Genomic DNA, 71,779 nt, shown 5'->3' with positions numbered 1-71,779 from the left:
GGCCTCCTTGCTCGCACATGCTTCTTCAGTTCTGCCCACACATTTTTGATAGGATTGAGGTCAGTTCTTTGTGATGGCCTCTCCAATACCTTGACTTTGTTGTCCTTAAGCCATTTTGCCACAACTTTGGAAGTATGCTTGGGGTCATTGTCCATTTGAAAGACCCATTTGTGACCAAGCTTTAACTTTCTGACTTGATGTCTTGAGATGTTGCATCAATATTTCCACATATTTTTCCTGCCTCATGGTGCCATCTATTTTGTGAAGTGCACCAGCCCCTCCTGCAGCAAAGCCCCCCCACAACATGATACTGCCACCCCCGTACTTCACGGTTAGGATGGTGTTCTTCGGCTTGCAAGCCTCCCCCTTTTCCTCCAAACATAACGATGGTCATTATGGCCAAACAGTTCTATTTTTTTTTCATCAGACCAGAGGACATTTCTCCGAAAGTGCAGTTACAAACCGTAGTCTGGCTTTTTTATGGCGGTTTTGGAGCAGTGGCTTCTTCCTTGCTGAGCAACCTTTCAGGTTATGTTGATATAGGACTCGTTTTACTGTGGATATAGATACTTTGTACTTATTTCCTCCAGCAGGGTCGTTTGCTGGGTCCTTTGCAAGGTCCTTTGCTGTTGTTCTGGGATTGATTTGCACTTTTCGCACCAAAGTATATTCATCTCTAGGAGACAGAACGCGTCTCCTTCCTGAGCGGTATGACGGCTGTATTATTGTTTATACAGATGAACGTGATACATTCAGGTGTTGGGAAATTACTCCCAAGGATGAACCAGACTTGTGGAGGTCTATATTTTTTTTGAGGTCTTGGCTGATTTCTTTTGATTTCCCCATGATGTCAAGCAAAGAGGCACTGAGTTTGAAGGTAGGCCTTGAAATACATCCACAGGTACACCTCCAATTGACTCAAATTATGTCAATTAGCCTATCAGAATCTTCTAAAGCCATGACATAATTTTCTGGATTTTTTTTCAAGCTCATTAAAGGCACAATCAATTTGGTGTATGTAAACTTCTGACCCACTGGAATTGTGATACAGTGAATTATAAGTGAAATAATCTGTCTGTAAACAATTTTTGGAAAAATGACTTGTGTCATGCACAAAGTAGATGTCCTAACCGACTTGTCAAAACTATAGTTTGTTAACAAGACATTTGTGGAGTGGTTGAAAAACGAGTTTCAATGAATCAAACCTTAGTGTATGAGAACTTCCATCTTCAACTGTTGATATCTGGGCATATGGATTGACGAAAAGCTATCTTTCAAAAAACATTTTGATGAGTTTGTTAACAAATTAAGAATTAAAATATGCTTCTTCTATAGGAACAGGTCCGGTCTTTCGTTAAATAGCAAATCATTGTCAACATTCAGTTATTGACTATGGCGATATCCTCTATGCAGTTGCCACTCTATTGAAGCCATTGTAAGCAGGTTCTCATCACAGCACATTGCACTTTATTACGGCGATAGGTTCAGTACACATCTTTGCATTTTGTATCAGAAAGTAGGTTAGCCTTTCTTGAAGTCTCGTAGTTTGATGCATTTCAATGTTTCTGTCTATAAAGCCCTCTTGCATAAACTACTGCCATACTTTACCTCATTGTTAACCTTCAGACGTGTGAATTACCATACCCGGACTCAGGGATGACTAACCCTGGGAGTCTCTTCAAGCGCCACCGTGTTATGTAAATCTGTTTTTAGGTTTTTTTTGCGCCTCTCATGTGGAATGATCTCCAAAATTCTTTAAAGTTTGTGATGTTGGTGACTCTAAGGCATTCAAGAGGGCCTTTTGACGGAAAAATGTGTTTTCTTCATATAATTGTGTTTTGCTTTTCATGTATTGTGTATTTGATGTATATATAGATGTGTATTGTGTATTTGATGTATATATAGATATGTATTGTGCATTTGATGTATATATAGATATGTATGGTGTATTTGATGTATATATAGATATGTATGGTGTATTTGATGTATATATAGATGTGTATAGTGTATTTGATGTATATATAGATATGTATTGTGTATTTAATGTATACATAGATATGTATAGTGTATTTCATGTATATATAGATATATATAGTGTATTTCATGTATATATAGATATATATTGTATAATTGTTGTTTATTGATGTGTTCATGCAAGGCTCATTTGCAGAAGAGACCGTGATCTCAGTATGACTCCCTGCCTTCAATAAAGGTAAAACAAATATATATAACTATAAATTATATTTCTCAAATTCTTTTTCAACTAAAGAGTCTCCGGTTAAGTTTTAAGTTAAACCTAATAAAGTACCCCTAAAGCCAGGAATAAGCATGACACAAACACATTTCCAATGATGATGCGGATCAAAACAAATAAGGAAAACACTGATGCACAAAATTAGTTAGAGGGTGTTAATACTGAACTCATGATGCACAACCCCTCAGATCTATTGTGTGTGTGATGTGATTGGTGTGGTGTTGCGTATGAAGGGGTTGTGTGTAGGGAGGTGGAGGAATAGGAGGAGGAAGGAGAGGAGGAGGAGGAGGAGGAGGGAACAGAGGAGGAGGAGGAGGAGGAGGAGGAGGAAACAGAGGAGGAGGAAACAGAGGAAGAGGAGGAGGAGGGAGGCGAGGAGGAGGAAGGGGAGGAGGAGGAGGAGGAGGAGGGAACAGAGGAGGAGGAGGAGGAGGAGGCTGGAGGGGAGGGGGAGGAGGAGGAGGAAACAGAGGAGGAGGAAACAGAGGAAGAGGAGGAGGAGGGAGGCGAGGAGGAGGAAGGGGAGGAGGAGGAGGAGTAGGAAGGGGAGGAGGAGGAAACAGAGAAAGAGGAGGAGGAAGGGGAGGAGGATGAAACAGAGGAGGAGGAGGAGGAGGAGGAAACAGAGGAGGAGGAGGAGGAGGAGGAGGAGGAAACAGAGGAGGAGGAAACAGAGGAAGAGGAGGAGGAAGGGGAGGAGGAGGAATAGGAGGAGGAGGAGGAATAGGAGGAGGAGGAGGAGGAAGGGGAGGAGGAGGAATAGGAGGAGGAGGAAACAGAGGAAGAGGAGGAGGAAGGGGAGGAGGAGGAGGAGGAGGAGGAGGAGGAGGAGGAAGGGGAGGAGGAGGAATAGGAGGAGGAGGAGGAGGAGGAAACAGAGGAAGAGGAGGAGGAAGGGGAGGAGGAGGAAACGGAGGAGGAGGAGGAGGAGGAAACAGAGGAAGAGGAGGAGGAGGGAGGCGAGGAGGAGGAAGGGGAGGAGGAGGAATAGGAGGAGGAGGAGGAGGAGGAGGAGGAGGATGGAGGGGAGGGGGAGGAGGATGAGGAAACAGAGGAGGAGGAAACAGAGGAAGAGGAGGAGGAGGGAGGCGAGGAGAAGGAAGGGGAGGAGGAGGAATAGGAGGAGGAGGAGGAGGAGGAGGATGGAGGGGAGGGGGAGGAGGAGGAGGAAACAGAGGAGGATGAAACAGAGGAAGAGGAGGAGGAGGGAGGTCGAGGAGGAGGAAGGGGAGGAGGAGGAATAGGAGGAGGAGGAGGAGGATGGAGAGGAGGAGGAAACAGAAGAGGAGGAAACAGAGGAAGAGGAGGAAGAGGGAGGCGAGGAGGAGGAAGGGGAGGAAGAGGAGGAGGAAACCGAGGAGGAGGAGGAGGAGGAGGAAGGGGAGGAGGAGGAAACAGAGGAGGAGGAGAAGGAAACAGAGGAGGAGGAGGAGGAAGGGGAGGAGGAGGAGGAAACAGAGGAGGAGGAGGAAACAGAGGAGGAGGAAACAGAGGAAGGGGAGGAGGAGGGAGGCGAGGAGGAGGAGGAGGAGGAGGAGGAGGAGGAATAGGAGGAGGAGGAGGATGGAGGGGAGGTGAGGGGGAGGAGGAGGAATAGGAGGAGGAGGATGGAGGGGAGGGGGAGGAGGAGGAGGAAACAGAGGAGGAGGAAACAGAGGAAGAGGAGGAGGAGGGAGGCGAGGAGGAGGAAGGGGAGGAGGTGGAATAGGAGGAGGAGGAGGAGGATGGAGGGGAGGGGGAGGAGGAGGAATAGGAGGAGGAGGGAATAGAGGAGGAGGAGGAGGAGGAGGATGGAGGGGAGGGGGAGGAGGAGGAGGAATCAGAGGAGGAGGAAACAGAGGAGGAGGAATAGGAGGAGGAGGGAGGCGAGGAGGAGGAAGGGGAGGAGGAGGGAACAGAGGAGGAGGAAACAGAGGAAGAGGAGGAGGAGGAAGGGGAGGAGGAGGAATAGGAGGAGGAGGAGGAGGAGGAAACAGAAGAGGAGGAAACAGAGGAAGAGGGGGAGGAGGGAGGTGAGGGGGAGGAAGGGGGGGAGGAGGAGGAGGAAACAGAGGAGGAGGAGGAGGAGGAGGAGGAAACAGAGGAAGAGGAGGAGGAGGGAGGCGAGGGGGAAGAGGAGGAGGAGGAGGAGGAGGAATAGGAGGAGGAGGAGGATGGAGGGGAGGGGAGGGGGAGGAGGAGGAATAGGAGGAGGAGGAGGAGGCTGGAGGGGAGGGGGAGGAGGAGGAGGAAACAGAGGAGGAGGAAACAGAGGAAGAGGAGGAGGAGGGAGGCGAGGAGGAGGAAGGGGAGGAGGAGGAATAGGAGGAGGAGGAGGAGGATGTAGGAAAGGGGGAGGAGGAGGAAACAGAGGAGGAAGAAACAGAGGAAGAGGAGGAGGAAGGGGAGGAGGAGGAATAGGAGGAGGAGGAGGAGGATGGAGGGTTGGGGGAGGAGGAGGAATAGGAGGAGGAGGGAACAGAGGAGGAGGAGGAGGATGGAGGGGAGGGGGAGGAGGAGGAGGAAACAGAGGAGGAGGAAGAGGAGGAGGGAGGCGAGGAGGAGGAAGGGGAGGAGGAGGGAATAGAGGAGGAGGAGGAGGAGGGGTGGGTTAGGGTCTTGGGGGCACCAGGGTGGAGCAGATCCAATTACTGAGGAACACACAGGCCTTTGTGTCTGTACCTCCTGATAACCAGAGCCCCAAGCCTCCTATCTGCTCTGGCTTCTTAAGACTAGACACATAACTCACTAGATGCACAGCTCAACTCCACTAGACTCACAGCTCAACTCCACTAGACACAGCTCAACTCCACTAGACTCACAGCTCAACTCCACTAGACTCACAGCTCAACTCCACTAGACACACAGCTCAACTCCAATAGGCGCACAACTCAACTCCACTAGACACACAGCTCAGCGCCACTAGACACACAGGTCAACTCCACTAGACACACAGCTATATCAAATCAAATTGTATTGGTCACATACACATATTAAGCAGATGTTATTGCGAGTGTAGCGAAATGCTTGTGTTTCTAGCTCCAACAGTGCAGTAATATCTAACTAGGAATATCTAACAATTTCACAATTAGACACACAGTACACATACATCTACACGACGTCATCTACAAAATAGCTTCCAACACTCTACTCAGCAAACTGGATGCAGTTTATCACAGTGCCATCCGTTTTGTCACTAAAGCACCTTATACCACCCACCACTGCGACCTGTATGCTCTAGTCGGCTGGCCCTCGCTATATATTCGTCGCCAGACCCACTGGTTCCAGGTCATCTACAAGTCCATGCTAGGTAAAGCTCCTCCTTATCTCAGTTCACTGGTCACGATGGCAACACCCACCCGTAGCACGCGCTCCAGCAGGTGTATCTCACTGATCATCCCTAAAGCCAACACCTCATTTGGCCGCCTTTCGTTCCAGTTCTCTGCTGCCTGTGACTGGAACGAATTGCAAAAATCGCTGAAGTTGGAGACTTTTATCTCCCTCACCAACTTCAAACATCTGCTATCTGAGCAGCTAACCGATTGCTGCAGCTGTACATAGTCTTATCGGTAAATAGCCCACCCAATTTTACCTACCTCATCCCCATACTGTTTTTATTTATTTACTTTTCTGCTCTTTTGCACACCAATATCTCTACCTGTACATGACCATCTGATCATTTATCACTCCAGTGTTAATCTGCAAAATTGTAATTATTCGCCTACCTCCTCATGCCTTTTGCACACAATGTATATAGACTCTTTTTTTCTACTGTGTTATTGACTTGTTTATTGTTTACTCCATGAGTAACTCTGTGTTGTCTGTTCACACTGCTATGCTTTATCTTGGCCAGGTCGCAGTTGCAAATGAGAACTTGTTCTCTACTAGCCTACCTGGTTAAATAAAGGTGAAATAAAAAATAAAATAAAAAATAAAAAAAGGAATGGAATTAAGAATATATAAATATTTGGACAAGCAATGTCGGAGTGGCATAAACTAAAATACAGTAGAATAGAATACAATCTATACATATGAGATGAGTAATGCAAAATATGTAAACATTATTAAAGTGACCAGTGTTCCATTAGTGCCCAGTGATTTCAAGTCTACGTACAGTATGTAGGACAGCAGCCTCTAAGATGCTAAACACTATAGCAGACGCACAGCTCAACTCCACTAGACACACAACAACACGACCACACCCCATCAACACCAAGTAGATACCCCAACCCCAACATGTACCACAATGAGTGGAGGCTCCTCGGAGGAGGAAGCGGATGACCATCCTCCTCAATGAATTTCATACAAATAAAAATAGTGAAACATTAAAAAAGTTTTACGTTTTTGTCACATTCTGACCTTAGTTCCTTTGTTTTGCCTTTGTTTTAGTATGGTCAGGGCGTGAGATGGGGTGGGTGATTGTCTATGTATTAGTTCCCTGTGTCTGCACTTATTCTATATAGCTTCACGTTCGTTTTGTTGTTTTGTAAGTTTGTTGAAGTGTTCTTCGTTTCTTTAAAACAGAAGATCAAATCAAATCAAATTTATTTATATAGCCCTTCGTACATCAGCTGATATCTCAAAGTGCTGTACAGAAACCCAGCCTAAAACCCGAAACAGCAAGCAATGCAGGTGTAGAAGCACGGTGGCTAGGAAAAACTCCCTAGAAAGGCCAAAACCTAGGAAGAAACCTGGAGAGGAACCAGGCTATGTGGGGTGCCCAGTCCTCTTCTGGCTGTGCCGGGTGGAGATTATAACAGAACATGGCCAAGATGTTCAAATGTTCCTAAATGACCAGCATGGTCCAATAATAATAAGGCAGAACAGTTGAAACTGGAGCAGCAGCACAGCCAGGTGGACTGGGGAGAGCAAGGAGTCATCATGTCAGGTAGTCCTGAGGCGTGGTCCTAGGGGTCAGGTCCTCCGAGAGAGAAAAAGAAAGAGAGAAAGAGAGAATTAGAGAGAGCACACTTAAATTCACACAGGACACCGAATAGAACAGGAGAAGTACTCCAGATATAACAAACTGACCCTAGACCCCCGACACATAAACTACTGCTGCATAAATACTGGAGGCTGAGACAGGAGGGGTCAGGAGACACTGTGGCCCAATCCGAGGACACCCCCGGACAGGGCCAAACAGGAAGGATATAACCCCACCCACTTTGCCAAATCAAAGTTTCGCAATGTTTAGGCTGTTACAAATGTACTGATATAAGTGGATGCACGTGGCATTCCGGCAACTTTGAGAAGAAATACTTAGTTGTGCCTGTTGTTCACAAGTTTATCTGCCCTCTCATTGTCTAGAATGGTCCCACCTGATCTCGCATGCCTTCAATCATTGAGGACATGTATGTCCATTGTTAGAGCGGTCACTCGGCTATCTTGTCAAAATAATGGATCATCTTTGGTCAAACTAAGGAATCTGTCATTATTACAACATTCCGATTTTAAACTGGTTTACTGTAATTTGCATACAAGTTTGATATTAATAAGGCACATGACAGTTCATATGTTCTTGAAGGCATTTCTGCCAAAATACACCTTTTTATATCAAAAATATAAACATAGGCCTAGTTTCCTGAATCGGGTCACATTTGAAAATGACTTCATTATCGTATGTCTAAACTGAAAGACACATCTTGGAGAATCTGTGTGTGTGTGTGTGTGTGTATTGTGCATGCGTGTTTGTACAGTATGTATCATTGTGTGCTCAGTGTCGTCTGAATGGCTAATGGACTCTGTGTGTAGGCGTGTGTGTCAGAAGAGGAAGGTGGGAGGAGCATGTACAGCTCTAGAGGAGATCTGCATGGAGGAATGGGCCAAAATACCAGCAACGGTGTGTGAAAACCTTGTGAAGACTTACAGAAAACGTTTGACCTCTGTCATTGCCAACAAAGGGTATATAACAAAGTATTGAGAGAAACTTTTGTTATTAACCAAATACCTATTTTCCACCACAATTTGCAAATAAATTCATAAAAAATCCTACAATGTGATTTTCTGGATTTTTTTTCTCATTTTGTCTGTCATAGTTGTAGTGTACCTATGATGAAAATTACAGGCCTCTCTCATATTTTTAAGTGGGAGAACTTGCACAATTGGTGGCTGACTAAATACTTTTTTGCCTCACTGTATGTGTACATGTGTGTGTATATGTGTGTGTACTGTACATGTGTGTACATGTGTGATCTGGTTGTGTGTGGTTTTTGTTCCCAGGATACAGATACATGTCTTCCTGCTGTGTCCTCTTCCATAAAGAGGATAGAATGGCCTGCACTGGCGCTCCGGGCTCTCTCTCTGTTGCCTGGGGATGGGCCACAGTTACACAAACCCTCTGAGGTCCTCACATATTTCACTGTTCCCTGTCAGTCAATCTCACAGTAACCTGAGCCAGCGTTGGTGAGGACTGAAATCAGCACAACCCTGACCTGAGCGCCATGCTCTGGACTGACGTGCCTAATGAACTTGATTGGCAATCTACACTCGCTCTCACTCACTCTAACAACCTAACACGCAGCCATCACTGGCAGAGCTCATCTCCTAGCAACATGGACACTCTCTTTACTCCACCTCTCCCCCCTCCCCCCCTGTAACTGTGACCACCCCAAGCCATACCGACCACCCCACAGGCAATAACAGCCATCATGTGCTTGCAACATCTATGGTATCCTGGCAACCACAATGATTGGAGTGGTCACAGCTCACAGAGGCCATGTTGGCTGAGCCAGCCAATTGACGCAGCCGCAGGTGTTGCTGGTGCTGATGGTGCCCCCTAGAGACACTACACCCTCCAACACTGTCTGGGAAACCACCCATATATCTTGAGCTGCTTGTTTTCCTGTCACATGGGCTCCTAGACAGTGTGTAGTAGAGTCCCATCCCTGTTCCACATTAGACCCTCAGCATGGCAACACTAGCCCCAATGCCTGTCTCCTAGCAACGATGATCGCGTCCCCTGGCTGCGTCCCCTGCCCCAGGAGGAATCTGGTGGTCTGTACACTACTGCTCACATGGTGCAGTTCTTGGAGGGCAAGTCAAACCCTCACCCCCTGTCACCCACATCCCCCCTCCCCTTCTCTCACCCCCCTCTCTCTCCGTGACTTTTTCTCTCTGCTACTCTCTCTCCCCCTCTCCCTCACGCTGGTCTACTCCAACTGGCTCCCACGCCAGGATTTGGAAGGACTCTCTCACACAGTCCTCTGCATGAAAATAACAAGGCCAAAACAATGTCCCTCCCTGCCTCACAGAACCTCACAGAGCCTCAGAGGGCCTCACAGAGCCTCACAGAGCCTTCTTCTGGTTGGACATGCAGTAACGATGATGCACCGTCTCTCCAACACAGTTGGTCTCTCAGGATCACTGGATAATGACCCTCCCATATGACTCTGCTGAGAATCACAATATCAGTTTAGTCTTCCAATGTTCAATCCTATATTAGATCACAATGAGGAAGAATATTATTTCACCACGATTCAGGACTGTTTTGTCTTCCTTTTCATTTCTGCTGTGTTTTGTACCCATGATTTGTAAAGAGTGCCAGGATTGGTATCCTTCCAGGGGTACATTAAGGTCTGTGTTCATTATTTATAAGGTGATTTTAAGGGTTTGATAATGTAAAAAGAGAAAATGTGTTCCCTGACCCTGCCTGACCCTTTGTAGTTCTTATATTTGGGTGAAAAGGAAAGTGAAAAACAAAGCCAAACAGATAAACTCCAGCGAGCCCCCCTTCTAACAGGGGCTAGCTCATTAAAGCCGTCTCCACACCTCTCTCCATGCATGTGAGTCTACCCCCCCCACCACCAAATCGCTATTCCCAGAGAATTCCCTGGACTCTTGGCTGCTCCCCCCCTCTTCCCTCGGAGGGCCCAGCTTTCCCACTAGGCAGAAGGGCTGCCTGCGTTGGCGAGCCGCTCAAGCCCACCTTCCGCACATCTGAGAACCTCTGTGAAATCCTAATCCCCAGAGCGGGGTGAAGCGCAGGCCCAGCTTGCCTGACCTCTCCGGTTGCCATGGATACAGCGCACTATAAATAAAACCTTTTTTTTTCCTCTAGCAGTTTGGCAGGGCTGTACGGCCTGCTCGCTGGTGGGGCTTATTTTCTCTCTCCCTCCCTCTGTCTACTCTCTCCCCCTTCTCTCCTCTTGATCATGAGGTGTCCATCAGTTTCCCTTATTCTCCCTTTTACACTTGACTCTCCTCTTACACTTTTTAGACTGAGACACTAACCGTGACACGACCAACTTTTTGACACAACATTCTAAAAATCATGGTAACCTAAAACACGGTGTGAGAGAGTGAGAGAAAAAGTGAGGGGGGAGAGAGAGTATGGACCTTGTGAGAGGGGAGTTGTTTTGTGTGGAGGCCCTTTATAAAAAATATGTAAAAAAGGACACCTATTTTCTTCAACGTGGCGGCAGAGAGGCGTTGTCAGAAGAGGGAGGCTGCGTCCTTGTGCACTGAATCAGGACTGTGCTGAAGATTTTTGTCTGGCGAGGCGAATCTCGGGAGGCTAGAAAATAATTTGGTCACGGCTGTGGGAGGTTGCTGGGGGCAGGCGGGCAGGGTGGGGGGGTGAGGTTGGTGGGGGGACGGCTGGGAGGAGGCGGGGTTTAGACCGTCTCACTGCGGTGAGAACACGCTTGACACTTCATTCCTTTCCAGTTAATGCGGAGCGGACTGCAGGATGTTAACCCTATCCCTGCCTGCCTCCCTGCCTGCCTGCCTGCCTGGCTGGCTGGCTGGCTGCCTCCCTGCCTGGCTGGCTGGCTGGCTGCCTCCCTGCCTGGCTGGCTGGCTGGCTGGCTGCCTCCCTGCCTGGCCTCCCTGCCTGGCTGGCTGGCTGCCTCCCTGCCTGCCTCCCTGCCTGGCTGGCTGGCTGGCTGGCTGCCTGGTCACTGGCCTCGTGCTGTGCTAAGCACCTCAACCAACCTGAAGACACCTTAACACCAGGGCTGGACATCACCATAATGAACCAGTGGCCAAATATAAGACACTGTATGTAAGAATGTGATTATTTGTATTGTGTGTATGTGTGTATGTGTCATGTCAAGTTGGTGAATATCTGAGTCACTTTTTAAGACAACATTATGTTGCCTCGGTGCTGGGTTTCTGTCATTGGGATTTGACCATGACATAACTGGAGCCCCCTGTCTGAGAAACAAGGAGCAGTATGACACATCTCTCTGTCTGCCTCAGGTGAGTTAGACAGAAAAACACCCTCACGAGGAGATGATGGTCACAGAGCTGGAGGCCAATCACATGGTCCCTCTGAGGTTCCTATCCACGTCATAGTATCAGTATATAGTCCTATCCAGCCCATAGATAGACTTTCATTAGCTTCTTTATTCTATTCTTAATTCTATTCTTTATTCTCCCAGGCATGTGTAAGGCCATGCATGGGAGCCTATTCTGTAGGTAGAAACAACAGTATCAGTGTCATTGGATATACTGTATGTTGCGCCGTGAATGACTTTGGAGGACTTGTGCCTTTAGGCTGGCTTAAGAAAAGCTACAGTACAGTAGGACATCAGAGTTGCTGAATGTGAGACTCTATACAGGTGAATCCACCTACAGTAGTCTCCAACTATACTTTGAGGTGTGAGATTCTGTGATTGTTTAGGTGTTCATCTCCGCGTCTGTGCCAGTGTGTGCTGTGTGCTAGTGTGAGTGAGTGTGAAGACATGGTTAGCAGGGAGTTAACCAGTCAGGCAGGGCTGTGGCAGTCCTCCTGCCCCTCAGACAGATTAATCATGCAAGAGAGACATAGCAGGCCCCTGCTCGCTCTGCCTGGGGGTGAAGCCGTATCACATGGCCCCGGACCCCCACTCTTTCCTTGCTATGCTCCACTCCTCAGGGCTGGGGTGCTGGGAATGGAACTGGTGGGGGAAGAGAGGGTGGTTGGGGGGGGGGTGGTGTGTGTGGGGGGTGATGGTGGGGGAGACGGGCTGGTAGAGGAAGAGGGGGGTGGTGGATGGGCTGGTAGGGGAAGAGGGGGGTGGTGCGTGGGCTGGTAGAGGAACAGAGGTGGTGGTGGATGGGCTGGTAGGGGAAGAGGGGGCTGGTGGATGGGCTGGTAGGGGAAGAGGAGGGTGGTGGAGGGGCTGGTAAGGGAAGATGGGGGTGGTGGAGGGGCTGGTAGGGGAAGATGGGGGTGGTGGAGGGGCTGGTAGGGGAAGAGGGGGTGGTGGATGGGCTGGTAGGGGAAGAGGGGGTGGTGGAGGGGCTGGTAGGGGAAGAGGGGGTTGTGGATGGGCTGGTAGGGGAAGAGGGGGTGGTGGATGGGCTGGTAAGGGAAGATGGGGGTGGTGGAGGGGCTGGTAGGGGAAGATGGGGGTGGTGGAGGGGCTGGTAGGGAAGATGGGGGTGGTGGAGGGGCTGGTAGGGGAAGATGGGGGTGGTGGAGGGGCTGGTAGGGGAAGATGGGGGTGGTGGAGGGGCTGGTAGGGGAAGAGGGGGGTGGTGGAGGGGCTGGTAGGGGAAGAGGGGGGGTGGATGGGCTGGTAGGGGAAGAGGGGGGTGGTGGGGGGCTGGTAGGGGAAGAGGGGGTGGTAGAGGGGCTGGTAGGGGAAGAGGGGGTGGTGGAGGGGCTGGTAGGGGAAGAGGGGGGGTGGAGGAGGGGCTGGTAGGGGAAGAGGGGGGTGGTGGAGGGGCTGGTAGGGGAAGAGGGGGTGGTGGAGGGGCTGGTAGGGGAAGAGGGGGGTGGTGGAGGGGCTGGTAGGGGAAGAGGGGGGTGGTGGAGGGGCTGGTAGGGGAAGAGGGGGGTGGTGGAGGGGCTGGTAGGGGAAGAGGGGGGTGGTGGAGGGGCTGGTAAGGGAAGATGGGGGTGGTGGAGGGGCTGGTAGGGGAAGAGGGGGGTGGTGGAGGGGCTGGTAGGGGAAGAGGGGGGTGGTGGAGGGGCTGGTAGGGGAAGAGGGGGGTGGTGGATGGGCTGGTAGGGGAAGATGGGGGTGGTGGATGGAGGGGCTGGTAGGGGAAGATGGGGGTGGTGGATGGGCTGGTAGGGGAAGAGGGGGGTGGTAGAGGGGCTGGTAGGGGAAGAAGGGGGTGGTGGAGGGGCTGGTAGGGGAAGAGGGGGGTGGTGGAGGGGCTGGTAGGGGAAGAGGGGGTGGTGGATGGGCTGGTAGGGGAAGAGGGGGTGGTGGAGGGGCTGGTGGATGGGCTGGTATGGGAAGATGGGGGGGTTGTGGATGGGCTGGTAGGGGAAGAGGGGGGTGGTAGAGGGGCTGGTAGGGGAAGATGGGGGTTGTGGATGGGCTGGTAGGGGAAGAGGGGGTGGTAGAGGGGCTGGTAGTGGAAGAGGGGGGTGGTAGAGGGGCTGGTAGGGGAAGAAGGGGGTGGTGGAGGGGCTGGTAGGGGAAGAGGGGGTGGTGGAGGGGCTGGTAGGGGGAAGAGGGGGGGGGTGGTGGAGGGGCTGGTGGATGGGCTGGTATGGGTAGGAAGGGGAAGAGGGGGGGGGTGGTGGATGGGCTGGTATGGGAAGAGGGGGTGGTGGATGGGCTGGTAGGGGAAGAGGGGGTGGTGGACGGGGCTGGTAGGGGAAGAGGGGGTGGTGGAGGGGCTGGTAGGGGAAGAGGGGGTGGTAGATGGGCTGGTAGGGGAAGAGGGGGGTGGTGGAGGGGTGGTGGATGGGCTGGTATGGGAAGAGGGGGGTGGTGGATGGGCTGGTAGGGGAAGATGGGGGTGGTGGCGGGGCTGGTAGGGGAAGAGGGGGGTGGTGGAGGGGCTGGTAGGGGAAGAGGGGGTGGTGGAGGGGCTGGTAGGGGAAGATGGGGGAGTGGTGGATGGGCTGGTAGGGGAAGAGGGGGTGGTGGAGGGGCTGGTAGGGGAAGAGGGGGGGTGGTAGAGGGGCTGGTAGGGGAAGACGGGCTGGTAGGGGGGGGTGGTGGAGGGGCTGGTAGGGGCTGGAGGGGAGTGGTGGATGGGCTGGTAGGGGAAGATGGGGGTGGTGGCTGGAGGGGGCTGGTAGGGGGGAAGGGGAAGGGGGGGTGGTAGAGGGGCTGGTAGGGGAAGGGGGGGTGGATGGGCTGGTAGGGGGAGGGGCTGGTAGGGGAAGGGGGAGGTGGTGGATGGGCTGGTAGGGGAAGGGGGAGGTGGTGGATGGGCTGGTAGGGGAAGAGGGGGGTGGTAGAGGGGCTGGTAGGGAAGATGGGGGTGGTAGGGGGTGGTAGAGGGGCTGGTAGGGGAAGGGGGAGGTGGTGGATGGGCTGGTAGGGGAAGAGGGAGGTGGTGGATGGGCTGGTAGGGGAAGAGGGGGGTGGTGGATGGGCTGGTAGGGGAAGAGGGGGGTGGTAGAGGGGCTGGTAGGGGAAGAGGGGGGTGGTAGAGGGGCTGGTAGGGGAAGGGGGAGGTGGTGGATGGGCTGGTAGGGGAAGAGGGGGTATGGAGGGGCTGGTAGGGGAAGAGGGGGTATGGAGGGGCTGGTAGGGGAAGGGGAGTGGTGGATGGGCTGGTAGGGGAAGAGGGAGGTAGAGGTCAGTGAAACGCCTCATAACGCAGTGCTTTTCTTCCTCGCCTTTTAATCTTTAACTTCTCATTCTGTAGGCATCAGGAGATAAAGGCAGAGGAGGAGGAAAACAGAGGCGTCCATCTCTCCTGTCAACAACAACAGTCCCTTTTTTTTATCTCTCATCGAGGGCCCTGATGGTGGGGCTGGGATGAGAATTGTGTGTGTGGGGGGCTCCTGCACTCGCCTGGAAATTGCTCAGCGACGTCTCTGTGCGTCAGAGAACAGCCATTGTTGCGCTCACAGGGAGAGAGATCAAGTTAGGCGCCGTCTCATAGTTGTGTGTCTCTCTGTATGTGAGTGTCTGCATGCATGGCTGTGTCAGTATGTGTGTGTGTGTGTGTTTCAGTGTGAGTGTCCGTGTGTGCACAAGCGTGTTTTGCTATGTGAATGTGTGTGCGTGGGATGTGTGAACATTCTCCACAAGGCTGATGTGTGGACTTCCAAAGAGTCTCATCCCCCTGACTGTGTCGAGATAAAACCTTGCATGACATCACAAGGCCGTGCTGCCTCCTCGTAAAAATTGACATCACTCCTCCTCATCCTCCCTAACAATAGAACTACCTCCACTCTGTCTGGATGAGTAATCAAACACGTGGGTCTGAAGAAGAAGGACCACACTGAGGTTACAGGCTCATTTACCACACTGAGGTTACAGGCTCATTGACCACACTGAGATTACAGGCTCATTTACCACACTGAGTTTACAGGCTCATTTACCACACTGAGGTTACAGGCTCATTTACCACACTGAGGTTACAGCCTCATTTACCACACTGAGGTTACAGGCTCATTTACCACACTGAGGTTACAGGCTCATTTACCACACTGAGGTTACAGGCTCATTGACCACACTGAGGTTACAGGCTCTGTGGTTACAGGACCACACTGAGGTTACAGGCTCATTGACCACACTGAGGTTACAGGCTCATTTACCACACTGAGGTTACAGGCTCATTGACCACACTGAGGTTACAGGCTCAGGTTCAGGACCACACTGAGGTTACACTGTGAGGTTACAGGCTCATTTACCACACTGAGGTTACAGGCTCATTGACCACACTGAGGTTACAGGCTCATTTACCACACTGAGGTTACAGGCTCATTTACCACACTGAGGTTACAGGCTCATTTACCACACTGAGGTTACAGGCTCATTGACCACACTGAGGTTACAGGCTCATTTACCACACTGAGGTTACAGGCTCATTGACCACACTGAGGTTACAGGCTCATCGACCACACTGAGGTTACAGGCTCATTTACCACACTGAGGTTACAGGCTCATTGACCACACTGAGGTTACAGGCTCATTTACCACACTGAGGTTACAGGCTCATTTACCACACTGAGGTTACAGGCTCATTTACCACACTGAGGTTACAGGCTCATCGACCACACTGAGGTTACAGGCTCATTGACCACACTGAGGTTACAGGCTCATTTACTCTCCTCCTCTCTCTCCGTGTCCCTCTCAGTTCGTGTCCCTCTCCTCTTCTCGGTCCGTGTCCCTCTCCTCCACTCTGTCCGTGTCCCTCTCCTCCTCTATGTCCTAAAGCTGCTCTCCTTCGCTCTGTCCTAAAGCTACTCTCCTCCTCTCTGTCCTAAAGCTACTCTCCTCCTCTCTGTCCTAAAGCTGCTCTCCTTCGCTCTGTCCTAAAGCTACTCCTCCTCTCTGTCCGTGTCCCTCTCCTCCTCTCTGTCCGTGTTCCTCTTCTCCTCTCTGTCCGTGTCCCTCTCTATGTCCATGTCCATATTCTCCTCTCTGCCCGTGTCCCTCTCCTCCTCTCTGTCCTAAAGCTACTCTCCTCCTCTCTGTCCTAAAGCTACTATCCTACTCTCTGTCCTAAAGCTACTATCCTCCTCTCTGTCCTAAAGCTACTCTTTTCCTCTCTGGCGGGCACTGTGTCTCCTCAGAGGTATAATGCTTTGCTTTGACTGGCAAGCAGGGGGCAGCCAAGAGAGGTTAAATGAGGCAAGTGATGTTTTATATTAACTACCAAAATAGGGAGCTGTGAGAGAAAGCCTATCGGGAGTTTCTCCTCTACTCTGGCTCTGAATTTCACTTTTGGAATCTAAAAGGAACAAAAGTTTACTGGGTGGATATTTCCTATATATTTCTGTGCCACAAAAAATGGTGGTTATAAAGTGGATGAAGAGAGAGAATTCTGTACTACACACACACACACACACACACACACACACACACGCACACACACACACACACACACACACACACTTCCTGAGAAAACATACATCACCAGCGCCTGGATGAGTCAAATTATTTTTATTGTTCCACTGTGATTGTGCCACACAGGCCTGAGATCACACACAAAGTGCAGCACACACCTTGTAAGACAACACTCATCACACAAGACAACATAGATCATCCCCATAAACACAGTAAAAAACAACAAAGAGTGCAAGGGAGAGAATAATAACAAAGATCTGAGGATTATTATTTGGCATGGACCGTGTGGCTTGCCAGAGCTGAGTATTATTTGGCATGGACCGTGTGGCTTGCCAGAGCTGAGTATTATTTGGCATGGACCGTGTGGCTTGCCAGAGCTGAGTATTATTTGGCATGGACCGTGTGGCTTGCCAGAGCTGAGTATTATTTGGCATGGCCCGTGTGGCTTGCCAGTGTTTGGTCCACTGGGACACAGAGAGGAGGCATTTGACACAGTCATTGTTCCATCTCAGGTAGGTAAGTCGCGCACCATGCTGCGTTGGCCAGGTTAAAGTCATGGGAGAAGTGGCAGGAAAGAGTGCTGTTCCCAGGGATCAAGGAGGAACCACCTCACTGATCCTGTTCTACTGGTCTGTCCATACTGTAATCCACCCATCTCCTTGGTCATGACAGCTATGTATGAACTATTTGGCCCTGTCAACATTAGCACAGTGTCTCTCTATATAGTAGCCAACACCTCAAAATGACAAAACAAATATTACTGCATGTACTATGTCATTCAAGTTTACATTTGTCATACCTTTTGGGGATCACAAGTACAGGTTATGACCTTGATAGCATTGTACAGGCTTCGTGAATGTATTGTATGATAAGTGTATCAATGAAGTAGGATTTGTACATGATAATATTTCAGAAACAACATCAACAGGTGAATACATGGTATGATATGGTCAATGATAGGGTTGTTCCATGAAATAAGGGATATTTTAAGGAATTGTGCACAAATAATTAACTTTAATAGCCGGTTATATTAAATGAAGTGCCTTTTAATATAGACCACATGGAAAATTCAATAAATCCAATGCATTCTGCATTTTGACATGTCTCTCTGTGCACCCTCTAGCCACTGTGCTTCTACGCCTGCATTGCTTGCTTTGATTGATTGTCACTTCTAGACTTTAACCCACGTCACCAAGACGTATCCACATTTTCACCTTCATTGTAAAGCCCTAGTTATTTTGTTGCTTTGATAAAGTCATTTCTAAAGATTATTATTTATTTCATGTGATTAGTTATTCATTTTAAAAGGTAAAGAAAACCTGTCCATTTTAAGGTCAAGTCTGTTACATGAACAGAAATCTCATTTTAATATGCTAAAACTATTCATTAAAAAAAAAAAAAAAAATTTAAGAAACATTGAACATCTAATAGTCTTTGGCCATTTGTCTGGTGTTTTGTGGTGGAGAACCGAGCAGGTCGAGCATCAACCCTGTTGCCTATAGACAGACAGGCTATACATATTTTAGAGGCCTGGTGCAGTCCAAAACGTGATGTTATTTATATTTCCACACTTTGAGGTTGGAATAATACTGTGAAACTGTGAAATAATGATAATGCCATTTTAGTGTAAGAAATGTTTGAAGAAAAAAAACCCACCTGAAATGTCTGCCTGTTTTGGTGGAATGGCGTTCTGGCCTGCCTGGTGACATCACCGGTACATTTGTTAATAGACCAATAAGAAAGAGAGTTCCAAACCTCTCTGCAGCTAGGTTTACATTCTGCCCAGCCTAGTCAGACCACTCCCAGACAGTCCTAGCAAAATTCTTGCTTGAGAAATTGTTCTTTGCTAAGAAGCTATTTTTGTTTTCTTGTTGACCATTTCAATTGAAAACTATCACATTAAGGTACTTCACTGTTACCCAGAAATGATTTGATATTGAGATTAAAAACAGCTGCATTGGACGGTAACAAAAATATAAAATTGTGAGCACTTAATCGGCCTTACTATAGTCGTTTTCTTTTACCTCTTGAGATGGGAAAACATGTTTTTTATTAAGTTGAACATTGACCGAATGTTAAAATGAGGTGAAATAAAATTCTAAAATGTAGTTCCACTACTCAAGAGTCATCTAATTCGTGGAACCACCCAATACCTTTGTGAATATAAAAAGGCAAAAGCAGGATACAAAGGAAGATGCTGTTTACGATCAACGCTATTGGTTCGCCTTTCCCACAGAGAGAATTTACAGTACTGTACAATTTCAAATAAAACATGGTAAACATTTTTAAAAAGTAAACAAAAGTAAACATTTTAAAATCTCTATACCATTGCATTGCTTTTGGAGTAATAGCAATCGAGTCAAACGTTTGGTTGTGTTCCTGAGAGACTCATGTGGCCTGCATGCCTGTCCCCAGTGGCTGAGGCCCCAGGCTGGATGTCCAGCAATGTCCAGTGGGGCCTGGGTGGGGATGGAATGGGGGACAGGGGGTGGGCCTGGTTGTCTGGTCCTGTCCTGTGGATTACCTGAGTGAGGGGCTGGCAACGAGACGCAGGTGGCTGGGTTTGGTGGGGATGGAGGGCTTGTTGCCGTGGGGGAGAGGGGTCTGTGTGGAGGGGGTGGGGCATGTCACACTGAAGGTCTTCATAAGCTGAGCCACCCGGCCACGCCCTGTACAGGTGTCCCCGCCCCCATCAGACACCACATCCTCAGACATGGTCCTGCGAGAGGCTGCCATCACACGGATATCTGGGAAGGTAGACAGAGACAGAAAGAGAGAGGAATAAAAAAATGTAATTAAAGAAAGAGATTGGCAGAAAGAGAGAAAGAGACACAGACAGACAGACAGACAGACAGACAGACAGACAGACAGACAGACAGACATACAGAGACAGACAGACAGACATACAGAGACACAGACAGACATACAGAGACACAGACAGACAGACATACAGAGACAGACAGACAGGGGGGAGACAGACAGGGGGGAGACAGACAGACAGACAGACAGGAGACAGACAGACAGACAGACAGGGGGAGACAGACAGACAGACAGACAGACAGACAGACAGACAGGGGGAAACAGACAGACAGACAGACAGACAGACAGACAGACAGACAGACAGACAGACAGGCGGGGAGACAGGGGGGAAACAGACAGACAGACAGACAGACAGACAGGGGGGAAACAGACAGACAGACAGACAGGGGTGGCGGAAAGACAGACAGACAGGCGGGGAGACAGGGGGGGACAGAGAGGGAAAGAGAAAAACAGAAAAAGAGAGAGAAACAGATGAACGTTAGAGGTGTCTTGCATCAACTAATAGAGGTGAAGCGGACTATGGTTACTACGTCTTGGTGTGTTGGTTACTACGTCTTGGTGTGCTGGTTACTACGTCTTGGTGTGTTGTTACTACGTCTTGGTGTGCTGGTTACTACGTCTTGGTGTGTTGGTTACTACGTCTTGGTGTGTTGGTTACTACGTCTTGGTGTGTTGGTTACTACGTCTTGGTGTGCTGGTTACTACGTCTTGGTGTGCTGGTTACTACGTCTTGGTGTGTTGGTTACTACGTCTTGGTGTGTTGGTTACTACGTCTTGGTGTGTTGGTTACTACGTCTTGGTGTGTTGGTTACTACGTCTTGGTGTGCTGGTTACTACGTCTTGGTGTGTTGGTTACTATGTCTTTGGTTGGTTACGTCTTGGTGTGTTGGTTACTACGTCTTGGTGTGCTGGTTACTACGTCTTGGTGTGTTGGTTACTACGTCTTGGTGTGTTGGTTACTATGTCTTGTTTTACTACGTCTTGGTGTGTTGGTTACTACGTCTTTGTACTGGTTACTACGTCTTGGTGTGTTGGTTACTATGTATTGGTGTGTTGGTTACTATGTCTTGTTTACTACGTCTTGGTGTGTTGGTTACTATGTCTTGGTGTGTTGTTACTACGTCTTGGTGTGTTGTTACTACGTCTTGGTGTGTTGTTACTACGTCTTGGTGTGCTGGTTACTATGTCTTGGTTACTACGTCTTGGTGTGTTGGTTACTACGTCTTGGTGTGTTGGTTACTACGTCTTGGTGTGTTGGTTACTATGTATTGGTGTGTTGGTTACTATGTCTTATTTACTACGTCTTGGTGTGTTGGTTACTACGTCTTGGTGTGTTGGTTACTACGTCTTGGTGTGTTGTTACTACGTCTTGGTGTGTTGGTTACTACGTCTTGGTGTGTTGGTTACTACGTCTTGGTGTGCTGGTTACTATGTCTTGGTTACTACGTCTTGGTGTGTTGGTTACTACGTCTTGGTGTGTTGGTTACTATGTATTGGTGTGTTGGTTACTATGTATTGGTGTGTTGGTTACTATGTCTTGTTTACTACGTCTTGGTGTGTTGGTTACTATGTCTTGTTTACTACGTCTTGGTGTGTTGGTTACTACGTTTTGGTGTGTTGTTACTACGTCTTGGTGTGTTGGTTACTACGTCTTGGTGTGTTGTTACTACGTCTTGGTGTGTTTGTTACTGCGTCTTGGTGTGTTTGTTACTATGTCTTGGTTACTACGTCTTGGTGTGCTGGTTACTATGTCTTGGTTACTACGTCTTGGTGTGTTGGTTAATACGTCTTGGTGTGTTGGTTATTACGTCTTGGTGTGTTGGTTACTATGTATTGGTGTGTTGGTTACTATGTCTTGTTTACTACGTCTTGGTGTGTTGGTTACTACGTCTTGGTGTGTTGGTTACTACGTCTTGTGTGTTGGTTACTACGTCTTGGTGTGTTGGTTACTACGTCTTGGTGTGTTGGTTACTACGTCTTGGTGTGTTGGTTACTACGTCTTGTGTGTTGGTTACTACGTCTTGGTGTGTTGGTTACTACGTCTTGGTGTGCTGGTTACTACGTCTTGGTGTGTTGGTTACTATGTCTTGGTGTGCTGGTTATACGTCTTGGTGTGTTGGTTACTACGTCTTGGTGTGTTGGTTACTACGTCTTGGTGTGTTGGTTACTACGTCTTGTGTGCTGGTTACTACGCCCCACGTCTTGGTGTGTTGGTTACTTGGTGTGTTGGTTACTACGTCTTGGTGTGTTGGTTACTACGTCTTGGTGTGTTGGTTACTACGTCTTGGTGTGTTGGTTACTACGTCTTGGTGTGCTGGTTACTACGTCTTGGTGTGCTGGTTACTACGTCTTGGTGTGTTGGTTACTACGTCTTGGTGTGTTGGTTACTACGTCTTGGTGTGTTGGTTACTATATCTTGGTGTGTTGGTTACTACGTCTTGGTGTGTTGGTTACTACGTCTTGGTGTGTTGGTTACTACGTCTTGGTGTGTTGGTTACTACGTCTTGGTGTGTTGGTTACTACGTCTTGGTGTGTTGGTTACTACGTCTTGGTGGGCTGGTTACTATGTATTGGTGTGTTGGTTACTATGTCTTGTTTACTACGTCTTGGTGTGTTGGTTACTATGTCTTGGTGTGTTGTTACTACGTCTTGGTGTGTTGGTTACTACGTCTTGGTGTGTTGGTTACTACGTCTTGGTGTGCTGGTTACTATGTCTTGGTTACTACGTCTTGGTGTGTTGGTTAATACGTCTTGGTGTGTTGGTTACTACGTCTTGGTGTGTTGGTTACTATGTATTGGTGTGTTGGTTACTATGTCTTATTTACTACGTCTTGGTGTGTTGGTTACTACGTCTTGGTGTGTTGGTTACTACGTCTTGTGTGTTGGTTACTACGTCTTGGTGTGTTGGTTACTACGTCTTGGTGTGTTGGTTACTACGTCTTGGTGTGCTGGTTACTATGTCTTGGTTACTACGTCTTGGTGTGTTGGTTACTACGTCTTGGTGTGTTGGTTACTATGTATTGGTGTGTTGGTTACTATGTATTGGTGTGTTGGTTAATATGTCTTGTTTACTACCCTTGGTGTGTTGGTTACTATGTCTTGTTTACTACGTCTTGGTGTGTTGGTTAACATTTTGGTGTGTTGTTACTCACCTTGGTGTGTTGGTTACTATCCCTTGTGTGTTGTTACTACGTCTTGGTGTGTTTGTTACAGAATCTTGGTGTGTTTGTTACTATGTCTTGGTTACACCTCTTGGTGTGCTGGTTACTTGTCTTGATTACATCTCTTGGTGTGTTGGTTACAGAATCTTGGTGTGTTGGTTATTCCATCTTGGTGTGTTGGTTACTATGTATTGGTGTGTTGGTTACTATCTTGTTTACTACGTCTTGGTGTGTTGGTTACTACGAATCTTGGTGTGTTGGTTACTCTCCTTGTGTGTTGGTTCACTTGGTGTGTTGGTTACCCTTGGTGTGTTTGTTACTACCTCTTGGTGTGCTGGTTACTATGTCTTGATTCCATCTCTTGGTGTGTTATTACACGAATCTTGTGTGTTGGTTACTATGTATTGGTGTGTTGGTTACTATGTATTGGTGTGTTGGTTACTATGTCTTGTTTCACGTCTTGGTGTGTTGGTTACTACGTTTTGGTGTGTTGTTACTACGTCTTGGTGTGTTGGTTACTCACCTTGGTGTGTTGTTACTACGTCTTGGTGTGTTTGTTACTGCGTCTTGGTGTGTTTGTTACTATGTCTTGGTTACTCCCTTGGTGTGTTGGTTACTCACCTTGGTGTGTTGGTTACTATGTCTTGTTTACTACTCCTTGGTGTGTTGTTACACGTCTTGGTGTGTTTGTTCCATCGTCTTGGTGTGTTGGTTACTATGTCTTGGTTACTACCCTTGGTGTGTTGGTTACTACGTCTTGGTGTGTTGGTTACTATGTCTTGGATACTACGTCTTGGTGTGTTGGTTACTACGTCTTGGTGTGTTGGTTACTATGTCTTGGTGTGTTGGTTACTATGTCTTGGTGTGTTGGTTACTATGTCTTGGTGTGTTGGTTACTATGTCTTGGTTACTACGACTTGGTGTGTTGGTTACTACGTCTTGGTTGCTATGTCTTGGTCACTACGTCTTGGTGTGTTGGTTACTATGTCCCGGTTGCTATGTCTTGGTGTGTTGGTTACTATGTCTTGGTTGCTATGTCTCGGTGTGGTAGTTACTACGTCTTGGTGTGTTGGTTACTATGTCTTGGTTGCTATGTCTTGGTGTGTTGGTTACTATGTCTTGGTTGCTATGTCTCGGTGTGGTGGTTACTACGTCTTGGTGTGTTGGTTACTACGTCTTGGTGTGTTGGTTACTACTTCTTGGTGTGTTGGTTACTACATTTTGGGGTGTTGGTTACTACATCTTGGTGTGTTGGTTACTACGTCTTGGTGTGTTGGTTACTACGTCTTGGTGTGTTGGTTACTATGTCTTGGTTGCTATGTCTTGGTGTGTTGGTTACTTAGTCTTGGTTACTACGTCTTGGTGCGTTGGTTACTACGTCTTGGTGCGTTGGTTACTACATCCTGGTGTGTTGGTTACTACGTCTTGGTGTGTAGGTTACTACGTCTTGGTGTGTAGGTTACTACGTCTTGGTGTGTTGGTTACTATGCCTTGGTTTATATGTATTGGTGTGTTGGTTACTATATCTATTCTCCCTGATTCCATCTCCTCACCAATTTTTCATGGGATATTCTCCCTGATTCCATCTCCTCACCTATTAATCATGGGATATTCTCCCTGATTCCATCTCCTCACCTATTATTCACAGAATATTCTCCCTGATTCCATCTCCTCACCTATTATTCACAGAATAATGTCCCTGATTCCATCTCCTCACCTATTATTCACAGAATATTCTCCCTGATTCCATCTCCTCACCTATTATTCACAGAATAATGTCCCTGATTCCATCTCCTCACCTATTATTCACAGAATAATGTCCCTGATTCCATCTCCTCGCCTATTATTCACAGAATATTGTCCCTGATTCCATCTCCTCACCTATTATTCACAGAATATTGTCCCTGATTCCATCTCCTCACCTATTATTCATGGGATATTGTCCCTGATTCCATCTCCTCACCTATTATTCACAGAATATTGTCCCTGATTCCATCTCCTCACCTATTATTCACAGAATATTGTCCCTGATTCCATCTCCTCACCTATTCACACGCATAACCACACACACACACATCATCACAGAATATTGTCCATGATTCCATCTCCTCGCCTATTATTCACAGAATATTGTCCCTGATTCCATCTCCTCACCTATTATTCACAGAATATTGTCCCTGATTCCATCTCCTCACCTATTATTCATGGGATATTGTCCCTGATTCCATCTCCTCACCTATTATTCATGGGATATTGTCCCTGATTCCATCTCCTCACCTATTATTCACAGAATATTGTCCCTGATTCCATCTCCTCACCTATTATTCATGGGATATTGTCCCTGATTCCATCTCCTCACCTATTATTCACAGAATATTGTCCCTGATTCCATCTCCTCGCCTATTATTCACAGAATATTGTCCCTGATTCCATCTCCTCACCTATTATTCACAGAATATTGTCCCTGATTCCATCTCCTCACCTATTATTCATGGGATATTGTCCCTGATTCCATCTCCTCACCTATTATTCACAGAATATTGTCCCTGATTCCATCTCCTCACCTATTATTCACAGAATATTGTCCCTAATTCCATCTCCTCACCTATTATTCATGGGATATTCTCCCTGATTCCATCTCCACCTATTTCTGTGATTTCCCTTTCTCCCGTTCTCTCTACCCTTCTTCCTCCCTCTTTTCCTGGTCTCCCTTTCTCTCCAACTCGTTCTTTCTGGGCTGTGGTCTGCCAGACTGGAGGCCATCCTCAGAGGAAGTGGAGCAGGGACGCAGCTGGGTGTAGTGTGTGCGTTTGTGAGAGAGAGGCCACAGTGTTTGTGAGGGGGTGTAATTGAGGGATGGCGGGATGGGAGCTGAGGAGCAGAGGAGAGGAGGAGGGCTGCAGGGACAACGATGGAGAGCAGACAGACACCACAAGGCTTGAGGAGCAGAGGAGAGGAGGAGGGCTGCAGGGACAACGATGGAGAGCAGACAGACACCACAAGGCTTGAGGAGCAGAGGAGAGGAGGAGAGCTGCAGGGACAACGATGGAGAGCAGACAGACACCACAAGGCTTGAGGAGCAGAGGAGAGGAGGAGGGCTGCAGGGACAACGATGGAGAGCAGACAGACACCACAAGGCTTGAGGAGCAGAGGAGAGGAGGAGGGCTGCAGGGACAACGATGGAGAGCAGACAGACACCACAAGGCTTGAGGAGCAGAGTATTTTTAGAGCCGTCCCCGGGGAACACAGATGTGTGCACACATACACACTCACACATATACACACACACACACACACACACATATACACACACACATACACACCTACACACATGCACACTCACACACACACACACACACACACACACTCACACATATACACTCACGCATACACACATACACACTCACACATACACACATACACACTCACACATACACGTTCATTTTACAACACATATAGATTGGTCAGACACATGGTCGCTCACACCACATTCTCTCCAACACACGCATAACCACACACACACACACAGACTCAGTCACGCATGCGCCCATCTCTGACTAACCCCACCTCATAAAAGTCAGACACACGTGTAGAAGTTCTGTATGCAGCCCAGGACAGCCAGTCAGTTCTATGGCCAAAGAAGATTTGAAGTGAACACTTGATAGCGGTGTGGCATGAAAGAGAGAGGCCTAAACTAGCTTTAAAGGTTTTCCTTTTCGTTTGTTGTTTTTTCTACTTTCCTTCGCTTGCCCTCTCGCCCCCCCCTCAGCCTTCCTCTGCCGCCCTCCCTTCCTCTCCGTCGCTCCCCCCCTCCCTCAGCCTTCCTCTGCCACCCTCCCTTCCTCTCCGTCTCTCCCCCTCCCTCAGCCTTCCTCTGCCGCCCTCCCTTCCTCTCCGTCGCTCCCCCTCCCTCAGCCTTCCTCTGCCACCCTCCCTTCCTCTCCGTCTCTCCCCCTCCCTCAGCCTTCCTCTGCCGCCCTCCCTTCCTCTCCGTCGCCTCCTCCCCCCCTCCCTCAGCCTTCCTCTGCCGCCCTCCCTTCCTCTCCGTCGCTCCCCCTCCCTCAGCCTTCCTCTGCCACCCTCCCTTCCTCTCCGTCTCTCCCCCCCTCCCTCAGCCTTCCTCTGCCGCCCTCCCTTCCTCTCCGTCGCTCCCCCCCTCCCTCAGCCTTCCTCTGCCGCCCTCCCTTCCTCTCCGTCGCTCCCCCCCTCCCTCAGCCTTCCTCTGCCACCCTCCCTTCCTCTCCGTCTCTCCCCCCCTCCCTCAGCCTTCCTCTGCCGCCCTCCCTTCCTCTCCGTCGCTCCCCCTCCCTCAGCCCCCTGACCCGCGGTTCCTGTGTTAATGTCCTCTCGCCGCGCTGCGTGGGCCTGCTTCTGATTGTCTCGCTGTGTTGTGTGGTCGCCACGGAAACCCTGGATAGGCTCCAGCAATTGAGGCGGACACACATACACGCACGCACACACAAACACGCTCGCATACACACAGGCACAGGGTAACACACACATTCATGGTCAGAGGCTTTTTTGCACTTGGGGTTTTGGTACTGGTTCTGAGTGGAAAGCTTAATACATGCACTGCATATGCGTGTGTGTGTGTGTGTGTGTGTGTGTGTGTGTGTGTGTGTGTGTGTGTGTACGCGCTTGCACGTGTTTGAGAGTGCCAGTGTTCAATGTGTTGAAATGTTTTATTTTTTCATTTATATTTTCATCCCTTTGTGTTTATATCCATGTGAGGAAGGTCAACCTGATACCTCTCTGGAGGTAGAAATTAGACACCAGACTAACCTGTCTTAACAAACCAAAAACTGCACCAACACAGGCTGAATATTCTGCCTGAAACCCAAAGCCAAACATCAAGCCGATGAACTCTCAGCTCTGTCAATGCAAACGGAGTGGAAGAAAGCAGTCCGCTCCGTGGGTTAACTAACTGTGCAGCCATTTGTAGAAAACCTTGGCAACACCTGATCACAGTTGCATGACTTTTCTTCTGCTCTCAAGCCACTGGTCAATGCAACAGTGACTGTGTCTGTCTCACTGTGACCACTGAGACAGGTCGCTGCCACTCTTCACACCCCAGCCCACCCCAACCAATACAAAGAGTAGGAGGAGAAGGGGGGCTGCGTTGTCACCCATCAGCACCAAAATATAAGCAGGCCTTTCTCTTTAAATACCTCCTCCTTTCTGGCAGGGAGGGACGGGGCAGAAGTGGGGTAAAGGGTAGAATTCCGGAGTGGCTCGTCTGTGCAATGAGCCAGGCCGCGACAGGGGGGGGGGAGGGCAGGGTCAGGAGGAGGAGGGGGGAAGGAGGGGGGTGTACGGCATGGCGCTGTGTGGAGGCTGGGGGCCCCATAACTTATCAGCTCCGGCCGAACGTCACCCAGGCCCAGTCGCCCAGGGCCAGAATCGGGAAGTAGCAATGGAATGTGTGTCCTTCCCTCTGAAGGTGAAGAGAGGAGAGGAAAGCCGAGGGAGAAGAGCACAAAAAGCCACACTCCACGAGCCAGCAGCTGCAGGAGACTGATACACTAGCATGCACGCGTATAAACAATACTCACTACCCCAACCCCCCACCATTGACGGGCATGACTCTAGGTCAATATACTCATTAACACACTCATATCTTATACATCAACACATATTAAACCCACAAATAAAACCTGTGGAAACACATATAGCTTCACAGAGTTCAAGTAACAGACACATCTCAACATCAACTGTTCAGAAGAGACTACGTGAATCAGGCCTTCATGATCGAATTGCTGCAAAGAAACCACTACTAAAGGACACCAATAATAAGAAGAGACTTGCTTGGGCCAAAAAACACGAGAAATTGACATTAGACCAGTGGAAATCTGTCCTTTGGTCTGATGAGTCCAAATTTGAGATTTTTGGTTCCAACTGCCGTGTCTTTGTGAATTGCAGAGTAGGTGAACGGATGATCTCTGCATGTGTTGTTCCCACCGTGAAGCATGGAGGAGGAGGTGTGATGGTGCTTTGCTGGTGACACAGTCAGTGATTTATTTAGAATTCAAGGCACACTTAACCAGCACGTCTACCACAGCATTCTGCAGCGATACGCCATTACATCTGATCTGCTCTTAGTGGGACTATCATTTGTTTTTCAACGGGACAATGACCCAACACACCTCCAGGCTGTGTAAGGACAATTTTACCAAGACGGAGAGTGATGGATTGCTGCATCAGATGACCTGGCCTCCACAATCACTTGACTTCAAGCCAATTGAGATGGTTTGGGATGAGTTGGACCACAGAGTGAAGGAAAAGCAGCCAACAAGTGCTCAGCATATGTGGGAACTCTGTGGAAGACTGTTACTACCTCATGAAGCTGGTTTGAGAGAATGTGCAAAGTTGTCATCAAGGCAAAGGGTGGCTACTTTGAAGAATCTCAAATATAAAATATATTTTTATTTGTTTAACACTTTTGTGGTTACTATTTGATTCCATATGTGTTATTTCATAGGTTATGTCTTCACTATTAATCTACAATATAGAACATAGTAAAAATTAAGAAAAGTGAAAACAGGATTAGACATTTTTGCAAATATATTGAAAATAATTAACAAGTATTTAAAAGTGTTCATAAGTATTTAAAAGTAATAACTACTTAAAAGTATTCAGACCCTTTGCTATGAGACTTGAAATTGAGCTCAGGTGCATCTAGTTTCCATTGATCATTGAGTTGTTTCTACAACTTGATTGGAGTCCACCTGTAGTAAATTCAAATGATTGGACATGACTTGGTAAGGCACACCTGTCCATATAAGGTCCCACAGTTGACAGTAAATGTCAGAGCAAAAACCAAGCCCTGAGGTCGAAGGAATTGTCCGTAGCGCTCCGAAGACATGATTGTGTCGAGTCACAGATATGGGGAAGGGTACACTGAAGGGAAGCATTGAAGGTCCCCAAGAACAGTGGCCTCCATCATTCTTAAATGTAACAAGTGTAGAACCACCAAGACTCTTCCTAGAGCTGGCCACCTGAACAAACTGAGCATTCAAGGGAGAAGGGCCTTGGTCAGGGAGGTGACAAAGAACCCAATGATTACTCTGATAGAGCTCTAGACTTCCTCTGTGGTGATGGGAGAACCTTCTAGAAGGACAACCATGTCTGCAGCACTCCACCAATGGCCAGACGAAAGCCACTCCTCAGTAAAGGCACATGACAGCCCGCTTGGAGTTTGCCGAAAGGCACCTAAAGGACTCTCAGACCTTGAGAAACAAGATTCTCTGGTCTGATGAAACCAAGATTGAACTCTTTGGCCTGAATGCCAAGCGTCATGTCTGGAGGAATCCTGGCACCATCACTACGGTGAAGCATGGTGGTGGCAGCATCATGGTGTGGGGATGATTCTCAGGGGCAGGGACTGTGAGACTAGTCAGAATTGATAGAAAGATGATTGGAGCAAAGTACAGAGAGATTCTTGATGAAAACCTGCTGCAGAGCGCTCAGGACCTCAGACTGGGGCGAAGGTTCACCTTCCAACAGGACAATGAACCTAAGCACACAGCCAACACAATGTAGGAGTGGCATCTGGACAAGTCTCTGAATTTCCTTGAGTGGCCCAGCCAGAGAATGCCCCTTTTTTTCAATTTTCGTCTAAAATGACATGCAAGGAATGAAGCAAGGATATGCATATTCTTTTACATATTCATACCATTTGAAAGGAAACACTTTGACGTTTGTGGAAATGTGAAAGGAATGTAGGAGAATATAACACAATAGATCTGGTAAAAGATAATACAAAAGAAGAAAAAACAACAACGTTCTTTTGTTTATTTTTTATACCATCATCTTTGAAATGCAAGAGAAATGCCACATTGTATTATTCCAGCCTAGGTGCAATTTAGATGTACAAAGTAGTGTATGTGCAAAGTTTTAGAATGTTCCAATTAACCATTGCATTTCTGTTCAAAATGTTGTATCAAGACTGCCCAAATGTGCCTATTTTGTTTATTAATAACTCTTCATGTTTAAAATTGTGCACTCTCCTCAAACAATAGCATGGTATTATTTCACAAAAATAGCTACTGTAAATTGGACAGTGCAGGGAGATTAAAAATAATTTAAGCTTTCTGCCCATATCAGATATGTCTATGTCCTGGGAAATGTTCTTGTTACTTACAACCGCATGCTAATCGTATTGGTCTTCGTTAGCTCAACAGTCCCGTGGAAGGGATAACAATCCCGAAGATGTTTTAACCAGATCCAACATCTCTGGAGGGACCTGAAAATAGCTGTGCAGCGACGCTCCCCATCCAACCTGACAGAGCTTGAGAGGATCTGCACAGAAGAATGTGAGAAACTCCCTGAATATTGCTGTGCCAAGCTTGTAGCGTCATACCCAAGAAGGCTCGAAGCTGTAACTGCTTCCAAAGATGCCCAAAGTACTGAGTAAAGGGTCTGAATACTTATGTAAATGTGGTTTTAAAGTTAAGAAAAACCTGTTTTTACTTCATCATTATGGGGTATTGTGTGTAGATATTTGATGAGGGAAAAAAATATTTTGTCCATTTTAGAATAAGGCTGTAACGTAACAAAATGGAGAAAGTCAAGGGGTCTTTCTAAATGCATTGTAGATGTACTGTACTTAGCGCAGGCAAAAAAAATGTTTCAGCATCTCTGCTTCGGCAGGAAAGTAGTTGTATAATGAATTCGATTGTTTTTTCAATTCATTACTAAAAATAACAGCACTGAAGACATCACTGTGAAAGAGGATTTATCTATGTTGGTTGGTGATACGGATTCACACACAAGTGAAATAAGTAAACAACAGATATATGTTTGTTGTTGTCAATGTTTGATGCTATAACACTTGGGGAATAGCTCACAGATTAGCAAATCCTGTCATGATTATTTGCTTGGTACAGGCAAGCACATCAGCAGTGGAATTAGAATGATTTTTCGCTGTCTCAGGGAAATAGTTGTAGTATTTAGCTGTATGTATGCAGCTAACTGGTTGGTTGTTTAGTCTTGTTTATGCTGATGTCATTCCTATGGAAATGGCCCAGGCTGCTTGCTATTGCTAGTTAGTTAACTAGTCAGTATGTTAGGCATATGATGAGTTGGATATTTGTTTACATAGCCAGCTAACAAGTTACTTGTTTTGTCCTGTTTCTAGCGATGCAATTAATCTGTCCCAGATTCGTAACTAATCAGCTTACATTGGCAAACTCTTTAGTTAGTCTGTCAGGCAAGAAAGCAAGAGTTTGTTGGAGGAGAGAGAGAGAGAGAGAGAGTGAGTGTGTGCGTGCGTGTAATTGGGAGGCGTGTAACTATCACACAATTTATTATGGAAACCACTCATTAGGAAGAGAGTATGTGTATGGTTGAGAAAAAGAAAGAGAGGAAGGAAGAGAGACAGTGGGAGAGAGACAGTGAGAGATGGTGAGAGAGACAGTGAGAGAGAGAATGTTCCTGACTACAATTGTATCCTATGTGTTTTTCCTCTCCTCTCCCTCTGTTACTCTTGGTCAGTGAAAGAAAAGGAAGTGATGTGGAGAATCAGGGCTCAGCAGCAAAAGGCAGAGAGGAAAAGGAGTTAGAGATGATTGGAGGGAAAGAGATGTGGAGTGGAGAGAGGAGACAGGAGGGAGAGAGAAAGAGGAGGGAGAATAGAGAGAGAGAGGAGAAAGCAGAGGGAGAGGAGGAAGAAGGAGGGAAGAGGGAGAGCCCACCCGACAAGGGAGCCTATGTTTCCATGGCTTGTGTCTGCCCTAAGTCCCATCATTCACCATTGTACCACACAACCTGGTCCTAAAGTGACAATGGCAGGGGTTTGGGGTTGTTTTTAAAAGTGGTAGGAACTTATACCCTTTCCAGAACTTGTAAATGGATTACACCAAGTAAAGGGGCGGGTTTGACCATCTTGACCAACTGAGGAGCAATTACAATGTTGGACGCACAGGCAGAAAATGGTGGAAGTGTATGTTTTGGGGGATGCTCAACATTGTCATCATAAATGTGTACATTGTGTGGGGGACCCTGCAGATGCCCCTTCCCAAGAGTGTGGCACCAGGGCATGTGGACCAAGTTTGAACTCATTTGAAAGCAGGTGAAGTTTGAAGGGCACAAGAGAGGGTATGTGGTGTGCATCTGGAGTGGACGCGGGGAATGGGTGGGAGATGTGTAGAAACCTCCTTTGGGTGCTCAGACATGTTCTGTGCCACTTTTCAAGATGGGGCCGTGCTTCTAGAAGTTCCATGACATGTTGTAGGCTAAATGCAAACACTAAAGTGACAGTGTGAAATAGGAATTTGTCTTACAATTTATTTTTTTAATTTTTTAAATAGTCTCTGAATATTTGTTTGCATTTTTACAGAAGTAAGAACCGTTGTTTGTCAAATAGCTTACCTTGTGTGGGACTTGAAATACTTTCTGAATATTGTCTTCTGGTCACATTTTGGATAATTGTATTTATATGTAAATAATAATATGTTATACTTCATACATTTTAAGTGGGTAATTTAGTGAAATTTACTACAATTTAAATACTTTTAGTTGAGTTTTAATAGTTTTTCTCAGTGTCTTCACACAACAGTAGACACAATGAGGGTTATTCCTGTTGACATGGATGTGGTGTCATATTAAAGAAGAGATTGTGCTCTTTAAAACTAAGTTAGCTCAAGAACAAATGACTATTGCAAGTTATTTGGGAGCATTCTACAATTCTATTGGGTTCTAAAGGGTTAAGAACAGTATCTGGCAGGAATTGTAGCTGGAATTGTTAGAGTTACGCTGTTCCTTTTCTCTGTGATTGTCATTCTAATGGATTCCAGAAAGAACAAAACCCTGTCATCAAACATTTACATCAAAAGATGCAAAGTTATGGGCAAAGACAAGCCAACATCAAATTCAATATTTTTCTTGAACAAATAACATGGAAAACAACCACTTTATGTGCAGTATTAATTTACCATCCTTACAAACCACTTAGTGCCTTGCAAAAGTATTCACCCCCTTGGCATTTTTCCTATTTTGTTGCATTACAACATGTAACATGTTTAATGGATTTTTATTTGGATTTAATGTAATGGACATACACAAAATAGCAAAGGGGTGAAGTGAAATCAAAAAATAACTTGTTTCAAAAAATTCTAAAAAATAATAAAAGGAAAAGTGGTGCGTGCATATGTATTCAACCCCTTTTCTATGAAGCCCCTAAATGAGAGCCTTTTTATGTCTCTATTTGGTTTGGTCAGGGTGTGATTTGGGGTGGGCATTCTATGTTTTGTTTTCTATGATTTTGTGTTTCTATGTTTTGGCCGGGTATGGTTCTCAATCAGGAACAGCTGTCTATCGTTATCTCTGATTGGGAACCATACGTAGGTAGCCCTTTTCCCTCCTTTCTGTGTGGGAAGTTGTCTTTGTTTGTGGCACATAGCCCTTAAGCTTCACAGTTGTTTTGTATTGTTTATTGTTTTGTCGGCGTCATTTAAAAAAAAAGGAATATGCACCCTCACCACGCTGCGCTTTGGTCCAGTTCTTTTGACGGCTGTGACACTAAATAAGATCTGGTGCTACCAATTTCTTTCAGAAGTCACATAATTAGTTAAATAAAGTCCACCTGTGTGCAATTTAAGTGTCACATGATCTCAGTATATATACACACACCTGTTCTGAAAGGCCCCAGATTCTGCAACACCTCTAAGCAAGTGGTACCACCAAGCAAGTGGCACCATGAAGACCAAGGAGCTCTCCAAACAGGTCAGGGACAAAGATATGGAGAAGTACAGATCAGGGTTGGGTTATAAAAAAATATCTGAAACTTTGAACAGCACCCGGAGCTCTATTAAATCCATTATTAAAAAATGGAAAGAATATGGTACCACAACAAACCAGCCAAGAGAGGGCCACCCACCAAAACTCATGGACCAAGCAAAGACGGCATTAATCAGAGAGGCAACAAAGAGACCAAAGATAACCCTGAAGGAGCTGTAAAGCTCCACAGCGGAGATTGGAGTATCTGTCCATAGGACTACTTTAAGCCGTACACTCCACAGAGCTGGGCTTTATGGAAGAGTGGCTAGAAAAAACATTTGGTGTTCCCCAAAAGGCATGTGGGAGACTCCTCAAACATATGGAAGAAGGTACTCTGGTCAGATGAGACTAAAATGTAGCTATATGGCCATCGAGGAAAATGCTATGTCTGGCGCAAACCCAACACCGCTCATCACTCTGAGAACACCATCCCCACAGTGAAGCATGGTGGTGGCAGCATCATGCAGTGGGGATGTTTTTCCATCAGCAGGGACTGGGAAACTGGTCAGAATTGAAGGAATGATGGATGGTGCTAAATACAGGGAAATCCTTGAGGAAACCCTGTTTCAGTCTTCCAGAGATTTGAGACTGGGATGGAGGTTCACCTTCCAGCAGGACAATGACCCTAAGCATACTGCTAAAGCAACACTTGAGTGTTTTAAGGGGAAACATTTAAATGTCTTGGATTGGCCTAGTCAAAGCCCAGACCTCAATCCAATTGAGAATATGTGGTATGACTTAATGATTGCTGTACACCAGCGGAACCCATCCAACTTGAAGGATCTGGAGCAGTTTTGCCTTCAAGAATGGGCAACAATCCCAGTGGCTAGATGTGCCAAGCTTATAGAGACATACCCCAAGAGACTTGCAGCTGTAATTTCTGCAAAAGGTGGCTCTACAAAGCTTTGACTTTGGGGGGGTTGAATAGTTATGCACGCTCAAGTTCTGTTTTTTGTCTAATTTCTTGTTTGTTTCACAATAAAAAATATTTTGCATCTTCAAAGTGGTAGGCATGTTGTGTAAATCAAATGATAAAACCACCCCAACAATCTATTTTAATTCCAGGTTGTAAGGAAACTAAATAAGAAAAATGCCAAGGTGGGTGAATACTTTCGCAAGCCACTGTAAATGTACATTGCTGTATTGTACATAGGCTGGCCATCTAGGTTTGTACCTAGATGTACCATGGAGAAAAACAATGCACAACACAGTAACTGAGTTAATTGAGACATCAAGTGGTTTGTGATGATGTAGCCCAGTTGGTAGAGCATGGTGCTTGCAATGCTAGGGTTGTGGGTTCAATTCCCACAGGGGACCATTTCAAAAAAAGTATTACAAATAAATGCAAACTTCTGTAAGTTGCTCTGGATAAATGTCTACTAAATTGGAAAAGGAATGAATAGACCATTTCAGTTTATGTTCCCCAGCAAAAATGGGACTCAAACAGAAGGCGGAATTAACAAAGAGTCACTGACAACAACCAAACAAAACAGGTGGGGTTGTTCTGCATTACTACTAAGATGTCCTGCCATACTACTATCGTGAGCCAACATCAGTATCTCTAGTTGGAGCGTAACTGGAACGACAATTTGAGATATACTGGGCCAATCGTCTTGCCCAGAAGTGGCGTGAGAACGCCATCTCTGTCAAACTAACCCACACAAACTTGATCAAACACCTCCTCTGGGCGCATCTCAGCAAATACAGGGGAGTGGGAAACATCTTTAAACTGTTCCGCAATCAGCTGCATCCTAGACATCGAAGTTTACACTTTCGGCACCCTCTCTTCCTTCAGCAGTACTACAACATCACACATCTTTCGGGTTTTCAAAGGAGAGGTCAACCCAGGTTTAGCAAAATCAGGATGGCCCATAAATATCCTAGACAGCTCGACCATGGTGAGATTGCTGACATCCTCCTCAACAATAGACTTGATCCTGGAGACTTTCTTAGACAAACGTGTAACAGCACGCGTTGAGAACACTCTAGGGTACTTTTCTGATAACCTAATTCCTCTTCTCTGGGTTCCTTACAAAACGACAGGATTTTGCACGACCTTCCCTCCGGCCAAAATGTTTCCCAAAATGAATGAGACCCCTTCATCGGTAGGCTAGGCTTCAACGGAACCAGAAAAAAGATCAGACTTGAGTTCCATATTATACAAAGGAACTTCCATGCAACTTATCTCCATGCTTGTACTAACACACTGTAGCCATTTGCTCAAGTGTCAGACAAAGGCAAAACACCCTCCAAAATGAAGGATTCTCACTGGCTGCTTAACAGCATCGCCACTCTGCAAAGACAAACCCGTTTGAAACAAAGGGTTCATCTGATCTAAAATCTTGTTTGGAGATACAATGCTCCCAACCAGAGACTTAATGGGCTGGAGTGCTCCCACAAGAAGAAACTGCTTTTTCTCTCTCATTTTTTGGCTTCAACATAGGACACAGAGACAATGTGTCCTTTCTCATGGTTGTAATGACTAACTGGTGAATACGAAAACCCAGTTCTCTGCCGATCTTTATCTTTGGGCGCTGTAGAAATGGACTGAAACCTCGCAGTAGGAGGTGACTTCTCTGGATTGGTTTGTGCGTAAGGATAACTACTGGATGTGTTGTATGTGAAGGTAGTTTGAACACTAACTAATCTGCAAGAACTGCAGCTTTCTCAAGAGTGAGATCCTTGTGCACATAAATGTAGGGTGCACCCTTTCGTGAAGGGAATTTCTTAACTGCTTGAGAATTATGAGTCTTTAAATCCTCAAGGTCCATGACCTCTTGAGAACCACACCACCGATCAAAAAGCCATGCTTGTTCCCTTCAAATTCAACATGCTCTGTGTTTGTCTTTTGTATTTCACAGAACTGTTGTCTGAATGCCTCTGGGACCAACTCATAAGCCTGATGGATAGGCTGAAGGATAGGCTGAAGGATAGGCTGAATGATAGGCTGAAGGATGGCCTGAAGGATAGCCTGAATGATAGGCTGAAGGATAGGCTGAAGGATAGGCTGAAGGATAGGCTGAAGGATAGGCTGAAGGATAGCCTGAAGGATAGCCTGAATGATAGGCTGAAGGATAGGCTGAAGGATAGGCTGAATGATAGGCTGAAGGATAAGCTGAATGATAGGCTGAAGGATAGGCTGAATGATAGGCTGAAGGATAGGCTGAAGGATAGGCTGAAGGATAGGCTGAAGGATAGGCTGAAGGATAGCCTGATGGATAGGCTGAAGGATAGGCTGAAGGATAGGCTGAAGGATAGGCTGAATGATAGGCTGAAGGATAGGCTGAAGGATAGCCTGAAGGATAGCCTGAAGGATAGGCTGAAGGATAGGCTGAAGGATAGCCTGAAGGATAGCCTGAAGGATAGGCTGAAGGATAGGCTGAAGGATAGGCTGAAGGATAGGCTGAAGGATAGGCTGAAGGATAGGCTGAAGGATAGGCTGAAGGATAGCAGCTTTTAACAGTGTCATAATCGGAACTCTGGTCAAGAGATAAAGTGCCGCACATTTTCTGAACCTTTCTCAAAAAGAACATTTCAGAGGAGCAGTGACCAACTATCTTGCAGACATTTTGGGCATGTGGCAATTTGCTCAGATTAAAATATACATCCACCTCATTTTCATTGAAAGGTGGTACAAGCCGGCTGTTGCGACCAAGACCAAACTCTGTTACGGGTGCAGGATGGCCTGACTGTGATTTGGAGGTGCATTCGGGAGGTATTCAGACCCCTTGACTGTTTCCACATTTTGCTATGTTACGGCCTTATTCTAAAATTGATTAAAACAATTATGATAATCTAGCGTCATACACAAGACTCAAGGCTGTAATCGCTGCCAAAGGTGCTTCAGCAAAGTACATAGTACAGGGTCTTGAATTTTTTAATTTCTGTTTTATATTTTTAATAAATTAGCAAACATTTCTAAACTTGCATTTGCTTTGTCATCATGTGGAATTGTGTGTAGATTGATGAGGGAAAAAGTAATTTAATCAGTTTTATAATAAGGCTGTAACAAAATGTATAAAAGTCAAGGGGTCTGAATACTTTCCGAATCCACTGTATCGTTTGTAGGCGAATGGCATGCTCACATTCCTGATGTTTTTCCCTGTGCTCAAGCTCATTTATGTTGCTTAACTGTTGCCTTTAGTTCTACCTCTCTCCATTGCACGTCTATGGGGTGTACTCTCCCCCCGTAGGACCCTTTCCATCAACCTCCCTCTGTGGAAGGATTTCCTCCTCCACCAAAGCAGTACCAATCAACTCTGACTACTGCAGTTGGATCGCCAGGTGCCACCTTGATATCATAATGCTTTGAAATGACATGCAGATTCGCCTTTGTACTTTTAGCTAGCATCTCCCATGTAGGGTTTTCCACAAATGCTTCAAACTTAAAGTCCATGGCTTTAATTTTAAGCCTGTGTGTTCAAGCAGCTTGCAAAATGATTTCACCAAAATCTTATAACCCATTTGGGTGGATGTCAGTAACAGAAACTCTACCACAAAAGTGTATTTTGAACACAAATATCTGGGTACAGCAGAGCTTCATAGTAGGTGATTAGAGTGACGACCATACTCAAGGGTAACTATATCTGACAGTTGTGGCTGCTTTGCGTGATGTTTTGTTGTATCTACCATCTTGCCTTTGTGCTGTCGTCTGTGCCCAATAATGTTTGTACCATGTTTTGTGCTGCTAACATCTTGTGCTGCAGCCATGTTGTGTTGCTACCATGTTGTTGTCATGTGATGTTGCTACCATGCTGTGTTATCATGTGTTGCTGCCATGCTATGTTGTTGTCTTAGGTCTCTCTTTATGTAGTGTTGTGGTTTCTCTCTGGTCGTGATGCATGTTCGTCCAATATATTTATTTATAATCCCAGCCCCTGTTCCCACAGGAGGCCTTTTGCCTTCTGTCTGCTGCTGGAAAAACATGTGTTATGGCTTTACACCCCCTGCTATACTGTGGATAAAGAGTTACCCATCTACCAGAACACAGAGGGTGTTCTTAAAATGGAAGACTCTACAACATAATCCAGGTAGAATCAGGAATTCCCCAGGGCAGCTGTCTCGGCCCCTTACTTTTTTCAATCTTTACTAACGACATGCCACTGTCTTTGAGTAAAGCCAGTGTGTCTATGTATGCGGATGACTCAACACTATACACGTCAGCTACCACAGTGACTGAAATGACTGCAACACTTAACAAAGAGCTGCAGTTAGCACACAGCTCAGACACCCATGCATACCACACAAGCCATGCCACCAGAGGTCTCTTAACAGTCTCCAAATCCAGAACAGACTATGGGAGGTGCACAGTACTACATAGAGCCATGACTACATGGAACTCTATTCCACATCAGGTAACTGATGGCAGTGGGGACTGTGAAGCAACACAAACATTAGCACAGACACATACACACACATGTAACATATGCTCTATACACATACGTACACATGGATTTTATGTGTAAGAGTTATGTGGTAGTGGAGTAGGGGCCTGAGGGCACACAGTGTGTTGTGAAATCTGTTATACAATTTTTAAAAAAACATTACAATACATGTATAACTGCCTTACTTTGGCCGGACCCCAGGAAGAGTAGTTGGTGCCTTGGCAGCAGTTAATGGCGATCCATAATAAATACAAAATACATAGAAATAAGTTGCATTTGCCAAGTATTTCAAGAAACTGTAAAACATATCAAGTAAGTATTTTTATATTCCACAAGTATGAACTGTTTTGTACAGATAATTATCAAATCCAATTTTTATAGTCACTTTTGCCGAGTACTACATGTGTAGACCTTACAGTGAAAATCTTACTTATGAGCCCCTAACCAACAGTGCAGTTTCAAAAAAATGCGGATAAGAATACGAGATGAAAATAACAAGTTATTAAAGAGCAGCAGTGAAACAAAATGCAATATATACAGGGGGTGCCGGTACAGAGTCAATGTGCGTGCACCGGTTGGTTGAGGTAGTATGTACAGTTGAAGTCGGAAGTTTACATACACTTAGGTTGGAGTCATTAATACTTGTTTTTCAACCACTCCACAAATTTCTTGTTAACAAACTATAGTTTTGGCAAGTCGGTTAGGACATCTACTGTGTGCATGACACAAGTAATGTTTCCAACAATTGTTTACAGACAGATTATTTAACTTCATCACAATTCCAGTGGGTCAGACGTTTACATACGCTAAGTTGACTGTGCCTTTAAACAGCTTGGAAAATTCCATAAAATGATGTCATGGCTTTAGAAGCTTCTGATTAGCTTCTGGCTAATTGACATCATGTGAAAATCAAAATATTTTTTTTTGTAGATTCTGATTCATCGTTGGGAGCAATTTCCAAATGCTTGAAGATACCATATTAATCTGTACGCAAGTACGCAAGTATAAACACCATGGGACAAACAGCCGTCAAACCACTCAGGAAGGAGACGCGTTCTGTCTCCTAGAGATGAACATACTTTGGTGCGAAAACTGAAAATCAATCCCAGAACAACAGCAAAGGACCTGGAGGATGCTGGAGGAAACAGGTACAAAATGATCTATATCCACACTAAAACAAGTCCTATATCAACAGAACCTGAAAGGCAAGGAAGAAGCCACTGCTCCAAAACCGCCATAAAAAAGCCAGTCTACGGTTTGCAACTGCACATGGGGATAAAGATCGTACTTTTTGGAGAAATTACCTCTGGTCTGATGAAACAAAAATATAACTTTTTGGCTATAATGACCATTGTTTTGTTTGGAGGAAAAATGGTGAGGCTTGCAAACCAGAGAACACCATCCCAACCATGAAGCACGGGGGTGGCAACATCATGTTGTGGGGGTGTTTTGCTGCAGGAGTGACTGGTGCACTTCAGAAAATAGATGGCATCATGACGAAGGAAAATGATGTGGATATATTGAAGCAACATCTCAAGACATCAGTCAGGAAGTTAAACTTGGTCGCAAATGGGTCTTCCAAATGGACAATGACCCCAAGCATACTTCCAAAGTTGTTGCAAAATGGCTTAAGGTCAACAAAGTCAAGGTACAGTGCCTTGCGAAAGTATTCGGCCCCCTTGAACTTTGCAACCTTTTGCCACATTTCAGGCTTCAAACATAAAGATATAAAACTGTATTTTTTTGTGAAGAATCAACAACAAGTGGGACACAATCATGAAGTGGAACGACATTTATTGGATATTTCAAACTTTTTTAACAAATCAAAAACTGAAAAATTGGGCGTGCAAAATTATTCAGCCCCTTTACTTTCAGTGCAGCAAACTCTCTCCAGAAGTTCAGTGAGGATCTCTGAATGATCCAATGTTGACCTAAATGACTAATGATGATAAATACAATCCACCTGTGTGTAATCAAGTCTCCGTATAAATGCACCTGCACTGTGATAGTCTCAGAGGTCCGTTAAAAGCGCAGAGAGCATCATGAAGAACAAGGAACACACCAGGCAGGTCCGAGATACTGTTGTGAAGAAGATTAAAGCCGGATTTGGATACAAAAAGATTTCCCAAGCTTTAAACATCCCAAGGAGCACTGTGCAAGCGATAATATTGAAATGGAAGGAGTATCAGACCACTGCAAATCTACCAAGACCTGGCCGTCCCTCTAAACACTCAGCTCATACAAGGAGAAGACCGATCAGAGATGCAGCCAAGAGGCCCATGATCACTCTGGATGAACTGCAGAGATCTACAGCTGAGGTGGGAGACTCTGTCCATAGGACAACAATCAGTCGTATATTGCACAAATCTGGCCTTTATGGAAGAGTGGCAAGAAGAAAGCCATTTCATAAACTTAGTTTAAATCTATTTGGCTAAGGTGTATGTAAACTTCTGACTTCAGCTGTAAAGTTAGGTAGAGTTATTAAAGTGAGTATGCATAGATGACAAGAGAGAGTGGTGTGGAGAGGGGGGGGCAATGCTAATAGATGTTCAGGAGTCTTATGGCTTGGGGGTAGAAGCTGTTTAGAAGCCTCTTGGACCTGGACTTGGCACTCCAGTACCGCTTGCTGTGCGGTAGCAGAGAGAATAGTCTAAGACTAGGGTGGCAGGAGTCTGACAATTTTAAGGTCCTTCCTCTGACACCGCCTGGTATAGAGGTCCTGGATGGCAGGAAGCTCGAATGGCCATTCACACTACACTCTGTAGTGCCTTGTGGTCGAAGGCCGAGCAGTTGCCATACCAGGCAGTGATGCATCCAGTCAGGATGCTCTCGATGGTGCAGCTGTAGAACCTTCTGAGGACCCATGCCAAATATTTGTATTGTCCTGAGGGGGAATACGTTTTGTCGTGCCAGCTTCAGAACTGTCTTGGTGTGCTTGGACCATGTTAGTTTGTTGGTGATGTGGACACCAAGGAACATGAAGCTCTCAACCTGCTCCTCGATCCGTCCTCTTTTTCCTGTAGTCCACAATTATCTTCTTTGTCTTGATCATGTTGAGGGAGAGGTTGCTGTCCTGGCACCACATGGCCAGGTCTCTGACCTCCTCCCTATAGGCTGTCTCGTTGTTGTCGGTGATCAGGCCAACCACTGTTGTGTTCTCGGCAAATTTAATGATGTTGTTGGAGTCGTGCCTGGCCGTGCAGTCATGAGTGAACAGAGTACTGGAGGGGGCTGAGCACGCACCCCTGAGGGGCCCCTGTGTTGAGGATCAGCGTGGCGTATATGTTGTCAGGAAGTTCAGGATCCAGTTGCAGAGGGAGGTGTTTAGTCCCAGGGTCCTTAGTTTATTGATGAGCTTTGAGGGCACTATGGTATTGAACGCTGAGCTGTAGTCAATTAATAGCATTCTCACATAAGTGTTCCTTTTGTCCAGGTGTGAAAGGGCAGTGTGGAGTGCAATAGAGATTGCATAATTTGTGGATCTGTTGGGGTGGTATGCAGATTGGAGTGGGTCTAAGGTTTCTGGGATAATGGTGTTGATTTGAGCCATGACCAGCCTTTCAAAGCACTTCATGGCGAGCCATACTCAAGTTACAAATGCTGGTAAGTACTGAATTACCTGAATTACAGGTACCTCAGCCAACCTTGTTGTAAGTTTAGTATATATCCAGCCCGGGCAGACTATAGATGCTGACTTTTTTTCCCTACTATGTCCGGTGGAGGACTGGCTGCAGTGTGATCAGTCTTCCACTGGGTGGTGCTGGTCTAGCTCCCCTGTCTGTCGGTCTGGTTTGTGAACTGGGCCAGGGATGCGGGCAGCTTATCAAAACTACGATCCTTTTCCTGATCAAATGAACTCAAGAAACATAGTTAAGCTACAAGGGCAAAGCCATGAAAACTATATGTGAGGGTCAGAGACATTTGATATCATATATCACAATCATACACTGATACAAGTCATGTTATAGGGACTGTGGAAAACTAGACAAAGAGAGACAGAGAGACAGAGAGACAGAGAGACAGAGAGACAGAGAGACAGAGAGACAGAGACAGACAGACAGAGACAGACAGACAGAGAGAGAGACAGAGAGACAGAGAGACAGAGAGACAGAGAGACAGAGAGAGAGAGAGAGAGAGAGAGAGAGAGAGAGAGAGAGAGAGAGAGAGAGAGAATGTGTGACCATGACACAATCACACTGGTTTCCTCCCCCTAAGGCTGGCCTGCTTTTAGTCTGCCAGTTCATAAAGACTCCTGTGGGCTGAGGCAATGGTTGGCTAGGACACTGGGCTGGGAAATAAACCCACCTCACTAACCACAGTAAGAACGTACACTGAAAGGGTCTGCAGCCGAACCATGAACTGTCCATTATCCAACACACCAGGTGAAAGTGCTTCAAAGACAGATAATCATTCTCACATAGCCCCCAGGTGGCAGGGAAGAGAACTGCCTGTCATGACTTCATTAACATTGTGTGAAAGTGTGAAGTAAAACTGTGCAGGTGCCCTGGTGTCTACATGCTTCCTGTTTCTGAGGCCATAATCTGTTTCTCCCACCATAATCATTCACAACAATCTCAATATATTCAGCTCAGTGTTGTAATGTGAGGGGACTCAATCACCCATGCTGCTCTACTATCTTACCTCTGCTGCTGGGCGTCTCCTGGGGGTGGAGTCTGGTTGAAGCGGACAGCGGTGTGACAGTGGTCTTCTCTGGAGCATGTGTTTTGGTGGTGCTCTTCTTTAGAGCTTCTCTTATGGCCGTGCTGCTAGCCACAGGGGATGGAGTGACGGTCCTGTGGAAAGGGGATGGTGTATAGATGCTAGGGACAGGGGACCGAGTGGTACTGGGGACAGGGGACCGAGTGGTACTGGGGACAGGGGACCGAGTGGTACTGGGGACAGGGGACCGAGTGGTACTGGGGACAGGGGACCGAGTGGCACTGGGGACAGGGGACCGAATGGTACTGGGGACAGGGGGGGACCGAGTGGTACTGGGGACAGGGGACCAAGTGGTAGTGGGGACAGGGGACCAAGTGGTAGTGGGGACAGGGGACCAAGTGGTACTGGGGACAGGGGAGGGTGAGACACTGGGGACAGGAGATGTTTTGACACTGCTTGGGACAGAGGACAGTGTGATTGGGCTAGGGACAGGGGACAGTGTGATGGGACTAGGGACAGGGGACAGTGTGATGGGACTAGGGACAGGGGACAGTGTGATGGGACTAGGGACAGGGGACAGTGTGACGGGACTAGGGACAGGGGACAGTGTGACGGTCTTCTCTGAAGCGTGTGATTTGGCAGTGCTCTTTTCTAGAGCAGCTCTGATGGCATTACTGCTGGGGACAGGAGACGGTATGACACTGCTGCTGTGGACAGGAGATGGTGTGACACTGCTGCTGGGGACAGGAGATGGTGTGACACTGCTGCTGGGGACAGGAGATGGTGTGACACTGCTGCTGGGGACAGGAGATGGTGTGACACTGCTGCTGGGGACAGGAGATGGTGTGACACTGCTGCTGGGGACAGGAGATGGTATGACACTGTTGGTTACAGGGGATGGTGTTATGATGCTAGGGAAAGCAGGCGGTGTGATGGTTTTGGGGACAGAAAACGGTGTGATGGTAGGGACAGGGTTTATGGTCTTGGGGACATGAGACGGTGTGTCAGTGGGGACCGGGGATGGAGTGGAGCTTGGTACAGAGGACAGTGTGGTACCCAGCCTCAGGTTGGAAGGGCCAGCTCTGGGGTGAGGTCTGTAGGACAGGAGGACTGGATTTTCCTGTGGACCACCAACTTCTACATCCTGCTCCAAGTCAGCCTGCTGGGGGAAACGGAAAGAACAGTCACAATCATATGCATCATTTTATATATAACACTTCTTCTACCTGAAACAAATGTCTTTATGTTACTGGAAGGTTTGATGGGATGCTTCCAGGACATATACAGTGACATCAACACACTCCACTCGCCCCCTCCCACCCCCCCCACCCCTCCACTGTAGCAGCAGCACCAAATAGAACTACATCAGCAGTACCTAATCAGTCCCCTCTCCTGATCTCACAAACAAATATCAACCACAAATAACCACTGCCAGACGTCTGAGTCACTGAGCTATTTGTACGGTTAAGATTGACAAAGCCTGAATTCTACAAAACAAATCATCTGTTAAAACATAGAATCTCTGTCTCTTGGTCCAACCAGATGAAATAAAAGTGTGGGGTTGTGCATTGGGACATTGACATGGGTTGGGCAGAGACGTGCAGCGGCATGTTTGCGATGAGTCTTGGGTAAGGATGAAATGATAGAGGAGAGTTTGGTCCTGCGGTTCAGCTTGGCTGCATTAGGAGAAGAGAGGAAAGGAGAGCTCCCCTGCCCAAACCTCAGGAGACAGTCCCACAATCCCCATCCATCTGTGACCGACGCACTCCTCGTCTCTGGTGTTTCAGTTCCCTGATCAAGTTTAATAACCATCTGCTCCAGGGGAGTGTGTGTAAGTTCACACACACACACACACACACACACACACACACACACACACACACACACACACACACACACACACACACACACACACACACACACACACACACACACACAGTAAAAATAACCCCCTTTCCCCAGTCCCACCCCAGTCCCATTGCAGCCTGTGGTAGAGAGTGATGACGGACATACTGGAGGGCCGCTACAGTTCAGCTGCTCCCCCAAACAGACAAAGAAAGAGGGATGAGACGGCAAGGCCAGGTACGGCTGGAACAGAGAGACAGGGAAGAGGGGTTAGGGAGACATTAGAGAGGTTAGAGAGACAGCAGAGAGAGGTGAGAGAGACAGGAGAGAGACGTTAGAGAGGTTAGAGAGACAGCAGAGAGAGGTTACAGAGACAGGAGAGAGAGATTAGAGCGATAGGAGAGGGACGTTAGAGAGGTTAGAGAGACAGCAGAGAGTGGTTAGAGAGACAGCAGAGAGAGGTTAGAGAGCAAGGAGAGAGAGGTTAGAGAGCAAGGAGGGAGCGGTTAGAGAGACAGGAGAGAGAGGTTAGAGAGAAAGGAGAGAGAGGTTAGAGAGACAGGAGAGAGACGTTAGAGAGACAGGAGAGAGGGGTTAGAGAGACAGGAGAGAGAGGTTAGAGAGACAGGAGAGAGGGGTTAGAGAGACAGGAGAGAGAGGTTAGAGAGACAGGAGAGAGGGGTTAGAGAGACAGGAGAGAGGGGTTAGAGAGACAGGAGAGAGAGGTTAGAGAGACAGGAGAGAGACGTTAGAGAGGTTAGAGAGACAGCAGAGAGAGGTTACAGAGACAGGAGAGAGAGATTAGAGAGGTTAGAGAGACAGCAGAGAGAGGTTAGAGAGCAAGGAGAGAGAGGTTAGAGAGCAAGGAGAGAGAAGTTAGAGAGCAAGGAGAGAGAGGTTAGAGAGACAGGAGAGAGAGGTTAGAGAGACAGGAGAGAGAGGTTAGAGAGACAGGAGAGAGAGGTTAGAGAGACAGGAGAGAGAGGTTAGAGAGGTTAGAGACACAGGAGAGAGAGGTTAGAGAGACAGGAGAGAGAGGTTAGAGAGGTTAGAGAGACATGAGAGAGAGTTTAGAGAGGTTAGAGAGACAGGAGAGAGAGGTTAGAGAGACAGTAGAGAGAGGTTAGAGAGAGGTTAGAGAGGTTAGAGAGACAGGAGAGAGAGGTTAGAGAGACAGGAGAGACAGGAGAGAGAGGAGAGAGAGGTTAGAGAGACAGTAGAGAGAGGTTAGAGAGACAGTAGAGAGAGGTTAGAGAGACAGAGAGAGGTTAGAGAGACAGGAGAGAGACAGGTTAGAGAGACAGGAGAGAGAGGTTAGAGAGAGGCAGTACAAAAGGCAGAGAGAGGTTAGAGAGAGGTAGTACAAAAGGCAGAGAGAGGTAGTACAAAAGGCAGAGAGAGGTTAGAGAGAGGCAGTACAAAAGGTAGAGAGAGGTTAGAGAGAGGCAGTACAAAAGGCAGAGAGAGGTTAGAGAGAGGCAGTACAAAAGGCAGAGAGAGGTGAGAGAGAGGCAGTACAAAAGGCAGAGAGAGGTTAGAGAGAGGCAGTACAAAAGGCAGAGAGAGGTGAGAGAGAGGCAGTACAAAAGGCAGAGAGAGGTTAGAGAGAGGTAGTACAAAAGGCAGAGAGAGGTAGTACAAAAGGCAGAGAGAGGTTAGAGAGAGGCAGTACAAAAGGTAGAGAGAGGTTAGAGAGAGGCAGTACAAAAGGCAGAGAGAGGTTAGAGAGAGGCAGTACAAAAGGCAGAGAGAGGTGAGAGAGAGGCAGTACAAAAGGCAGAGAGAGGTGAGAGAGAGGCAGTACAAAAGGCAGAGAGAGGTGAGAGAGAGGCAGTACAAAAGGCAGAGAGAGGTTAGAGAGAGGCAGTACAAAAGGCAGAGAGAGGTGAGAGAGAGGCAGTACAAAAGGCAGAGAGAGGTGAGAGAGAGGCAGTACAAAAGGCAGAGAGAGGTAGTACAAAAGGCAGAGAGAGGTTAGAGAGAGGCAGTACAAAAGGCAGAGAGAGGTTAGAGAGAGGCAGTACAAAAGGCAGAGAGAGGTTAGAGAGAGGCAGTACAAAAGGCAGAGAGAGGTGAGAGAGAGGCAGTACAAAAAGCAGAGGGAGGTTAGAGCGAGGCAGTACAAAAGGCAGAGAGAGGTTAGAGAGGGGCAGTACAAAAGGCAGAGAGCAGAGAGAGAGAGGCAGTACAAAAGGCAGAGAGAGGTAGTACAAAAGGCAGAGAGAGGTTAGAGAGAGGTAGTACAAAAGGCAGAGAGAGGTTAGAGAGAGGCAGTACAAAAGGCAGAGAGAGGTTAGAGAGAGGCAGTACAAAAGGCAGAGGGAGGTTAGAGAGAGGCAGTACAAAAGGCAGAGAGAGGTTAGAGAGAGGCAGTACAAAAGGCAGAGAGAGGTAGAGAGAGTACAAAAGGCAGAGAGAGGTTAGAGAGAGGCAGTACAAAAGGCAGAGGGAGGTTAGAGAGAGGCAGTACAAAAGGCAGAGAGAGGTGAGAGAGAGGCAGTACAAAAGGCAGAGAGAGGTAGTACAAAAGGCAGAGAGAGGTTAGAGAGAGGCAGTACAAAAGGCAGAGAGAGGTAGTACAAAAGGCAGAGAGAGGTTAGAGAGAGGCAGTACAAAAGGCAGAGAGAGGTTAGAGAGAGGCATTACAAAAGGCAGAGAGAGGTTAGAGAGAGGCAGTACAAAAGGCAGAGGGAGGTTAGAGAGAGGCAGTACAAAAGGCAGAGAGAGGTGAGAGAGAGGCAGTACAAAAGGCAGAGAGAGGTAGTACAAAAGGCAGAGAGAGGTTAGAGAGAGGCAGTACAAAAGGCAGAGAGAGGTTAGAGAGAGGCATTACAAAAGGCAGAGAGAGGTTAGAGAGAGGCATTACAAAAGGCAGAGAGAGGTTAGAGAGAGGCAGTACAAAAGGCAGAGGGAGGTTAGAGAGAGGCAGTACAAAAGGCAGAGAGAGGTGAGAGAGAGGCAGTACAAAAGGCAGAGAGAGGTAGTACAGTACAAAAGGCAGAGAGAGGTTAGAGAGAGGCAGTACAAAAGGCAGAGAGAGGTTAGAGAGAGGCATTACAAAAGGCAGAAAGAGGTTAGAGAGAGGCATTACAAAAGGCAGAGAGAGGTTAGAGAGAGGCATTACAAAAGGCAGAGAGAGGTTAGAGAGAGGCATTACAAAAGGCAGAGAGAGGTTAGAGAGAGGCAGTACAAAAGGCAGAGGGAGGTTAGAGAGAGGCAGTACAAAAGGCAGAGAGAGGTTAGAGAGAGGCATTACAAAAGGCAGAGAGAGGTAGTACAAAAGGCAGAGAGAGGTTAGAGAGAGGCAGTACAAAAGGCAGAGAGAGGTTAGAGAGAGGCATTACAAAAGGCAGAAAGAGGTTAGAGAGAGGCATTACAAAAGGCAGAGAGAGGTTATAGAGAGAGGCATTACAAAAGGCAGAGAGAGGTTAGAGAGAGGCAGTACAAAAGGCAGAAAGAGGTTAGAGAGAGGCAGTACAAAAGGCAGAGAGAGGTTAGGTGTGACTGTCCAGAAGCAAAGCTTGAAAAGCTGCCACTACTTTTTATTTGTTGTCACATACTGTTCATGTGCACTTTTACAGGGTCGGCCATAGCAGTACCTCACCCCTGGAGCAAATGACAATAAAGTGCCTTGTCAAGGGCACTTCAACAGATGTTTCAGCTTGTTGGCTTGGGGAATTGAACCAGCAACCTTTTGGTTACTGGCCCAATGCTCTAACCACTAGGCTACCTGTAGCCCGTAATGTGTCACTTTCTCAACCTCATATCTGGCCAGAAATACTAAGAGTTTAACATTGTGCTTTCCTGTTTACATGACAATTGATCGTATGCCACAGATGATATGATTATCACTGTTCAGGAAGTGACAATAACTCAACCTTACTCAGGAACTGTGCATAGCGTTATACCTTAAAGGGGCAATCTGCAGATGCAACATATATTTTTGGACTTGAATGAATTCTAAATGAATGATATTCTTGAAGAATATAACATATACAGTTAATTATTTGGTCACCTACAAACAATCAAGATTTCTGGCTCTCACAGACCTGTAACTTCTTCTTTAAGAGGCTCCTCTGTCCTCCACTCATTACCTGTATTAATGGCACCTGTTTGAACTTGTTATCAGTATAAAAGACACCTGTCCACAACCTCAAACAGTCACACTCCAAACTCCACTATGGCCAAGACCAAAGAGCTGTCAAAGGACACCAGAAACAAAATTGTAGACCTGCACCAGGCTGGGAAGACTGAATCTGCAATAGGTAAGCAGCTTGGTTTGAAGAAATCAATTGTGGGAGCAATTATTAGGAAATGAAAGAAATACAAGACCACTGATAATCTCCCTCGATCTGGCGCTCCACGCAAGATCTCACCCCGTGGGGTCAAAATGATCACAAGAACGGTGAGCAAAAATCCCAGAACCACACGGGTGGACCTAGTGAATGACCTGCAGAAAGCTGGGACGAAAGTAACAAAGCCTACCATCAGTAACACACTACGCCGCCAGGGACTCAAATCCTGCAGTGCCAGACGTGTCCCCCTTCTTAAGCCAGTACATGTCCAGGCCCGTCTGAAGTTTGCTAGAGAGCATTCGGATGATCCAGAAGAAGATTGGGAGAATGTCATATGGTCAGATGAAACCAAAATATAACTTTTTGGTAAAAACTCAACTCGTCGTGTTTGGAGGACAACGAATGCTGAGTTGCATCCAAAGAACACCATACCTACTGTGAAGCATGGGGATGGAAACATCATGCTTTGGGGCTGTTTTTCTGCAAAGGGATCAGGACGACTGATCCGTGTAAAGGAAAGAATTAATGGGGCCATGTATCGTGAGATTTTGAGTGAAAACCTCCTTCCATCAGCAAGGGTATTGAAGATGAAACGTGGCTGGGTCTTTCAGCATGACAATGATCCCAAACACACCGCCCGGGCAACGAAGGAGTGGCTTCGTAAGAAGCATTTCAAGGTCCTGGAGTGGCCTAGCCAGTCTCCAGATCTCAACCCCATAGAAAACATTTGGAGGGAGTTGAAAGTCCGTGTTGCCTAGCAACAGCCCCAAAACATCACTTCTCTAGAGGAGATCTGCATGGAGGAATGGGCCAAAATACCAGCAACAGTGTGTGAAAACCTTGTGAAGACTTACAGAAAACGTTTGACCTCTGTCATTGCCAACAAAGGGTATATAACAAAGTATTGAGATTAACTTTTGTTATTGACCAAATACTTATTTTCCACCATAATTTGCAAATAAATTCATTAAAAATCCTACAATGTGATTTTCTGGATTTTTTTCTCTCATTTTGTCTGTCATAGTTGAAGTGTACCTATGATGAAAATAACAGGCCTCTCTCATCTTTTAAAGTGGGAGTACTTGCACAATTGGTGGCTGACTAAATACCTTTTTGCCCCACTGTAAATGCCTACTATGCCTGACCCTGTAAAAACAACACATTTCCCTGCACCTATCCGGTGTGTGACAATAACAAACAAACAAAATTAACTGTCGGAACCCAAAATATTAGCTTATTTTACTCCAATGTTTGTAAACAAAGTAACTATATTGTAAACAAACACTTTATTGACTCAAAACATGACTAAAACTATAATTTTGATATCATGGATGGTCAGTCCTTCTATCCATAGCTCTGTCTATGAATTTGTGGTTATATGTCTCAAGCCCCATCACTCAGCTGTTTACTAAAACAAGTCCTGGAATGACCACCTTGTTATTGAACTCCGGATAGGCCCTTTAACTCTGTGTTAAATTAATGTAGCATGTATGTTTATGCAATCAACATAAGAGATACCACATGAGAATATCTAACTTTTAAAAGAAAGTGAATCATAAAACAAATGCCCTCATAATGTAATAGTATAATACAAACCCTTTACAGAACCCAAACTCAGAAATCCGTTATAATACTTACTTTTTCCACTGCTGCAGGTGGCAGCTGCTCTCTCACTGCCCCCTGTGGGTTGAACACACAAACACAGGCATTACAGAGAGAGCCAAGACACAGACAGTAACGTGCAGTACACAAACATACCTGTAGAGGGGGCAATGTCCTCACTTCCTCACTGTTCTCCTGTTGGAAAAGCAGGAACATGTCAGGTGAGCTGCGAGATTCAAAACACACTTTACATTTTCTGACAAGAACCTGCTAGGTGTTTGACATTTTTTACTTAGAAAAATGTAAGCACGCTGAAGACCACATAGGCATATTTAATTTGGATTAATTTCTTATGTGCTTATTCAGACTATTCTACACAGAACAAAAATACGTATAAATGCAACATGTAAAGTGTTGGTCCCATGTTTCACTGTAATAACAGATCCCAGAAACTGTACGTATACCCCAAAATATTCTCAAAAATGTGCACAAATTTGTTTACATCCCTGTTAGCGAGCATTTCTCCTTTGCCAGGATAATCATTAAAACAGCATGATCATTACACAAGTGCACCTTGTGCTGTGACAATAAAAGGCCATTCAAAACTGTTCAGTTTTGTCACACAACACAATGCCACAGATGTCTCAAGTTTTGAGGGAGTGTGCATTTGGCATACTGACTGCAGGAATGTCCACCAGAGCTGGTGCCATAGAATATAAATGTTATTTCTCTACCATAAGCCACCTCCAACATCGTTTTTGAGAATTTGTCAGGACATCCAACCAGCCTCACAACCGCAGACCATGTGTATGGCGTCTTGTGGGCGAGTGGTTTGCTGATGTCAACGTTGTGAACAGAGTGCCCCATGGTGGCGGTGGGGTTATGTTATGGGCAGGCACAAAATATGGACAACGAACACAATTGCATTTTTTTGACGGTAATTTGAATGCACAGACATACCATGACAAGATCCTGAGGCCCATTGTCGTGCCATTCATCCGCAACCATCACCTCATGTTTCAACATGATAATACACTTACCGATGTCGCAAGGACCTGTAGACAATTCCTGGAAGCTGAAAATGTACCAGTTCCTGATGATGATCTCGTGCTCCAGTTTCCGCCAATATCCAGCAACTTCTCACAGCCATTGTAGAGGAGTGGGACAACCTTCCACAGGCCAGACTCAACAGCCTGATCAACTTTATGAGAAGGAGATGTGTCGCGCTGCACGAGTGATATGGTGGTCACACCAGATACTGACTGGTTTCCTGATCCATGCAACTAGCTTCTTCTCTTTTTTAAAATTATATCTGTGACCAACAGATGTACATCTGTATTCCCAGGCATGTGAAATCCATGATTAGGGCCTAATGATTTGTTTTTATATTATTGACTGATTTCTTTATATGAACAGTAACTCAGTTAAATCTTTGAAAATTGTTGCATGTTGAGTTTATATTTTTGTTCAGTATATAAACATTTGTGAACTTATGTTTGAAGGATCAGCCGTGGGTGCCTGGAAGGAGCCACATCTGAGTGGTCAATGCTGTGCTCAGAGTGGAGGATCGGGGTCAATACTGTGCTCTACAGAGTGGAGGATCGGGGTCAATACTGTGCTCTACAGAGTGGAGGATCATGGTCAATACTGTGCTCTACAGAGTGGAGGATCGGGGTCAATACTGTGCTCTACAGAGTGGAGGATCATGGTCAATACTGTGCTCTACAGAGTGGAGGATCGGGGTCAATACTGTGCTCTACAGAGTGGAGGATCGGGGTCAATACTGTGCTCTACAGAGTGGAGGATCATGGTCAATACTGTGCTCTACAGAGTGGAGGATCATGGTCAGTACTGTGCTCTACAGAGTGGAGGATCATGGTCAATACTGTGCTCTACAGAGTGGAGGATCATGGTCAGTACTGTGCTCTACAGAGTGGAGGATCATGGTCAGTACTGTGCTCTACAGAGTGGAGGATCATGGTCAATACTGTGCTCTACAGAGTGGAGGATCGGGGTCAATACTGTGCTCTACAGAGTGGAGGATCATGGTCAATACTGTGCTCTACAGAGTGGAGGATCATGGTCAGTACTGTGCTCTACAGAGTGGAGGATCATGGTCAATACTGTGCTCTACAGAGTGGAGGATCGGGGTCAATACTGTGCTCTACAGAGTGGAGGATCATGGTCAATACTGTGCTCTACAGAGTGGAGGATCGGGGTCAATACTGTGCTCTACAGAGTGGAGGATCATGGTCAATACTGTGCTCTACAGAGTGGAGGATCATGGTCAATACTGTGCTCTACAGAGTGGAGGATCATGGTCAATACTGTGCTCTACAGAGTGGAGGATCAGGGGCAGGTGAGACAGTGTCCACCCTGGCTCGCACTTGATATGTGCACAGGGTTGCCATGACAATGCAGAAAATCTTCTCCCTCTTTTTAAAATAGCGTGAAAACGGAGTTAACCCCCCCACATCCACAACCCCTCCTTCACACATACTTATGCACAAAACATGTGTCAACCACACTTCTCAATTTAAAATATGCAGGGTTCACTATAACACAAAATGAACTAAATCACTCTACCTCCTACACACTTAATAAAAACAGCTCATTTATACATATAAATTGGCACATACACACATTAATGACACAGACAGACACACAGACAAACAGAGACAGACAGACAGACAGACAGACAGACACAGACAGACAGACAGACAGACAGACAGACAGACAGACAGACAGACAGACAGACAGACAGACAGACAGACAGACAGACAGACAGACAGACAGACAGACAGACAGACAGACAGACAGACACAGACAGACAGACAGACAGACAGACAGACAGACAAACAAGAACACACACACACAAACACAGAGAGAGCGTAACAGAGCGAGAGAGAGAGAGAGCGAGAGAGCGAGACAGCGAGAGAGAGAGATTAACAGGAATTGGACCAAAAAAGTGGAGAGAATGGAAAGAATGGGATAGAGGTAGAGAAGAGAGGAGGGAGTGATTGAAAGGGCGGGATAGAGGGAGGGAAGAGAGGAGGGTGTGATTGAAAGGACAGAGGGAGAGAAGATAGGAGGGTGTGATTGAAAGGACAGGATAGAAGGAGGGAAGAGAGGAGGGTGTGATTGAAAGGACAGAGGGAGAGAAGAGAGGAGGGTGTGAATGAAAGGATGGGATAGAGGGAGGGAAGAGAGGAGGGTGTGATTGAAAGGACAGAGGGAGAGAAGAGAGGAGGGTGTGATTGAAAGGACGGGATAGACGGAGAGAAGAGAGGAGGGTGTGATTGAAAGGACAGAGGGAGAGAAGAGAGGAGGGTGTGATTGAAAGGACGGGATAGAGGGAGAGAAGAGAGGAGGGTGTGATTGAAAGGACAGAGAAGGAGGGAAGAGAGGAGGGTGTGATTGAAAGGACGGGATAGAGGGAGAGAAGAGAGGAGGGTGTGATTGAAAGGACAGGATAGAAGGAGGGAAGAGAGGAGGGTGTGATTGAAAGGACGGGATAGAGGGAGGGAAGAGAGGGTGTGATTGAAAGGACAGGGGGAGAGAAGAGAGGAGGGTGTGATTGAAAGGACAGAGGGAGAAAAGAGAGGAGGATGTGATTGAAAGGACGGGATAGAGGGAGAGAAGAGAGGAGGGTTTGATTGAAAGGATGGGATAGACGGAGGGAAGAGAGGAGGATGTGATTGAAAGGATGGGATAGACGAGGGAAGAGAGGAGGGTGTGATTGAAAGGACAGAGGGAGAGAAGAGAGGAGGGTGTGATTGAAAGGATGGGATAGAGGGAGAGAAGAGAGGAGGGTGTGATTGAAAGGATGGGATAGACGAGGGAAGAGAGGAGGATGTGATTGAAAGGATGGAATAGACGAGGGAAGAGAGGAGGGTGTGATTGAAAGGACGGGATAGAGGGAGAGAAGAGAGGAGGGTGTGATTGAAAGGACAGGATAGAAGGAGGGAAGAGAGGAGGGTGTGATTGAAAGGACGGGATAGAGGGAGGGAAGAGAGGGTGTGATTGAAAGGACAGGATAGAAGGAGAGAAGAGAGGAGGGTGTGATTGAAAGGACGGGATAGAGGGAGAGAAGAGAGGAGGGTTTGATTGAAAGGACGGGATAGAGGGAGGGAAGAGAGGGTGTGATTGAAAGGACAGGATAGAAGGAGGGAAGAGAGGAGGGTGTGATTGAAAGGACAGAGGGAGAGAAGAGAGGAGGGTGTGATTGAAAGGACGGGATAGACGGAGAGAAGAGAGGAGGGTGTGATTGAAAGGACAGAGGGAGAGAAGAGAGGAGGGTGTGATTGAAAGGACGGGATAGAGGGAGAGAAGAGAGGAGGGTGTGATTGAAAGGACAGGATAGAAGGAGGGAAGAGAGGAGGGTGTGATTGAAAGGACGGGATAGAGGGAGAGAAGAGAGGAGGGTTTGATTGAAAGGATGGGATAGACGGAGGGAAGAGAGGGTGTGATTGAAAGGACAGAGGGGAGAAGAAGGAGGTGTGATTGAAAGGACAGAGGGAGAGAAGGAGGGTGTGATTGAAAGGACGGGATAGAGGGAGAGAAGAGAGGAGGGTGTGATTGAAAGGACAGGATAGAAGGAGGGAAGAGAGGAGGGTGTGATTGAAAGGACGGGATAGAGGGAGGGAAGAGAGGGTGTGATTGAAAGGACAGGGGGAGAGAAGAGAGGAGAGTGTGATTGAAAGGACAGGATAGAGGGAGAAAAGAGAGGAGGATGTGATTGAAAGGACGGGATAGAGGGAGAGAAGAGAGGAGGGTTTGATTGAAAGGATGGGATAGACGGAGGGAAGAGAGGAGGATGTGATTGAAAGGATGGGATAGACGAGGGAAGAGAGGAGGGTGTGATTGAAAGGACAGAGGGAGAGAAGAGAGGAGGGTGTGATTGAAAGGACGGGATAGAGGGAGAGAAGAGAGGAGGGTGTGATTGAAAGGATGGGATAGACGAGGGAAGAGAGGAGGATGTGATTGAAAGGATGGAATAGACGAGGGAAGAGAGGAGGGTGTGATTGAAAGGACGGGATAGAGGGAGAGAAGAGAGGAGGGTGTGATTGAAAGGACAGGATAGAAGGAGGGAAGAGAGGAGGGTGTGATTGAAAGGACGGGATAGAGGGAGGGAAGAGAGGGTGTGATTGAAAGGACAGGATAGAAGGAGAGAAGAGAGGAGGATGTGATTGAAAGGACGGGATAGAGGGAGAGAAGAGAGGAGGGTTTGATTGAAAGGACGGGATAGAGGGAGGGAAGAGAGGGTGTGATTGAAAGGACAGGATAGAAGGAGAGAAGAGAGGAGGATGTGATTGAAAGGACGGGATAGAGGGAGAGAAGAGAGGAGGGTTTGATTGAAAGGACGGGATAGAGGGAGAGAAGAGAGGAGGGTTTGATTGAAAGGACAGGATAGAAGAGAGAAGAGAGGAGATGTGATTGAAAGGAGGATGTTTGATTGAAAGGACGGGATAGAGGGAGAGAAGAGAGGAGGGTTTGATTGAAAGGACGGGATAGAGGGAGAGAAGAGAGGAGGGTTTGATTGAAAGGACGGGATAGACGGAGGAAGAGAGGAGGGTGTGATTGAAAGGACGGGATAGAGGGAGGGAAGAGAGGAGGGTTTGATTGAAAGGACGGGATAGAGGGAGAGAAGAGAGGAGGGTTTGATTGAAAGGACGGGATAGACGGAGGGAAGAGAGGGTGTGATTGAAAGGACAGGATAGAAGGAGAGAAGAGAGGAGGATGTGATTGAAAGGACGGGATAGAGGGAGAGAAGAGAGGAGGATGTGATTGAAAGGACGGGATAGAGGGAGAGAAGAGAGGAGGGTGTGATTGAAAGGATGGGATAGAGGGAGGGAAGAGAGGAGGGTGTGATTGAAAGGATGGGATAGAGGGAGGGAAGAGAGGAGGGTGTGATTGAAAAGACGGGATAGAGGGAGAGGAGGATGTGATTGAAAGGACAGGATAGAGGGAGAGAAGAGAGGAGGGTGTGATTGAAAAGACGGGATAGAGGGAGAGGAGGATGTGATTGAAAGGACAGGATAGAGGGAGAGAAGAGAGGAGGATGTGATTGAAAGGATGGGATAGAGGGAGGGAAGAGAGGAGGGTGTGATTGAAAGGACAGAGGGAGAGAAGAGAGGAGGGTGTGATTGAAAAGACAGGATAGAGGGAGAGGAGGATGTGATTGAAAGGACAGGATAGAGGGAGAGAAGAGAGGAGGGTGTGATTGAAAGGATGGGATAGACGAGGGAAGAGAGGAGGGTGTGATTGAAAGGATGGGATAGAGGGAGGGAAGAGAGGAGGATGTGATTGAAAGGATGGATAGGATGTGGTTGAGTTGGAAAGAGAAGATCAAGGGAGAGGGTCTTTGCTGGTGTTGAAGGCAATAAGGAAGAGTAAAAGGAAAAAGAGATGAAGGGGTATCAGAGTCCGGAGAGGGAGAGCTAGGTGTGATTTATTTGGCCACTGAGCGATGACTCTCCCTGGAGAACGTGCGTCTCACTGGCCCTTGCCTGTGCCCGAGATTAATGACAGCAACAGGAAGGTCACCTCCACACACACATACACACACACACACACTCTCTCTCTCTCTCTCTCTCTCTCTCTCTCTCTCTCACCTTTAAATTGAGTTGTATCCCTGACTGTGTTTTGGGAGGCAGATCCTCTCTCCGAGTTCTGACAGGTTCTGAGGCTGGTCTGTTTACCAGGTTGCTCTTCAGGGAAGTTGTCTGGTGGCTGCAGAGACAGACAGGACCAGGCAGGACCAGACAGGAAAAAAAAGGAATGATCGAAAATGTCAAACTCAAAAACTAACCTCTCACTCAATTTGATACCATTATCACAGCTCCACAGAATTGTAGGTAAAATCCCTGCTTGTGGTGCTGAGGTGTCCGTACAGTGTGTTATTGTGCAGGCTTGGTGGTGCTCTTCTTTCCGCAGGCCCAGTGCAGATGAGTTTGGAGGTCTTCAGCTCGTCCACCTCTCCAATCGCCATGACCGCCACATCTCCGTCCCTGCCCAGCAACCAGCTCACTTTCTTACTGTTGGCTACAGGAGACGGAAACACACTGGAGTTATATTACTGGAAGCAACAGAGAAGAGACATTCTTGCCAAACTAGTAAAATCAATGATTTGTAATATTTATGTTTCTGTGGTAAACAGACAATGCTGGGCTCCTTTTATGGACAGCAGTGGAAGAGATGGGGGAAAAAATAGAAAAGTCACCACATCCTTAAATAGCATGACATGGCAACATTTTGGGTAAAGGCTGAGAAATGTTCCTTCATGGGAATAAAGCAGGACACACACACACAGAGTCGAGGACCAGTAGAGGCACTTATTCAGCCTACTTGACTGCAAATTCTCATGTTGTTTATAAATACGTGTTTTTGTATGTACTGTATGCATTGTGATTGCTGCAAAAATGTATTGGCTCATTGACAAATGTTTTCTGAATCTGAACTGAGGGTTTGGGTTGAAAACAAGGAGAGGCACCCTTCCAGAGCAGACCAGTTAACTGGTCCTGCCAGCCCATCCTGTGGCAACAACACCGCATTCCACCTGGGGCAAACCCAGATGACAAGCCCTGAACTACATGTACATGTTACTTCAATTACCTCTACTTCCTCGTACCCCTGCACATTGACTCAGTACCCGTACTCATTGTATATAGTCCCATTATTTTATTGTTTTACTATTTCATTTGACATTTCTTGTTCATACTTAACTCAGCATTGTTGGGAAGGGGCTCTTAAGTAAGTATTTCACAGTAAAGTCTACACTTGTTGTATTCGGTGCATGTGACAAATACCATTACATTTTATTTAATTGTATTTTATTTGAAACCAGACCATTTTCTCAACACGCAAGAAATTTACATGAATGGCATGTGGGACTTGGGATATGACTTCACACTTGTCAAACTGGTAAGAGGTGTGTCCCTCTTGAAACCATGTCCTTGTCACAATACTCCTGCTACTTCACCCCTTGACTCTGACCACACCCCTCTCTAAAGACCCTCAGAAACGCCAGGCCTCAATCATATTCCTCCACATATTGAACAGATTGTAAAGCGAACAGTGCCATTTCCGATGTAGTACATACAGTACAGTAACCACTATTCTGTGGCACCTTCATGGAAGGACAGGTTTAGTTACTGTGGCAATAAGGTGGCCCAACCTGCACTACATTCTATCATCTGCCATTAGCAAACGTCACCAGTCTGTCACGTTCTGTGCTCGGAATGGACAACACATACAGGAACACATAGTGGCGAACACATAGGGGTACTAACACACCAAAACATGTACTGCAAAGCTGTCATACCAGTTGTAAAGCCTACATGTTACAAATTACGCATGTACACATGCTACAGAAATGTAGGGACAAACATTCAGCAACACACTAACTACATACACCCCAAACTAAATGACCTAAATATAACTGAACAGATGAATAACACTAAACCATTAACACACATGGCCTTATGCCTCCTGCAGGCTTCCTTCTCTGCTCACACTTCATTGTTGGAAGGCATGGACCAGTGGGCCTGGAGCCACTTCCTGCTTTGCACAGACACCTGGGTCCTGCGCTTTAACAGGCCCATATTTTCTTCTGCTTCACACCAATAACAACCAGACCTCCATGTCTCTAACCCTATGGTCCAGTGGTGTGTGTAACACTGCACTGTGTATCAGGGTGTGTGTGTGTGTTTACACAGCAGTGATCAAACTATATTTCAAAAATATTATGATGCAGGAATGCTAATCTTATCTGTTTCTATAGAAATTATTTCAGAACATTCTGAGATGGTGACATGGAACGACCCAGTGTGTATCGGGGGACCATTGGCTTGTCGTAATAGCTGCCCTGGTTGTTAGCCGATATAGAGGCCTCTGTTCTCCCTCCTCCCTGTCTGACATTCAGACGCTCCATAATCAGTGCTTTGTTGTCAGAAGTCTATTGCCGCCAAAACCAGACTTCCCCTGATCCTATTCACACGTCAAGCAGAATGAATGCAAAAACTGACATGTGCTACAGTGACCTACAGCCAGCCATCATAGACTCATTTTCTTCCACTGTTACGTGTCTCTCTCTCTTTCTCTCTCAATCTTCTCATGATAAGCTTTGTCTTGTGATCTCAGATTCCTTCTGTGGAATGTCAAAGTAAAGCACATTGTGAACCGAGTCATCATTACCACACAAATTCCCCACTCAGGGACTGGCTACTTGCAACCGAGAAAATGCAGACATGCAAGATGTTGCCTTACACCAAACCAGTTTCAGGGTAGAATTACAGCCTGCCTACGTTTGTAGCGGTGTGCGTAATGACCCTTTCATTGCAGCTGATATACACAATAGAAGAACAGTTGAGTTCCTCTCTAACATAGAAAATAACAGTCTACTCTCTGTGAAACACTAGCTGCCACTATTTCTGTCTATCGCATGTTCCTCTGTTCTGTTATCTTTCTTTTCCCGACACACACACATTCCAGACATCAGGCCTCTCCCTTCACTGGGAGCAAACTAATCTAAAGCAAGGCCCTGCACACACACACACACACACTCCACACACACACACACACACACACACACACACTCCAGACACCTCCCTTCACTGGGAGCAAACTAATCTAAAGCAAGGCCCTGCACACACACGCACGCACACACACACACTAGACATTCTGCTCTGTTGTTGTTGTTGAGTATCAGATCTGCATGGCACCTGTTTCGGATGTTTGTTGTCTTACACTAAGACGGGCTTTGTGTTCACTGATAAGGCCTCTTTAAAACAATTGATTATTGAACCAATGATTCAATCAATTGTGGGCGAGTCAGCTGTAAGTATGTAATTTCCTCAAACGAGATAGCAGGTCCACATCCTGATCTGGCAGTAGGACTACTCTTTCAGAAATAGTTACTGGAAATGAATACAAACCCGAGTTGAAGACCTCCTCCTTTCTCTCACCCCGGTGATGCTACACAAGGCAGGGCTACTTCCTCATAGCCTCCAGTGTTCCTATTATGACAGTAAATGGTAACCCTGGTAACTGCAGGTAGTCATTTGACAAAAGACACAAGTAGCCTTTTTAGCCATTACCTACTCTCAGGCCTGCTTAGCATAATATAAACAGGTAATGCCATCTGATTGAAACAAAGTGCATAACCTTGCAGGCAGACACCCACACAGAGGGCCTGCAAAAAGCAGCAGTTGATACTGACAACGTTTTCAGTAGACGCATCATCACAGGATGTCTGTCAGAGGTAAACCACATGCTTGCAGCTCACAGCAGAAAATACACCAACCTACAGTGGGGAGAACAAGTATTTGATACACTGCCGATTTTGCAGGTTTTCCCACCTACAAAGCATGTAGAGGTCTGTCATTTTTATCATAGGTATACTTCAACTGTGAGAGACGAAATCTAAAACCAAAATCCAGAAAATCACATTGAATGATTTTTAAGTAATTAATTTGCATTTTATTGCATGACATAAGTATTTGATACATCAGAAAAGCAGAACTTAATATTTGGTACAGAAACCTTTGTTTGCAATTACAGAGATCATACGTTTTCTGTAGTTTTTGACCAGGTTTGCACACACTGCAGCAGGGATTTTGGCCCACTCCTCCATACAGACCTTCTCCAGATCCTTCAGGTTTCGGGGCTGTCGCTGGGCAATACAGACATTCAGCTCCCTCCAAAGATGTTCTATTGGGTTCAGGTCTGGAGACTGGTTAGGCCATTCCAGGACCTTGAGATGCTTCTTACAGAGCCACTCCTTAGTTGCCCTGGCTGTGTGTTTTGGGTTGTTGTCATGCTGGAAGACCCAGCCACAACCCATCTTCAATGCTCTTACTGAGGGGAGGAGTTTTTGGCTAAGATCTCGCAATACATGGCCCCATCCATCCTCCCCTCAATACGGTGCAGTCGTCCTGTCCCCTTTGCAGAAAAGCATCCCCAAAGAATGATGTTTCCACCTCCATGCTTCACGGTTGGGATGGTGTTCTTGGGGTTGTACTCACCCTTCTTCCTCCAAACACGGCGAGTGGAGTTTAGACCAAAAAGCTCTATTTTTGTCTCATCAGACCACATGACCTTCTCCCATTCCTCCTCTGGATCATCCAGATGGTCATTGGCAAACTTCAGACGGGCCTGGACATGCACTGTCTTGAGCAAGGGGACCTTGCGAGCCCCAGAGGGTGATTGACCGTCATCTTGAACTTCTTCCATTTTCTAATAATTGAGCCAACAGTTGCCTTCTCACCAAGCTGCTTGCCTATTGTCCTGTAGCCCATCCCAACCTTGTGCAGGTCTGCAATTTTATCCCTGATGTTCTTACACAGTTCTCTGGTCTTGGCCATTGTGGAGAGGTTGGAGTCTGTTTGATTGAATTTGTGGATAGGTGTCTTTTATACAGGTAATGAGTTCAAACAGGTAATGAGTGGAGAACAGCAGGGCTTCTTAAAGAAAAACTAACAGGTCTGTGAGAGCCGGAATTCTTACCGGTTGGTAGGTATTCAAATACTTATGTCATGCAATAAAATGCAAATTAATTACTTAAAAATCATACAATGTAATTTTCTGGATTTTTGTTTTAGATTCCGTCTCTCACAGTTGAAGTGTACCTATGGTAAAAATGACAGACCTCTACATGCTTTGTAAGTAGAAAAACCTGCAAAATCGGCAGTGTCATATCATATCAATCGGCATATCAAATACTTGTTCTCCCCGCTGTATCTAAGACTTGTCTAATGTACTTGGCTTCAGAAAGACCAGGTGGGTTTCAATGGAACATGTCTGTAGGCTTATTTCATAAGCAGGTAATAATACTTTCTGGCACATAGGTACTATGGCTCCTGTCAGCCCCAGTACGTGAAGATGTAGTAGAAAAGGTGGAGAGGAGTGAGTGAGAGGAGTTGGTACCTGTCTTTGACTTTGGCCTATGGTCCGCTTCTTTCTCCTCACGTTCTGTCCAGCGCCGCACCTGCTCCTCTCTCATCTTCAGGAACAGGGTCTTTTTCTGGTCCTCATTTAGGGCCTCCAACACATCTGGGTCAATGTACATGTCCTTTAAGATCTGCTGCAGCATGGTGGCGGCGGTGGCGGGCTGGAGGTGGAGGGGTACTGTCCTGACTCCTTAAGCCAACAGTTTCCTGAAGATGAGTTGGTTTCTAAACGAGCCTCATGAGGAGAAGAAGAAGACCGGGGCTCGTCTGTCACAAACACACACACACACACACACACACACAAGCTGAAGACTGCTTCCTCTGTCGTCCTCTGAGCTGACACTTCCTCCTCCCTCGACACACACACGTCATTCGTCGTCAGCCCTCGTCAGGCAGGCATCACTGGGAGACTCTGCTTCAGGGAAATTGCTACATCACATCTGTCTGCACTGCAGATGATTGGCACTGCCTAGTCCCTACTGTATGCTAATCCTACTGCTATCTTCAGTTATCCTAGACAGTTTTTCTTGCCTTGGTTTTCTTTATCTGTTCTCCTCTTAAGATGTCACTACTTACAGTCGTCTTTTTCCTTTCTTTGTAATCTCAGTAATCTATTTTCCCCTCCATCAAACCCTGGTTTCCTCACTCAAGCCATGTCAGGGCTCTGAGAGTGTGTCTGACTCTGGATGGGAACCGATTCCAAAGGAATGGGTGGGTTTTTTCCTCCTCCTCCACACACATCCCTTTCCAACCCCCCTTCCTTTTTTTCAAACTCCCAAGAGACAGCTGCTCCATTTCAACATGGCCGTTATTGGGCTGTAACCAAACTACAGGGTCACATCCCAGGACAGCATGAGCAGAACGCTGTTGTAGCAGAGGGGCTGAATGTACTTCACTAGGCATGGTGGTCATATTAACAATGGAAACAGCATAAGCAACATTTGGAGGGAGACAAAGGTAGCCGGAGACTGAGAACTGTCACTACTGGCAAACACATTGGTTTCTTTCTACTCAACGCTTAGTGGGGGGAAAAGGACAGAAAAGGAGAGGCATTCTGTAATAGACAATGCAGCAGAATGTGTGAGAGAACGGATATGTTATTTAAGTAGGATGTACTCACAGTGGGGGTGTAGATGCTCCACAGCAGAGTAACTATTCGAGCGAGTGTGCTTGTGTGTCCTCCTCCTTGCCTTTGTGTATGACTGAGCTGATGACATCACAGCATTCCATGAACTGTCTCTCACTCTCTCTCCGTAACACACACACACACACACACACACACACACACACACACACACACACACACACACACACACACACACACACACACACACACACACACACACTATCTTGGTGAAAAAAAAGAAAGTCAGGAAACAGAGCTCAGTTACCCTAGCTGTAAATGTAGTAACAGCATCCTGTTAGGCAGAGAGAAATGAAAACAAGCTGCTGTTTGAAAACCATGTTTCTATTGCCCAACCAATTGTATAGTTATTAAAAATATAGATTTATAAAAATATATAATTGCACATTGTGATTTTACTCCTCACATTTCTCCTCCTCAAACTCAGCCTCTTTTCTTTTTTCCCCTAAAGCTCTACCACTCCTCTTCCCCTGACTACACAGTTCCTCCCCCGACTACACAGCTCCTCCCCCGACTACACAGCTCCTCCTCCCATAAAACTATAGTCCTCAGACCATTGGTCCGCTTCACCCCCCTCTACTCCACTACTCCTGTATAACCTCTCTATCGCTTTCTAAAAACCAAACTAACCAACAAAAAACACTTGACTCCAAAACACAACAACACATAGAATAAGATAAGTCTACAGTTGTCTTCAGAAATGCCAATATCAATACAATACCCCACTTCCAAATCTAAGTAAATAGCACACTCTGGTGGACAAACACCTAGGCCTGTAAATTAAGCCTTTTTTCATCATATTTACAATTGATCTGACTTAGTCAAATCAGATTAGAAAAATGATATCAATAGGTTAAGCCCAAAAATTATTCAATTTAGAAAACAATAATGGTACATTTGAAATAGGAACCATAGAAACCATGGACTATTGTGCAGTAGGATTATTCAGTCTTCTGTATGTGGCAAAGCTTTCCTGTACTTACTTTGGTGGGAAACTCTGATAGCAAGTAGGCACCTGCTGTTTCCCAAATATACACTGTACTGAAATCAGTGGAGGCAGCTTTATGGAGGCATCACTCCTCAAGGTCCCTTACGTCGCAGCGTAACAAATTGCTTTAACCAATTGCACCATCTGCTGGTTGTATTTGAAAAAATTAATGGGACTTTTTTTTCTTCCCAGGTTATCAAATCAAATTAGGGCTTATTTAAAAACAAAAGGTTTTCAGGAGCTCTGTTTAATGCGACCACTCACACAGCCATCTTGTACCGTCCCCCAAATGGTTTTCGGATGTAGCATCATCATCGTTAAACTAACCTGGTCCCCTAATTGGAAAATGTTATATGGACACTCGTGACTTGCAAACCGATATTTCATTTCAGAATTGTTTAAAATTAGGTTAGGGTCCCATTTTAGGCTATTTAGCAGACGTGCTTATCCAGAGAGGCTTACAGTAGCAATTAGGGTTAATAAGGGCCTTACTCAAGGGCACATCAACATATTATTATTTTCAACTCGTCCACTCAGGGATGAAAACGAGAGACCTTTCAGTTACTGGCCCAGGGCTCTTAACCGCTAGGCTACCTGCCACGGGTTAGGAGCTTGGTTAAGGTTTGGCTAAAGCTCGATGTTGGTTAGTTGTTTTGCAGGTCGGCAGTGTCCTTAAAGTCTCTTCCCCCCTAATCCAATAGTGTGTGATTGTGGCCTGCAATTCGGGGCATTCCTGTATGCAGTGATTCCTGTTGGTCAAAAGATTGAAATAAAAGTATTAGCAGACTTTTTCACCCCTGCCTCCCATGTACCGGTGTCCTCAACAGGGACAGCACAGTGTCCTTCGCTCCCCTCTGCCGAATACCTGCCCTCTCCGTCAAATAATAATAACATTTCATACAATTTTCTTCGTCATATGCTTCGTAAAAACAGGTGTGGACTAACAGTGAAATGCTTACTTATGGTCCGTTCCCAACAACACAGAGAGAGATAATATAAAAGCAATGACACGTAATAATGACAAGGATTAATAGATACACCATGTGTAACGATAACTTAGCTATATACGAAAGGGTACCAGTCCGAGTTGATGTGCACATACGAGGTAATTGATACACTGCATTCGGAAAGGATTCAGACCACTTGACTCTTTCCACATTTTGTTACGCAACAGCCTTACTCTAAGATGTATTAAATCCCTCATCAATCTACACACATACCCCATACAGTTTTGCAAATTTAAAATATATACAAAACTGAAATATCACATTTACATAAATATTCAGACCCTTAACTCAGGACTTTGTTGTAGCACCTTTGGCAGCAATTACAGCCTGGAGTCATCTTGGGTATGACACTACATGCTTGGCACACATGTATTTGGGGAGTTTCTCCCATTCTTCTCTGCAGATCCTCTCAAGCTCTGTCAGGTTAGATGGGGAGAGTTGCTGTACAGTTATTTTCAGGTCTCTCCAGAGATGTTCGATCAGGTTCAAGTCTGGTCTCTGGCTGGGCCACTCAAGGACATTCAGAGACTTGTCTCAAAGCCACTCCTGCGTTGTCTTGGCTGAGTGCTTAGGGTTGTTATCCTCACCCCAGTCTGAGGTCCTGAGCACTCTGGAGAAGGTTTTCCTCGAGGATCTCTCTTCTACTTTGCTCCGATCATCTTTCCCTCGATCCTGACTGGTCTACCAGTCCCTGCCGCTGGAAAACATTCCCACATGCGGTCACCACCATGCTTCACCTTTGGGATGGTGCCAGGTTTCCTCCAGACATGACAATTGGCATTCAGGCCAAAGAGTTAAACCTTGGTTTCATCAAACCAGAGAATCTTGTTTTACATGGTCTGAGATTCTTCAGGTGCCTTTTGGCAAACTCCAAGCAGGCTGTTATGTGCCTTTTACTGTAAAGGCCTGATTGGTGTAGTGCTGCAGAGATGGTTGTCCTTCTGACAGGTTCTCCCATCTCCACAGAGGAACTCTAGAGCTTTGTTAGAGTGACCATCGGGTTCTTGGTCATCTCCCTGACCAAGGCCCTTCTCGCCTGATTGCTCAGTTTGGCCGGGCGGCCAGCTCTAGGAAGAGTCTTGGTGGTTCCAAACCACTTACATTTAAGAATGATGGAGGTCACTGTGTTCTTAGGGACATTCAATACTGCAGAAATCTTTGTGTACCCTTCTCCAGATCTGTGCCTCGACACAATCCTGTCTTGGAGCTCTACGGACAATTCCTTCGACCTCATGGCTTGGTTTTTGCTCTGACTAGCACTGTCAACTGTGGGACCTTATATAGCCAAATTTGTGCCTTTCGAAATCATGCCGAATCAATTGAATTTACGACAGGTGGACTCCAATCAAGTTGTTGAAACATCAAGGATGATCAATGGAAACAGGATGCACCTGAGCTCAATTTCGATCTCATAGCAAAAGGTCTGAATACTTATGTAAATGAGGTATTTCTGTATTTTCTAAAAACAGGCTTTCGAAGTGTCATTTTGGGGTATTGTGTGTAGATTGACGAGGAATAAGGCTTTAGAATGAGGCTGTAACGTAACAAAATATGAAAAAGTCAAGGGCCCTGAATACTTTCAGAATGCACAGTATTAGTAACAGAGAGTAAACAGTAGCAGTAGCTACTAAGTGATGAGTAAAAGAAGTTAGTACAAAAAGGGTCAATGCAAATAAACGCAGCAAAAAAAGAAACATCCTCTCACTGTCAACTGAGTTTATTTTCAGCAAACTTTACATGTGTAAATATTTGTATGAACATAAGATTCAACAACTGAGACAAACAGAACAAGTTCCACAGACATGTGACTAACAGAAATTGAATAATGTGTCCCTGAACAAAGGGGGGGGGGGGGGGTAATGAAAAGTAACAGTCAATGTGGCCACCAGCTACATTAAGTACTGCAGTGCATCTCCTCCTCATGGACTGCACCAGATTTGTCAGTTCTTGCTGCGAGATGTTACCCCACTCTTCCAACAAGGCACCTGCAAGTTCCCGGACATTTCTGGGGGGAATGGCCCTGTCCCTATCCCTCACCCTCCAATCCAACAGGTCCCAGACGTGCTCAATGGGATTGAGATCCGGGCTCTTCACTGGCCATGGCAGAACACTGACATTCTTGTCTTGCAGGAAATCACGCACAGAACAAGCAGTATGGCTGGTGGCATTGTCATGCTGGAGGGTCATGTCAGGATGAGCCTGCAGGAAGGGTACCACATGAGGGAGGATGATGTAACGCACAGCGTTGAAATTGCCTGCAATGACAACAAGCTCAATCCGATGATGCTGTGACACACCGCCCCAGACCATGACGGACCCTCCACCTCCAAATCGATCCCGCCCCAGAGTACAGGCCTCGGTGTAACGTTCATTCCTTCGACGATAAACGCGAATCTGACCATCACCCTGGTGAGACAAAACCACGACTCGTCAGTGAAGAGCACTTTTTGCCAGTCCTATCTGATCCATCGACGGTGGGTTTGTGCCCATAGGCGACATGGTTGCCGGTGATGTCTGGTGGGGACCTGCCCTACAACAGGCCTACAAGGCCTCAGTCCAGCCTCTCTCAGACTATTGCGGACAGTCTGTGCACCGATGGAGGGATTGTGCATTCATGGTGTAACTCGGGAAGTTGTTGTTGCCATCCTGTACCTGTCCTGCAGGTGTGATGTTCGGATCTACCGATCCTGTGTTACACGTGGTCTGCCACTGCGAGGATGATCAGCTGTATGTCCCGTCTCCCTGTAGCGCCGTCTTAGGCGTCTCACGGACATTGCAATTTATTGCCCTGGTCACATCTGCAGTTTTTTAATTTTACCTTTATTTAACCAGGCAAGTCAGTTAAGAACAAATTCTTATTTTCAATGACGGCCTGGGAACAGTGGTTTAACTGCCTGTTCAAGGGCAGAACGACAGATTTGTACCTTGTCAGCTCGGGGGTTTGAACTCACAACCTTCCGGTTACTAGTCCAACGCTCTAACCACTAGGCTACCCTGTCGCCTACTTGCAGCATGCCTAAGGCACGTTCACATAGATGAGCAGGAACACTGGGCATCTTTCTTTTGAGTCAGTAGAAAGGCCTCTTTAGTGTCCTAAGTTTTCATAACTGTGACCTTAATTGCCTACCGTCTGTAAGCTGTTAGTGGCTTTACGACCATTCCACAGGTGCATGTTCATTAATTGTTTATGGTTCATTGAACAAACATGGGAAACAGTGTTTAAACCCTTTACAATGAAGATCTGTAAAGTTATTTGGATTTGTACAAATTATTTTTGAAAGATGGGGTCCTGAAAAAGGGATGTTTCTTTTTTTGCTGAGTTTAGTTAAATAGTTAAACACATAGCTACCCGGACTAACTATTTATCAGTCTAATGGCTTGAGGGGTAGAATCTATCCAAGGTCCTGTTGGTTCCAGACTTGGTGCATCAGTACCGCTTGCCATGCGATTAGCAGAGAGAACAGTCTATGACTTGGGTGACAGGAGTCTTTGACAATTTTTAGGGCCTTCCTCAAACACCACCGGGTATAGTGGTCCTGGTAGGCAGGGAGCTCGTTCGCACTACCGTCTGTAGCGCCTTGCGGTCGCATGGCAAGCTCTTGCCATACCAAGCAGAGATGCAGCAGTCAAGATGCTCTCAATCGGATGTAGATCTTTGAGGATCTGAGGGCCCAGGCCAAATCTTTTCAGTCTCGTGAGGGGGGAAGAGGCATTGTCGTGCCCTCTCCATGACTGTGTTGCTGTTTTAGGACTATGATAGATCCTTAGTGATGTGGTCACTGAGGAACTTGAAGCTATCAACCCGCTCCACTACAGCCTTGTCCTATAGTGCACGATCAGTTCCTTTGTCTTGCTGACGTTGAGGGAGAGGTTGTTGTCCTGGCGCCGCACCACCAGGTCTCTGACCGCATCCCTGTATGCTGTCTCATCGTTGTCGGTGATCAGGCCTACCACCGCCGTGTCATCTGCAAACGTAATAATGGTTTTGAAGTCGTGTTCCTTTTGTCCAAGTGGGAAAGGGCAGCTTGGAGTGCAATAGAGATTGTGTCATCTGTGGATCTATGGTGGTCTGGAAGCTTGCCAGCTGGTCGGCGCATACTCTAAGTACCTGTCCTGGTAATCCATCTGGCCTTGCGGCCTTGTGAATGTTAACCTGTTTAAAAGGTACAGTTGAAGTCGGAAGTTTACATACACTTAAAACTCGTTTTTCAACCACTGCACA

At 46.5% G+C, this 71,779-nt stretch overlaps 2 protein-coding genes and 1 pseudogene across 6 annotated transcripts; all 3 read right to left on the bottom strand.

Moving 5' to 3' along the window:
* Positions 1-2,860: 2,860 nt before the first annotated feature.
* LOC135543870 (uncharacterized protein DDB_G0271670-like) lies at positions 2,861-3,442 on the bottom strand (the record flags this gene model as incomplete). Its single annotated transcript, XM_064971190.1, has 1 exon — positions 2,861-3,442. A coding segment is annotated over one exon (582 nt), but the record flags the coding sequence as incomplete, so codon positions are not given.
* Positions 3,443-3,506: 64 nt separating this feature from the next.
* LOC135543871 (uncharacterized protein DDB_G0271670-like) lies at positions 3,507-3,967 on the bottom strand (annotated as a pseudogene).
* A 13,514-nt stretch (positions 3,968-17,481) lies between these two features.
* On the bottom strand, positions 17,482-65,709 carry LOC135544159 (mucin-2-like). 5 transcript variants are annotated; one of them, XM_064971573.1, is made up of 8 exons: positions 65,539-65,708; positions 64,396-64,830; positions 59,364-59,514; positions 59,085-59,202; positions 52,627-52,665; positions 52,507-52,548; positions 44,711-45,890; positions 17,482-19,676 (listed from the first exon to the last, which is right to left on the bottom strand). In XM_064971573.1, exons 2-8 carry the CDS (start codon positions 64,559-64,561, stop codon positions 19,450-19,452), a joined length of 1,923 nt encoding a protein of 640 aa, XP_064827645.1. In that variant the 5' UTR covers positions 64,562-64,830; positions 65,539-65,708; the 3' UTR covers positions 17,482-19,449. The 5 variants fall into 5 exon arrangements, with proteins under 5 accessions (XP_064827645.1, XP_064827643.1, XP_064827646.1 ...); XM_064971571.1 differs by having other exon boundaries at positions 64,396-64,685; XM_064971574.1 differs by having other exon boundaries at positions 44,711-45,887; positions 64,396-64,685.
* Between the last annotated feature and the right edge of the window lie 6,070 nt (positions 65,710-71,779).

The sequence above is a fragment of the Oncorhynchus masou genome, chromosome 8, assembly GCF_036934945.1.
Source record: "Oncorhynchus masou masou isolate Uvic2021 chromosome 8, UVic_Omas_1.1, whole genome shotgun sequence".
Taxonomy (NCBI): Eukaryota; Metazoa; Chordata; class Actinopteri; order Salmoniformes; family Salmonidae; genus Oncorhynchus; species Oncorhynchus masou.
The sequence above is the reverse complement of the archived record's forward strand: the minus strand, read 5'-3'. Positions and strand labels throughout refer to the sequence as shown.

Bases quoted from the DNA above. Each gene is read 5' to 3' on its own strand.
- LOC135544159 (XM_064971573.1), bottom strand. From the start codon at position 64,561: ATGCTGCAGCAGATCTTAAAGGACATGTACATTGACCCAGATGTGTTG. The intron at 45,891-52,506 runs GTAAGTATTATA...CGTTTCCCCCAG, and splicing joins CACCTGCAGCAGTGGAAAAA to CAGGCTGACTTGGAGCAGGA. The intron at 19,677-44,710 runs GTAAGATAGTAG...CTACCTTCCCAG, and splicing joins GGAGACGCCCAGCAGCAGAG to ATATCCGTGTGATGGCAGCC.